This window comes from Nicotiana attenuata, chromosome 2, assembly GCF_001879085.1.
Source record: "Nicotiana attenuata strain UT chromosome 2, NIATTr2, whole genome shotgun sequence".
NCBI classification, from domain to species: Eukaryota; Viridiplantae; Streptophyta; class Magnoliopsida; order Solanales; family Solanaceae; genus Nicotiana; species Nicotiana attenuata.
Genome location: NC_031990.1, coordinates 21,431,414 through 21,503,502, shown reverse-complemented (window position 1 = coordinate 21,503,502; position 72,089 = coordinate 21,431,414). Strand labels below are relative to the sequence as shown.

Sequence of the window (72,089 nt, the reverse complement as noted above, 5' to 3'; positions counted from 1 at the left end):
ACTTATATGGCGTGTCATGTGAGGTGTTCACGGATCATAAGAGTTTGCATTATTTGTTCAAGCAGAAGGAGCTCAATTTGAGGCAGAGAAGGTGGTTGGAGCTTTTGAAAGACTATGATATCACCATCTTGTATCATCCGGGGAAGGCGAATGTAGTGGCCGATGCTTTGAGTAGGAAGTCAGCCAGTATGGGCAGTCATGCATACATTCCGGTCGGTGAGAGACCGCTTGCTTTGGATGTTCAAGCTTTAGCCAATCAGTTTGTGAGGTTGGATGTTTCCGAGCCCAACCGTGTGCTAGCTTGCACCGTCGCTCGTTCTTCATTACTTGAGCGTATTCGAGATCGGTAGTATGACGATCCTCATTTGCCTGTCCTTAGGGACACGGTGCGACACGGGGGTGCCAAGCAGGTTACAGCTGGAGATGATGGAGTTTTGGGGATGCCGGGTCGTATTTGGGTACCTAATGTGGATGGACTTCGTGAGTTGATTCTAGAGGAGGCCCATAGTTCTCGGTATTCTATTCATCCGGGCGCCGCTAAGATGTATCAGGACTTACCGCAGCATTATTGGTGGAGGCGGATGAAGAAGGATATTTTTTCGTATGTAGCTCGGTGTTTGAATTGTCAGCAAGTAAAGTACGAGCATCAGAGACCTGGTGGTTTGTTCCAGAAGATTGAGATTCCTGAGTGGAAGTGGGAGCGTATCACTATGGACTTTGTTGTTGGACCCCCACGAACTCAGAGGAAGTTCGAAGTGATATGGGTTATTGTTGATTGGCTGACAAAGTCAGCGCATTTCATTCATGTGGCAGTCTGCTATTCTTCAGAGAGGTTAGCTGGGATCTATATCCGGGAGATTGTACGTCTTCATGGTGTGCCCGTGTCTATTATTTCTGACCGAGTACGCAGTTTACCTCGCATTTCTGGAGGGCAGTTCAGCGTGAGTTGGGTACTCGGGTCGAGTTCAGCACATCATTTCATCCTCAGACGGATGGACAGTCCGAGCGTACTATTCAGATTTTGGAGGATATGCTCCGAGCATATGTTATTGACTTTGGAGGTTCGTGGGATCAGTTCTTGCCATTAGCAGAGTTTGCCTACAACAACATCTACCAGTCGAGCATCCAGATGGGCCCCTATGAGGCATTATATGGTAGACGGTGTCGATTGCCAGTTGGGTGGTTTGAGCTGGGAGAGGCTCGGTTGTTGGGTACGGATTTGGTGCAGGATGCCCTGGACAAGGTTAAGATCATTCAGGATAGGCTTCGTATAGCTCAGTCCAGGCAAAAGAGTTATGCCGACCGTAAGGTTCGTGATGTGGCATTCATGGTCGGCGAGCGGGTGTTGCTTCGAGTGTCGCCTATAAAGGGCGTGATGAGATTTGGAAAGAAGGGCAAGCTAAGCCCAAGATTCATTGGTCCTTTTGAGATTCTTGATCGAGTGGGAGAGGTGGCTCACAGACTTGCATTGCCGCCGAGTTTATTAGCCGTGCATCCAGTGTTTCATGTGTCCATGCTTCGAAAGTATCACGGCAATCCATCCCACGTGTTAGACTTCAGCACTGTCCAGTTGGACAAGGGCTTGTCCTACGAGGAGGAGCCGGTAGCTATTCTAAAACGGCAGGTTCGTCAGTTGAGATCGAAGAGTTTTCCTTCGGTTCATGTTTAGTGGAGGGGTCAGACTGTTGAGGCAACAACCTGGGAGCACGAGTCCGATATGCGGAGCTGTTATCCTCATCTTTTCACCGACTCTGGTACTTTTCTATGTCCGTTCGAGGACGAACAGTTGTTTTAGAGGTGGAGAATGTGATGACCCTAAAGGTCATCTCTTGTTTAGAAGTCAAAACTGTGTTCCGAGGCCTTGAAAACCTCCTTTTGCCTCACCTTGATTTGCGTGCGCGTTTCCGGAAAGCCTTTATGTGAAATTTTAGAAAAATAATGAAATTGGCCTTTAAAATTAATTAAAGTTGACTTTGGTCAACATTCTTGGTAAACAGACACGGACCCGTGATCCGACGGTCCCGTAGGGTCCGTAGTAAAATGTGGGACTTGGCGTATGCCCGGAATCGAATTCCGAGGTCCCAAGCCCGAGAAAAGAATTTTTAAAGAAAATTATTTGTTGGAAAATATAAAGGCTTTTAAAAGTGAATTGATGTAATTTCTTGATGGTATCGGGCGCGTATCTTGCTTCCGGAGCCCGGTACAAGTTTAAAATAATAATTCGGTTGAACTTGTAGAATTTGGTAAGAATCGGAGTTCGTTTGGTATAAAACGGACCTATAGTTCAGAAAATAGAAATTTCAATGTTCTTGAGTGATTTCATGAATTTGAGGTTTAATTCATAGTTGTTGATGTTATTTTGATGAATTGATCACACGAGCAAGTCCGTATGATGTTTTTAGACTTGTGTGCATGATTGGTTTGGAGCCCCGAGGGCTCGCGTGAGTTTTGAATAGGCCACGGAGTGAAATTGGACTTAGGAAAAATTGCTGGTATCTGGTATTTTTGCCCAGGCCTCTGATCTCGCAATTGCGAGATCAGGCTTCGCATTTGCGAAGTGGTCAGGCTTGGGAAATGCGACCAAATTGTCGCAATTGCGAACCAAGCCTGGGCAGGCCCTTCATCGCAAATGCGACCTCTGCTTCGCAATTGCGAAGTTGACAGAAATTGGTCAGGGTTGCAAATGCGACAGTTTCTTCGCATTTCCTAAGCTAGCAGAAATTCTTGGGGTTCGCAATTGCGAACCCCTGGTCGCAATTGCAACATTAGAGACCTGCTAAATGAAATTTTGACGTGATTTCAACCATTTTTACAACTCTTTAAACCGTAAAACATCTTTGGGCGATTTTTCAAAGGCACATACTCTTCCAAATCATTAGTAAGTCATTTCTAACGCATTTCTTTCAATCTAATCCATCTTTTTACATGATTTCATTTCAAAATCAAGGGTTTTCATGGGGAAATTGGGTGTTTTTGGGTAGAACTTAGGATTTTTAAATTTTGGGGATTTGGACCTCGATTTGAGGTCCGATTTTACAATAAATTATATATTTGAGTTTGTGGGGGAATGGGTGATCGGGTTTTGGTTTGAACTTCAGGTTTTGACCAAGTGGGCCCGGGGTCGATTTTTGAGTTTTTGGGGAAAACAATGGGAAACCTATTTTCATGCATTAGAATTGGTTTATTTAGCATTTATTGATATCGTTAAGTAATTTGTGCCTAGATACAAGCGAATTGGAAGTGGAACCGAGAGGTAAATCGGTAGTAGAGGCTTAATTTGTCCGTGGAATCGAGGTAAGTATTTGGCTTAACCTTAGCTCTAGGGAATATGAGTTGTGGTCTATTTGCTATGTGTTTGTATCGAGTACGACGTATAGGTGTGGTGACGAGCATCTATATGTTAGTGTCAAGCATGCCCGTGAACCTTGTACCATGATTGTTGTGACTCAACTATGTATCGATCATGCTCGAATTGATGATTATTAATGTTGAACAAAGCTTATGAAAGTTTTTTGGTTATTGACTATTGTTGAGTATTGATTCAAATTGAAGTTCCATTTTGTAAAGAGATTGTTGAAACGAGATTGGTTATAGCAGAATCCCTTGCCGGGGCATTTGTTGATATTGTTGATTCCCTTGCCGGGATGTTATTATTGATATTGTTGATTCCCTTGCCGGGATATTATTGTAGATATTGTTGACTCCCTTGCCGGGACGTATTGCTTTTCTGTTGTTTGGGTGAGGAAGAGTGTAAAGCACGAAGGGTGATGCCGTGCATGTTATTGTGAGAGAGTGTAAAGCACGAAGGGTGATGCCGTGCCGTATGAGTGTTAATGCACGAAGGGTGATGTCGTGCCATGATTTGAGAGTTAACGCACGAAGGGTGATGTTGTGCCTATATTGTGAGGAATAATGCACGAAGGGTGATGTCGTGCCATGATTATGTGAGGTAATGCACGAAGGGTGATGCCGTGCCGATTTTGTTGATTCATATGGTGAGGACGAGAGTAAAAGAACGAAGGGTGGTGCCGTGCATGTGTTACCGTTTCATTATTCTTGTTGCTTTATATATGATGTTCATTGTGATTCCTTAATGATGCTTCTGTATTGATTTACTGTTAGAACCTGATATTTCCCCGCAGCATGTCCCCTTCCCACTTTATTCTGTTGATTTCTGTTGTTATGTTTCTGCTTGTATATAATTTATCTGCACAGGTATATATGATTGTCGTGTCCTAGTCTCGTCACTACTTCGCCGAGGTTAGGCTCGACACTTACTCAGTACATGGGGCCAGTTGTACTGATACTACACTCTGCACTCTTTTGTGCAGATTTCGGTACCGGACCCAGTGAGTAGCTCAGGTAAGCTGCCTTCAGTCCAGGGAGACTCAGGTAGATCTGCTGGCGTCCGCAGAGCCTAAAGTCCCCCTTCTCTGTTTAGCTTTTGTGCTGTCTCTTTCCATTCCGAGAACAGTTGTACTTTTCTTTCCAGACTTGTAATTGTAGTAAAAATCTTAGTTGTTCGTGAATTTGTGACACCAGATTCGTGGGTAGACATGTATTGGAGTATTTGGATTTAATTTAACTCTTCCACATTTATCATCTGTTTTACTTTAGCTTATGTTTATAACTGTTGGGGTTGATTGTTATTGTGTAGAATCGTAATAGTTGGCTTGCCTAGCTTTCACGAGTAGGCACCATCACAACTCCCGAGGGTGGAAAATCCGAGTCGTGACACAGCACCTCCACACCACTACAACTTGAGGATGGTTCTTCACTTGCTGACACCAAACAATAACGAAGTGCCATTGGCAAACTCCAATATTTTGCTTTTACGGGGCCTGATATTAGTTTTGCCGTCAACAAGCTCTCGCAGTTTATGCACAAGCCTACAGTGATACACTGGCAAGCTGTCAAGCATCTTATTTTTACCTTAAGCAAACAATCAACTATGGTCTTCACTCGTTGTCAATCAGAAAAATCTTTACACATTTATTTTGATGCAGATTGGGCGTGTGATGTGAATGATCGGTCTTCTACCTCAGCTTATGTTATTTATTTTGGCTCAAATCCCATCAGTTGGTCGTTCAAAAAGGAAAGGACTGTAGCCAGATCTTCCACTGAGACAGAATATCGTGATGTCACTGAGCTGTCGCAGAGACAAATTGGATAACGAATCTCCTTTCTGAACCTCATATTGCTCTATCTCGCACACCAACAGTTTATTGTGATAATATGGGCACTACTTACTTATGCCAAAATCAGATTTTTCATAGTCGAATGAAGCACATAGCCATTGATTTTCACTTTGTCCGCGATCAAGTTCAACAACAGATGATTCAAGTAATCCATGTTCACTCGGCAGATTAACTGGCGGATGTGCTTACCAATCTGCCAAAAGCACGCTTTTGGTGCAATCTGATCAAGTTAGCACTAGCTTCACCAACTCCTAACTTGCGGGGGCATAATAAGGAAACTGAAGATTGATTGTGATATTCTCAATCACAATAATATTTGTTTTGATATTCTCAGACACAAGAATATTCATTTTGATTTACTTTGTATATTTTCCTTTTGTATTGGTCTATCAATAAAATACTCAAGCTCTTTTGCATCAGCTCTCTCTTTTAGTAATCAATACATTTGGCTCATTTATTTAGTGAAGTTGAAGCTAAATCCTATGTGGTAGGTCGTGATTTTTGCAAATTTGAGACGAGTGATTTTTCACGTAAAGATTGTTGTCTTTGTTTTTACTATTTATTCCTTTTAGGCTTAAGGAGTAAGGGAAAGAACCAAGTTATTTAGTAATTTAGGAAGGCACTCAAACTAACAAAGATCTAAGTTTCAAAGAATTAGAGGATCAAGCTGAACACTAACCATGGTCCAGGAATTTTTTGTGCTATCACTATCTCACCTTTATACTAACACAAAATTTAGATATTTCTTACCGTCCGAGAGTGTTTTATAGTGCTAGCTAGGTCACTGACATATTTATTTGGGTCTTTATTTGACCCAAGGATGAATCATATCATAATAACTAGTATGTCACATAACTCTTGGGTGATCACTGATCCAATGCTTCGGGCGAAACAAATTATGTGATGCTTTTATGTTATTGTAATTATTTAGCAGGGAGCTTGAGATCGTGCTACACCTCTTCTCATGTTTGCCTAAAACAAGAATCGTGTTGGAATTATTGAACGCCAAGTTAATATCTCCTTATTCAATAGTTTTGAAGAAGTGTTGTGCTAGGTTGATAGCCGACACACACAAAAAAAAAAAAAAAAAAAAATAGAAGCTAAATTATGATGGAAAAGTTGATATATAGGATGAGTGCTTTTGAATGCTTCTGCTTAATTGGTGGAAAAGTTGACAGAATTGCGACGTAAATTCAATGAGTGGCTGGTGTGGGAATCTCTTTAGTAGACCATATATTCTCTTACTTATTTTCGCTATTGTATTACCTCTGTTATTTTGCTTAATTTCTTCACACCAAAGACTATTTTTCACTTTTACTATGGGTAGAACAGTCATCGATCTGCTTAAGTTTTTAGGAAGCTGGCATATTATATTACTATGGCCAAGGAATCATTCTTACATTTCATAATTTTTATTTGCGTTCAATCAAATGACCATAGTTGACAAAAGGTGTGACTAGTGTACAAGACAAAATAAGAGATTGATTAAGAAAATTTGATTACCAGCACAGACCAGATAATCTTCTTTTATATCCATTTAATGGTGAGCTCTTGGCTGGAGGCAACTTTATAATGATGTAACATATTGTCTGATCTACCTACAGCAACTGTAGGTTTTATCACAATGAAGGCAGTGGGGTTTCTCCAACACTCGAAATGAAGAGAATAAAGGTGCTAAAAAGGTTAGAGTTTTTATAATTACTTTTGCATGTACTCATGTAACTTTGTGAATAGGTGACATCCCTTTTTTGGTCTATCTTTTTTTCTTCGCTCACAATTGTAATCACACAAGTTAGTTACGGCAGAGGACAAGAAACAACGGTCACGAATTTTAATCTTGTTAAGTTATTTTAAATTAAAACTTTGTATATAGTCAATACATTTTTTAAAAATTGAACCAGAACTAATAAATTCAGTCGAACAATCTAACTTAAGATTTCCATACTTAAGTTAGAAAAGAGGGCCAATAAGTGTTGACATGGTATGGTACCTCTCTTGATCAAGCAAAATATTGACAAAAAATGAAGTAGACGGTGAAGAAGCACAAAGTCCAACTTTGCTTTGCATCGAGTGCCCTAGAAAGTCTCGCTTCCTGGCCAAGATACTCGGGAAGTGAATATCAAATGGACTGAATATTAACATCATTAGGCTATTTTTAAATTTAACTTTTGGTGCAAATTTAAGACAATGACGGGGTACTTCACCATTAAATATGTCTTGCCTTTTCTTTTGATCCTGATAAATTCTAATAATTTTCTATGTTATAACAACATCATCAGTATTGGCTTTGCCCTTCTATTCAGTTCAAATTTATGTTCCATTTTTTGGTTTACGCATTTTTCATGCTTGATGTAATATGCATAATGATATCCGCGTTATGAAATATTTGCAGATCTACTCTTTCCATGGGGCTCAAATCTGTCTTTTTCTACTTATTTGTTACAATGGAAAGGAAACGAAACGCATTGTAAAAGGTAATTCATATCATGTTGGAATAGCTGGCTATCTCGAGGTATTTTTTTCCCTTTTGCTTTTAGGGTTAGCTCACCACTCATTTTATGTTGGTTGGGATTTTGCTGCTGATATTTTTGTAATATACTGAAATGAAGAAACTTCATTTTCTGGAATTGAAGTTTAGTGTTGAGGTTAGTTGTATACGGTAAAGATCAGTCTCAAGAGTTGGGTAAGTTAGGAAGCGACTCGTGTCAAGGATGACCAATCAACAGTGACTCAACCTGGTGACACCGGATACAAACTTGTGATCGAATAAGAGGCAATTCAAGATATGACCGTTATAGAAACGTTATAGAAGACCCCAATATTCCTCCGGCCTTTATTAGTCTTTATTACCCTTTATTATTCTTTATCACTTTTTAATTACCTTTTATTATAGCATTAATATTGGTAATTAAGAGGACATGATTTGTAATCATGTACCCCATAGCTCTAGTATAAATAGAGGCTTCTATTCTATTTTAAGATATCAAGAAATCCTAATAGAAAAAGACTAGCATTCTTTCTCTCTGTCACGACCCGGAATTTCCACCGTCGGGATCGTGATGGCGCCTAACATCATACTTGCTAGGCAAGCCAACGTTAGAGTTTTATTAGTCAATTTCCTTTACTTTTCGGTGACTAACAATAAACAAGCTAAACGAGCCGAAATAAATGCGGAAGTAGAAAATAACCTCTTTGTTTATATTCTATTACTATTACTACCCAAAATCCGGTGTCACAATCCACGAACATTCTATAATTTTACTACAAGCATTTGTCCGAAAGAAAATACAACTGTTCACGAAATAAGGAAAACATCAAAGTATGGGGTATAGAAAGGGACACTAGGTCCTGCGGACGCCAACAGGACTACCTTGGGTCTCCAAGCAAGTGAATCCTACAGACAACCTCTCGATCAGCATTAACCTGCTCCAAAATCTGCACTGGAAGTGCAAAGTGCAGTATCAGTACAACCGACCCCATGTACTGGTTAATGCCGAGCCTAACCTCGACGAGGTAGTGACGAGGCTACGGCGGGGCATTCACAATATAACTTGCATACAGTGTATAATAAAAGCAGAAAGAAAGACAGGATAAAATAGGGCAGTAACTTGCAAGGAATGAATACAGTTCTCGAAGCATATCATCGGTGCTCAGCTATTACCAATCCTTAAGTGCAGTTTAAGACTTACGTTCAGCTAACACAGTCAAGGAAAAATATAGCATAAAGGTTGTTGCGGCGTGCAACCCAATCCCACTATATCACAATAATCACAATAAAAGTTCACCCTTATTTTACCACAATCCAACCTTATTACACCTGTTGCGGCGTGCAACCCGATCCCACCGTACATAGCATTTCACCATTATTCCTCCTCAATATATCACCCTTATCCACCTGTTGCGGCGCGCAACCCGATCCCACCATACAATATCATTTACTCAGCAAATACAGAAATTACACAATTCAAATCACATAACTCTTCACAAGGCTCAACTTCTAACAAAAACATTTAGGAAGATTATACACTATGAGACTTTACACAAGTAATACTACTCAGCGAGACCAATCCAGAATGTGCCTTGAAAGTACCAATAACCAGCTCAAACAAATAATAGGAGGCAACGAAGCTATGAAAGAACTAACACTATCAACGAAGAGATACAATGTCTAACAAGTAGCAATTAGGCATGGTATTACAAGTAAGCATGTAGTAGTTAAGGTAGGAAACGACAATATAAGAAGAACGGGAAGGAAACAGGAAAAACAGATAAATTGGCGGCGCATAGGTACTCGTCACCTCACCTGTACACCGCTCACATAGATTTCATATAGCAAATATGTCAAGGATTCCTAATCCCTCGAGTCAAAGTTAGACACGACACTTACCTTGCTCCGCGAGCCACTCAATGCTTAAATACCGCTTTTCCTCTAGTATCCACCTCCAAAACCACTCGTATCTAGCCACAATTAACTCAACAAATATCAATTATTGCTAAAGGAATCAACTACAATGCATAAATTTATATTTCTCAAACTTTCCTCCAAAAAGTCAAAAATCGACCCTAGGCTCGCTTGGTCAAAACCCGAGGTTCGGACCAAATTCCATTTATCCATTCACCCCCGAACCAGGATATACAATTAATTTTGGAATTCGGCCTCAAATTGAGGTCTAAATCCCAATTTACAAAAATCCCCAATTCTTCCTAAGTCCCTAGTTTTCTACCATGAAAGAACAAAGATTAGGGGTAGGAATTCAATGGGTGATGCTAGAAATGGATGAAAATGAGTTAAAAGAGTACAAACCTATGATTTGGTGTTGAAGTTTCCTTTCAAAATCGCTCCTAGGTCGAGTTCTAATGAAAGAGTTGTGAAATTTTGAAAAAATCCCGTCACTGTTCTGTTATAAATCACAGGCGTTAGACCTTCTTCGCGTTCGGGAAGGGTCTGCCGCGATCGCGAAGCAGCAGCTCAATTAGCCTACGCGTTCACGAGATACTCTTCGCGTTCGGGAAGGTTTATTCCCGCCAGCCTACGCGTTCGCGAGCCATGTGCCGCGTTCGCGAAGAGTATAGGTCACTTCCCCTCCCCCAGGTCCCATGCCTACGCGTTTGCGAGAAGCTGGTCGCTTTTGCGAAGGGTAGTCCCCCCAATGCCCCACGTTCGCGAAGAAGAAAGTCTCCCTGCCCCAATTTTACCTTTCGTGTTCGCGAGAGTACCTCTGCGAACGCGATGAAGGACACACCAGATATCAGCTGAAGCCAAAAACCAGATTTTTCTAAGTTCTAAACATCCTGTAGCCTATCCGGAACTCACCCTAGCCCTCGGGGCTCCAAACCAAACATGCACACAAGTTCTAAAACATCATACGAACTTGCTTGCGCGATCAAATCGCCAAAATAACAGCTAGAACTACGAATTTAGCACCAAATCGAATGAGATTTTCAAGAAAGCTTTAAAACCTCTATTTTCACAACCGAACGTCCGAATCACGTCAAACCAACTCCGTTTCTCACCAAATTTCGCATACAAGTCTTAAATATCATAATGAACCTGTACCGGATTTCGGAACTAAAATACGGACCTGATACCAACAAGATCAAACATTTACCAATTTCTTAAAACCATTAGATTTTCAGTCTTTCAATTTTTAACAAGAATTCATATCTCAAGCTAGGGACCTTGAAATTCGATTCCGGTCACATGTCCAGGTCCCATATTTCATTACGGACTCAGCGGGACCGTCAAAATACGGGTTCGGGTCCGTTTACTCAAAACGTTGACCGAAGTCAACTAAAATCAGCTTTTAAGGCAAAAATTATTATTTTCATCATCTTTCAACATAAAAGCTTTCCGGAAACGCGCCCGGATCACACACGCAAATCAAGGAGGGTAAAAATGTGATTTTAAGGCTTAAGAGCGCAGAATCGAGTTCTAAAACATAAGATGACCTTTTGGGTCATCACACTCTCGTTCTTTTAAACTTTATACAAGTGTTGTCGAGATTTTCTAATTATTCTTGATCCCGGTGAGAATATTTTGAAACTCGGGCTTGTTCTTTCTTTAATTACTCTTATTTTACTCGCTTTTGCTCTTTACTATTTTATTTTCTCAGATCAATTTAATTCACATATCTATAAACCACGCTACAAATTCAACAGTACCATTGTACGGATAAATTACATTAGTACTTTTAGATTTTAACAAAATATATGGTAGGGGTTAATTTTTCCTTTTTTGGTATGTAAATCTTTATATTGGGTTATTCGCATGCTTGCACTGTATTAGATGCTATTAGTTCATCCAAATTTAAGTAAAAGGAATATTCTGCGCCATTATAGGATAACAATATTCTTGGTTGACGTGTAGTGCAGAGATTGATACGGTGATATACTCATTATATGAATGAATGGTGCAGAAAACAGAGGGAATTGCCCACAGAAGTTGAGTCTGGAGGTTCATTAGATCTTTATGACCATGTCTCTCCTCAGCAGAGTAGTATAAAGATTGGCAATGGAAGAAGAATCCCTTTCTGGCAGGATAATTTGCTCGAGCATTCACCTCCTACTCCTAGGGAACAATATAATTTCCCACTCTTTATTAACTTGCAAAAGATATTGATGTTACTGTAGCACACAATATATAGGAAAGATATATCAACTACATAAGGAATCTAAATGACAAGGAACTGAATAGTATTTTAGTGTTTTATAGCATCCTGTCCTCATTCCAACATAAGTAACAGAGAAGATCAAATGATATGAAAAAAGGAAGGGAAATGGCATCTATAGTCTATACAGTAAGATCATGCTACTAGATATAGCTAAAAGATGTCAACCAGCCTACTCTTGGACAATGGAAACAAATATGGAACTCTAACGCACCTGTTAAGGTGTGGTTTTCTGTGTGGTGAGTAATTAAACAAGCTTATTTGACTCAACGCTGTAGACAATGAATTTTAAGGTGTGACAAACACAAAATACAAAGAGGTATTCGATTAGTCAATAGGTGCTATTTGTGTGGCTAAGAATCATAATCCTACTATACCATCTTTTCCTACATTGTCCTTTTACCTTTATGATATTTGCAAGTGTACTGAATACAAGTATCTTTCAAGGACAAGAGAGCTCCCTACTGAAAGTCAAATCTGATTATTGTTTGACCCAAAAATACGAATATTGGTTCCAATAATTAAATTTATGTAATTATGAGTTAAACTTAACTAATAGTAATATTTCTAGATGTAACTTCCGAGAGGTGTGATAATCGTCAGACAAGTCTGGCCGAACGATGATAACAATGTGCAATAACTATTCCAAAAAGCATGAGTAATAATATAGCATTTAATAGTAATAAATAACAATAAATGGCACTTGAGTAAATACGAGAAATGAGTCAACCAATAAAGGATAAACTAAATGATTGTTCCTCCTGACAATGATGAGTGACAGAAAAACCTTGAATGTTCGAATTATTCTCTGATCTAATGGAAAAGCATAGAATAATATCGAGCAGATTTTTGGTGAAAAGGTAAGGTCTGCATCTTAGTAAAAGAGAGAGAATCTTTCTTATCAAAGTATGTTCTTAGAAATAAAATCACATGTCCCACATCGTTGTCTCTTTTTTCGATTTATGTGAGACATAGTCCTAGTAAACCTAATAATACAAGTATAGAAAATATCCATAGAATATTCTCTTTATTGTCATGTTTCGAAAACTAGTCGTTACAGCTTCATCGAAGATGCTCGACCTCGACCATGATTGACATTTCGACCACGGCTCATGTCAACTCTTCGGCTATGAGCTTTGATGCTTCTTGGTCCACCTCGACTAACGACGACTCGAGAACCCTTTCCTTAGTGTTATCTTATTTTAAATATTGTAGGACGGATTTTGACCCATGCAGTTAGTCCTTCCGCTTATTGAGGCCGGCCTCAGCGATCTTGATGAGCGGATTCTGTTCATTGCAGTTGGAATGATTGGACGAGCTGATCGGGTCGTGATGATTGAGGCGAACTGGCAATATGGCCCTTCGTGAGGCGCAAATCTTGGAGTTGTGCTGTCCATGAATCAAAATAATGTCACTACCTCACGCGTCATCATGACGCATATTCTCGATGCGTCTCTGCGTTTTGCATGGGATCCTGATTGGCCTGCCGTTTTGATTTTGATGCCAGGTAATAATGAGGCAATTTTTCGGTTCTGACGCCTGAATTCCTATAAATAGGGATGTGAGGATGCAATGCCAAACTTTTACAGATTTCCTACATCGAAACCCTATATCTTATTCTTCCTTTTCCATTGTTGTGCATCTTTTCCCTTCGTTCCAGCGATCCTTACCGTCTTTAATCCTCTATTGTTTAATACCTTCCTCTATTTCGTTAACAACATGTCTAATGTACCTTCTAAGTCTATAGAGGGGAGCGACGCGATCCCGCTAGCGATGGTGTTTCCCCTCATGAGGAGGATGTTTCCGCGGCCACCAAGGATGAAAGCTTCCTAACGTTGGAGGAGATAGTTCCTCATAACCCTAATATCAAGTCTCACTTCTCAAAATTCCCTGAAGTCGACCCCGGAACCTTTAAATTAGCGATGATGGAGGATGATTTGATGGAGCTTAAGGCAAAATACGGCCTCCCCAACCGCATCGAATTGATTCCTACCGGGTGGGATGCGGTGCAGGTTCACGGGCCTGGGTATTGCACCTTGTACGCTTACCCCTTCTACGTCAGCTACACTCTTCCTCTTCTTCCGCTGGCAGAGGAGTTTTGTCGCTATTACGGCATTTGTCCGGCTTAGATTGCGTCGTATGTTTACAAACTCTTGAGGATGCTCATCAAGTTTGCAGAACTGGCCGGGGTCGAACTCACAGCTTTTATAGGGGGACGTTGTTGAATCTCCGCCACCGAGGAGGCAAGTGCTTGGTGGTGAAGATGGATAATAAGGCTAACTACCAATTCTGGCTCTACTTCTTCTTTGTTAGAACTGAGGACATGGTGGCCAATGCTGGGGGTTTTCCTAAGGCTTGGAATTGTACTCATAAGTACACGAGTTCCTCGTTTGTAAGTATCTAATTCCTTGTCGCACTTGGCTGTGGTTCAAACCTTCTGTCCTTTTTCTGCAGCTACACGTTCCCCTCTTCCCTTGGTTGACGATATTTCTGATTGGGTGGGATGGTTTCTTCCTCACATCATGGGGATACGCGAGTGGTCGGGCTTCTTCAAAAGATTTGGCCCCAATCTCCTCCCGGCCGGTAAGTAATTTTTGTCATTAGCTTCCTAGTTGCTTCCCTTTTTGGGTTTGTTTTGGCTGATTTTCTTTTCCTTTGTTTTTCGATTGATTTCAGCCAGGGGGTCTACGAAGAAGTCGAAAGCTCCCGCCCCTGCATTCCAAAAGAGGAAAAATGCAAAGGACTCGGTTTTCGCCCCTCCCAATTGTGTCCTCTTTTGCCCGTGCCCCAGTTCCTCCTTAGATCGTTGTTGCCACCTCTCGTGCCTCTGTCCCTCCTATCGGTGTGTCTTGTTCCGCTCCTTCTTCGGCCTTTTCATTATACCGTCTTATAGACAAAGACGAGGAGGAGCCAGCATTTGGCGAGGAAGATTTGATGCCTCATAAGAGGCGATCTATGGATATAGGTGATGGGGTCAACCGGTCCGTCAACATAACTGAAGGTGATTTTACACTGTGCGAGACGACGACCATCATCATCAGAGAGAGACCGAACCGGTGTTTAAAATCCTAACGTTGGCAGAGGCCGATGTAGGTACGCCTCTTCCTTCCGTGATGGCAGAGGCTGAAGGGTTAGCTACTGGAGTCTTCGATACTTCGCGGCCAGAGGGGTTGTCGGCTTCACGTCGAGCTGATGATACTTCCTTACTGGTCGATGAGGGAGGCAAAGGCATTGCTGAAGAAGGCTATGAGACAGTCTCAGACATTAACACTGGAGATCTGCAGTTGATGGAGGAGGGGTTTACCCAACTTGAGGTAAGGTTGGAGGGGTCTACGAGGACCATTGTGATCCCTATGGATCATGATTTGCCGAACAATACGGAGAATATGGTCCCGATCCTCGGCTCCCTTTGTTCCGAGATAGAGGGAAAGACTCTTAAAGAAATGGATGACAACACCCTGTCTAGGAGCTTCGTTGTTCTTGCCCTTAGAGTAAGTGTTCAACGTTTTACTATTCTCTTCTTTTTGCCCTTATTTTTCAGGGCGTCTTCGCTTCTAACTCACTCCTTTTCTTTTTCTGATCACAAACGGTGATCTTGGAGATCGAGAGAGCTAGAAGGGAGGAGAGGCGTAGGGAGATTTTCATAAGGTTGAAGAACAAGTACCTTGAGTATCGGCACAAGTACCGTATATTTCATTAGCGACTCGAGGAAGGTAGCGACATGCAGCCCCTTCAGGACGAGTTGAAGGAGAAAGATGATGAGCTGGTGAAGTCCATTGAGAAATGCAGTGCCCTCGAGGAGACGTTGAGGAGGAAAGAAGAGGATCCTGAAGTCACCAAGGGCGTGGATGCCTAGTGTAGTAATCTTCAAGCGCAAGTGGTCGAACTGCGCAGGTAGTTGGAAGAATGTCGGCTTCAGCTGACGGGCTTGAGTGGTGAAGTTGCTGAGAAGCAGAGCGAGCTTGAGAAGGCGGAGTCTTTTTTGCTTGGAAGTTCAGAGAAAATTCGAGATGCTTGAGCTAGCAAATAATGCCCATCGGGCTGAGCGGGAGAAAAACATATCCACTAAGGAGGATCGAGGGCGGAGAGCTGGAGAAGGATAATGCCATCCTTCATGGTCGGGTGGTCGCATTGGAAGCTGAGAAGGCTTAACTGCTTGCACAACCCTCTTCTTCTCACACTTCAGAGTTTCCCAACGTTCCTCAGGCATTGTATGGTGAATGGATTCATGCCTCAGCTCAATTAGGCGTATATCGTGATTTGAATAAGGCAGGATCCATTTCCAAGGTCGCCCTCGAGGATGTTCATGTTAAAGCCCGTGAAGCTTGAGTTGCTTATGGGTATGATCCCGCCTTGCCTGAGGGTGATGATGAAGGTGTGGATTGGCTTGAAGAGGACGCTTGGTACGACACTGCTTATCCTGAGGGTGGAGGCGGCGAAGGTGGGGGTGATCAAGGTGGTGAGGATATTGATGGTCAAAGCGACGAAGGCGCGAAAGATCGCGATGCTGGTGATCGGTATTTTTTCTTCTTCTCTTTTTTGTAAACCTTTGTGTATTTTTTGGCAGCATCTACGTGAGCCTTTGTAAAAAGTGTTTTTAAGTAGGAAATGGAAAAGTCGTTCTTAGCGTCTACTTCTTTTCCTGTAGTTTGTTTTCTTTACTTGTATGTTTTTTGTTTCTGTTGTTTGGCTGCCTTGGCTCTTTTGTTAGATTGCGGCCAAGGATTGTTAGGTGTTTGTTCAAACAAGGTCGAACATGGCCTGAGTTTAATTACAGCCGAGGGTCGAACAAGATTGAACATAAACTAACATTAATTATGGCCGGGGGCAGTAGGTGTTAGTTCTAACAAGGTCGATCGTAACCTAAAATTATGTTATCGCTGAGGGCCAGTAGATGTTAGTTCGAACATGGTAAAACATAACCTAACTTTTATTATGGTCGAGGGCCAGTAGGTGTTAGTTCGAACAAGGTCGAATATAAGCTAACTTTTATTATGGCCAAGGCCCAGCAGGTGTTAGTTCGAACAAGGTCGAACATAACCTAACTTTTATTATGGCCGAGGCCCAGTAGGTGTTAGTTCGAACAAGGTCGAACATAACCTAACTTTTATTATGGCCGAGGGCCAGTAGGTGTTAGTTCGAACAAGTTAACCTAAAATTATGATATGGCCGAGGGTCAATAGGTGTTAGTTCGAACAAGGTTGAACATAACCTAAACTTAAGAAAGGTGTGCTGATAAGTGTGAAGTTTATTGTCTTGGCAGTGCTGCTTTGGTTACATACTTGGAGAAATTTTATAGATTTTTTGGGCGTTGGCTTCCATTCCAGTCCTAGTCCCATCTGTCTAGTCCATTCATTGGTTGACCCGGAGAGTGATAAAGAGGTCGAGCGATGAATTAGTAGTCACGGCGCCGTCCTCGCGTACTTTGATTTAAAGTGTTCCCTTCATCCCCTCGTTAAAAACCTTCTTGAGAAAACCCTACTGGGACAAAACTCAAGTGAGGAAAAAAAGAGTACGACTTGGGGGACGCTTTATCTTTTAAAAGTTAAAGTATTTGAGGTGGCTAATATTCCAGTTGTTTGTAGTAGCGTTCCTTCCATTGTTTCTAATTGGACTTTCTTTGCCTTTGCTATGATTTTGTACGGACCGTCCCAATTTTTTCCCAACTTGACTTCCCTGGGGTCTTTGCTCGCTTGTGTTTTAGCTTTAAGTACGTAGTCCCCGACTTTGAGCGGCCTTTGCTTTCTTGTTATAATATCGTTCTGCTTGTTGTTTTTGGGCGATCACTCTTATATAGGCTATATCTCTTCGTTCGTCGACTTCGTCGAGCTCTTGCCTTCTACTCTCATCGTTGTTTGTACCGCTCTCATAGGAGTATCTTAGGCTGGATTCTCCAACCTCGACTGGTATTACTGCCTCAGTCCCACAGACCAAACAGTAGGCGTCTCTTCTGTGCTCGTCTTCGGAGTTGTTTGGTAAGCCCACAATACTTCTGGTAGTATTACCGGCCACCGTCCCTTGGCATCTTCAAGCTTTGTCTTCATGATGTTCAGTATTGACTTGTTGGATGACTCTGCTTGGCCGTTGCCTACAGGGTGGTATGGTGTCGAAAGTGTCCTTTTAATATGTCATTTCTCGAAGAACTCGGCAGTTTTCTTTCCCGTGAACTAGGGCCCATTGTCGCAGATAAAATCAGAGAAATAGATGAAGAGAAACACATAATATTAAATTACTGAAGTAAATATAATGATTCAATTGCTAAAACTACGTTAAAGTGCCCAAAATGGCTACAAAATAGCTTCTCACGAGCGCAGCTAATGTCTGGTAATAACTGCTAATCACTGATTGCCCTAAAAATGGAAAAATATTCTATTTATACTAAGCTAGAAAAACTGGACAAAAATGCCCCTGCGGGGTCAATGCGGACCGCACAAAATGGTGTGCGGCCTCACTAGGCTTCTTGACTCTGAAAAATCACTCTTTGAACCCAGGCTCCACGGACCGCACAGAATGAACTGCGGCCGCAGAGGGAACTAGCGCGGTCCGCACGAACGCGGACCGCACAGGCTTGAAACTTGGCACTTGACATCTCTCTGAAGTTTGCTTCCGCGGACCGCATAAAATGGTGATGCGATCGCGGTGTCTCCAGTGCGGGCCGCACAATATCTACTGCGGCCGCACTGCTTTGATGCCTTGAAAGTCCAGTCTCTGAATCTCCCTAGTGCGGACCGCACAGAATGGACTGCGGCCACACTAGGCTAGTTTGTCCTGAGTTCTCTTTGTCTTTGATACTTGTGCAGGTTTCACTCCTTTTGAGCCGATATTTGACATCTCGTCACTTTGTTGATCAAACCTGCAATCAAGCACAACTTATGAGCCTTTTGGGTCTATTTTGTAAGAATTTATAATCAAAGTGTAAGCAAGAAGGATCATGAAACACGTCAAAATCCCTAGTTATCACCCCTCCTGTGAGGATCTCGCCGAACTTTTTAGGCAGGATGGAAGACACATGTTATTTGTCGAGGTTGTTGCGTTTTACAGCGGTGACGTAATGAGTCACATAATCTTCACGGTCGGTTGTGCCGTCATATATTCTGAGGTAAGGCGACATTTTAAAGGTTTCTGGTATAGAATGTAGGACGATGTCATCACTATATGGTCGTTCGACGAATCAGCCGGCATCCCTCTTCGGCAATAGCTTAAGGGCGCCCGGTATTTTATCGACTCTTTATGGGTGTTCCTTCATTTAGTCTCCGAGTGCCTTGTTTTCATTCTCCATTTCTTCCATCCTTTTCAGAATGGCTGCAAGGGCGTTGTCACCTGCACTATCAATGGTATTGTGAGTAATACCTGTCATTGGAGGAAAAGGCTGGTTGCACTGCTCGTCCGCTTGTTGTATCATGCAAGTCCTCGCATTTTCTGTAGTCGTGTCTCAAGTGGGTCTGTTGAGTATGTTGACTAGCGTGTCTGTTAGCCACGCTTCGAGGAGATTTTGTATAGCTAGGGGCGTCTCTTCCTCCACAGATTTGGAGGCTCCCTTACCACAAGACTTTGTGATACTGCAATGAGCGGGCAGTGAACCATCTTGCGTAAGGGAGGCACTGGGCGTCGCGCCCTCGTCTGCCATTTCACAACTTTCGTTGATGACGTTCATGAGGTTGGTCGAGAGGTCATTTATTATCCTCGTCCTTCCTTCTTGGTTACCTACCATGTTTGGGATTTGTGCACACAAAGAAAGGAGATCTTGTTTTTTGTTACATCAGTGAACTGTGTTAGTTGTAGATCTAGAAGAAACTAAAAATTTAACTAAGAAATTCTCACAAACGGCGCCAAATTGTTTGACCCAAAAATACGAATATTGGTTCAAATAATTAAATTTATGTGATTATGAGTTAAACTTAGCTAATAATAATATTTCTAGATGTAACTTCTGAGAGGGTGATAATCGTCAGACAAGTATGGTCGAACGGTGGCAACAATGTGCAATAACTATTCCAAAAAGCATGAGTAATAATATAGCATTTTAGTAACAATAAATGGCACTTGAGTAAATAGGAGAAATGAGTCACTAAATAAATGATAAACTAGATGATTATTCCTCCTGAAAATGATGAGTGCCATATAAACCTTGAATATTTGAATTATTCTCGGATTTGATAGAAAAGCATAGAATAATATCGACCAGAATCTTGGTAAAAATGTAAGGTTTGTATCTTAGAAAAAGAGAGGAATCTTTCTTATCGAATTGTGTTCATACAAATAAAATCACATGCCCCACATCATTGTCTCTTTTTCTATTTATATGAGGCATAGTCCTAGTAAACCCTAATAGTACAAGTATAGAGAATATGTATAGAATATTCTCTTTAATGTCCTGTTTCGAAAACTAGCCGTTACAGTTTCATCGACGGTGTTCGACCTCGACCATGATTGATATCTCGACCACGGCTCATGTCAACTCTTCGGCTATGAGCTTTGCTACTTCCCGGTCCACCTCGACTAACTACGGCTCGAGAACCCATTTCTCAGTGTTATCTTATTTTAAATATTCTAGGACGGATTTTGACCTATACAATTATCTCCTTTTAATTTGCTTTAGTGTAGTTTGGATTGGGTAAATGCATTATAGTTCATGTAACGGAAAAGAATAAAAAATATCCCCATACGAAAAAAAATTAAAATATCCTAATAATATTATGATCCAAAATTCCCCTCAATTTGACGGATTTTTACGTGGCTTCACCAAATACAATAACCCAACCCTTTTTCTATTACCCGATTCAGTTAATTTAAACCCAGAACATGATCCAAACACCCCCAACTTAAAACACGTCTAAACCTAAAAAGAGAGCCAATACCCTTTCATTCTGAATTAAAGTAAAAATCCAGCTTTTTCACTTTTAAATTTTGAAATCATTTCTTTTAAAAGAAATCTTTTTTATAGTCATCTTCCTCGATACAACTTTCATAACAACCTGTCTGGAAAATAGATCCTCTTTTTCCTTTCTCTGCTACCTCCTTCTTCTTTTTTCATAGGTTCATACACAAAAATCTTGTTGTTTTTTGGGTTTAATGCTGAAGTGGACGAATTTAATTTATTTTATTTTATTCTAATTTTATCTTTGGTTAAGGGTCTGATTTGCCCTTCTACTATCATAAATAGGCCTTATTTATCCCCCGTTTGAGTTTCTTATCAAAAATATCCCCACCGTTATACATTAGTTGCACATTTATCCCTCATCCGTTAAAAACACCCTCCCAGATTTGTAAGGAGCACGTGTCATCCTCTTATTGGACCAACTGACCCGCCCCAAATTCTAATTAAAACCCACCTGAACCAACCAATTAAGTTAGACCCATCGGTACAATATAGTCCAATTTCTCATCGCTATTTTCATCTCCCTCGGAAAGAAAAGACCTAGGGTTCATTCCCATCGCTATTTTCATCTCCATTTTAAAGTCTTTATCTCCCATTTTCTTTCTTCTTAACTTCATACATTGGATTGTGAAGGTTTTTCACCATAGCAAGTTTCCTCATGTCAGAAAGTAGTTCTTCATCAAAGAGAAGGTGCCATTGTGGAGAAATTGCCAACCACTTCACTTCAGTGACTCCATATAATCCAAGAAGGAGATTCTTTAAGTGCCCTAAACCTGATGTATGTATTATTTCTTTTATTCTGGCTCCATTTGATTTTTTTCGATAATTTAATTTTTCCCCTTGTATTAGTGGTTCATAATTACAAGTTGTATGCTTTGTGTTGGTAGATAAGCTCGTGCGGTTATTGGGAATGGCAAGATGATGTGTTACCGGATCGAGCGCTTATTACAATTAACAATATGAATTACAAAATGGATGCCGCTAATGTTAAACTCAACAATATGAAGTCGACGTTGGATGCGATTATTCTTGAAAGGGGCAGATTAAAGGAAAGAGTGGATGTCTTGAAGGCTTTAAAGAATTCAGAAGTGAACAAAGCCCGTAAATTGGAAGAGAAAGTCCTAAATATGAAGATCTTAATTATGATTTCATGGGCAAATATTTATAGGATTTGTTGCTGCAATGCTAATGAACTGAAGTTGATATTTGAAGTGCAACTTTTTAAGTTTTTGTATTGGTACTTAAGTTGTAAATAATGAAGTGTTTTAGTGATGTTTTAACTTGGTATTGGTACCAAGTCCTAAATATGAAGTCTTAACTCGGTGCCTAAATATGAAGTCTTAGCGTGTATTCTGTAGTTTCTGGTAAATATGTACTTGGTAAATATAAACTTGGTGTTTCCAGGTTCTTTAGTCTAGAATTGTTATCTGCTTATTGAAATGAGACACTTTGTCTATTTCATCCTTACTCATAAGAGTAGCAGCAACACTAGTCCACAATAAGTAGATAACTGCATATTGAAAATCAACAACACTTTGAAAACGGACTGCATATTGAGACACTGAAATAAGCATACTGGTTACTGAAATGAGACAAATCTGCATATTGCTAACTGAAACTAAACAAATTTGCATCTGCATATTAATACCAGCAGCACTAAAATTATACAAACATCAACTAAACAAATCTGCATATTGCTTACTGAAACTAAACAAATCTGCATATTGCTTAGCAGCAACACAAAAATGATACAAATACTAAAATCAACTGCATAATGCTGAACTTAGAAAATTTCAGCTTGATGGACTGTTGGATGCAAAATTATGACCCCCAAAAACTTACATACCCTTGGTCATAATACGCCCTCCAATTTACCATCAAATTAAATAAAAAAATAGCAGTTTGATTATACTGTCAGAATGCAGTAAATACAACCCCAAAAGACTTCAACTACCACACATCATTTGTTTCTCTTCCTTGGCACCAACTTCTCAATTCTTTGCCTACTTTGCATCTCCAATTGTCTTCCAGTAATAGCAGTTTTTCTCTTCCATGTGAGGCTTCCTGGTGAGTAAGGAAGATTTGATGGAACACTTAAATCATTATGATCACATTTGAATGCAATTACCCTTGATACTGAAGGTTTTGATGGTTGTTGTCTCTGTTGAAGCCTTTTTTTTTCTTCTGACACAACCATAGGCCTTATAGCTGGTTCTATTTCGAGTTCGGGATGCTCAAAAGTAGGAAATGAACTGCTTGAAGTCTCACTATAGACACTTGGTGTAGGCATGAAAACAAACTCTGGGCCTTGACTTGCTTGACTACATTGGGGTGCAGTAAAGTTGATTTCTTCTTTTAGATGTTGCCCCACTTCTTCATCTTCACTTGTTGGGTGGCTATTAAACAAGTTAGAGATGTTAGATAAATCAATTAATGAGTGAATGAAATTACTAAATTAATTCTTACCTTGTCATATCCCCTAGCATTATGCTTTTTCTCTCCACAACTGCTGCATGTCATAACTCTTCCTTTCCTAGAAACTCCCCACTCACCTTGCCTCTTGATTGCTTCATCTTTTTTCCTTGTTCTCTTGATTTTAGGCCTCCCAGCCAACTTGACTAACTCGGGTGGTTTCATTGCTTTAGATTCTTCAAACTTTCCAAAAATTTTCACCCCTGACTGGCTGCAATTTGTGTTTGTAAGTAAGCATGTATGCTTCTTTGCTATACCACCAATTTATTTCCTTCAAATGATCCATCTTCTTGTACTGGATGGCTTTAATGGCATGAGGGCATGGAATTCCAGTGAGATCCCATCTTCTACATGTGCATCTCTTCATAGCCATATTGACAGTGTGCCTATCTCCCTCTTCTCTGACTTCATGTCAATATTCACCATTGGAGTTAACAACACATTTATTAGCTATCTTCAGGTAGTCATTGTATAACTTCATGCTGTGTGGACTGAAAGATGTAGCCCATAATGTAGTAGATTCTTCTCTCTCCCTCAAGTGGTTCATTAGCTTAATCCTTATATCCTCAAGCATGTTAATGATTGGCTTCTTCCAAGCTTCTAAAATCCATGCATTTACGGATTATGTGAAATTATTGTCAACTCTTTGGTTCTTACACACTGTGTCAAAATAGGCTCCACACCAAGCTTGAGGAGGATATTTGAGTAAGGCTTTTGCTGCTTCCTTATCCATTTTACCAATGCTCTTCAACTGGTCCTTGAAGTCTTTCTCATATGAGCACCATGAACACCACCATAACAACCTCTTGAACTCATCTATTTTCCATTTTTGCACCAGTTTGCCTCAATGTGTTTAACACAATATCTATGATTTGACTCTGGAAGCACATTATGGACTGCGTGAATCAATCCCTTCATAAAATAAAAGTAAATTCAAATAAGAATAGTTAAAGGACACAAATAAGATAGACTTAACAGTAAGGAAATAAATAACAAGAATGGAAAGACTACCTTCTGCATGTCTGACATGAAGGTAATTCCTTCACCCTCTTTGACATCCAATGACCTTTGAAGCAATTCCAAGAACCAATTCCATGTTCTCTTAGTTTCCTTATCTACAATTGCCCAAGCTAGAATCAGTCTTTTAGCCCTCTTACACTTTTCATAACTGTCATTTGTATTAAATACATTTTTGATATCTGCTCTCATCTCTTTAATCTTATACATAGGATTATCTTGCAGCTTTTTCTTGAAGTAATGCAATTGTATGATAATCAACCCTACTATTATCAAATGCTTCATCACAAGTATGCTCTGATTTTAATGTCTTTATCCTAGCCCCTGGAAGGTTTCCATCCACAGAAATGAGAACAAAAGGGCAACCCGAAACACATTTGTCACGACCCTAAAATCGACCCGGTCGTGATGGCGCCTATCGTGAAACTAGGTCATCCGACACGATTCCCAAATCAAACCATGATTCTATAAAAGCCATTTTTTTAAGTCATTAATTAACAAGTAAACTCATAACATAAGTCTAAATAACTAGTGCGGAATAAATACACCAGCCTGGCATCGTGGTGTCAAAAGTCATGAGCATCTACTAAGGTTTGAATACAACAAAGAGTATGAAAATATACTAAAAACAATCTAAGGAGGATAAGAGTGAGAAAAGCAGGGCTGCGAACGCCGGACAGCTACCTTGCTAACTCCGATGAACCTGCAACTGAGAAATCAACACCCGCTACCAGGTTCAGAAATACCTGAATCTGCACACAAGGTACAGGGAGTAATGTGAGTACGCCAACTCAGTAAGTAATAAAAATAAATGAAAGCTGAGCAGTAAGAAAACAAATAATTCCACGTCACAGCACTACAGCAAATACAATACATTTCCAAAACAGTACAGAACTCAATTATCTCGTAAAAAAAATTCAATTTCAGTAAAACCTTTTCTTTTAAAACATCTTTAAATAGTTTCAAATAAGTGAAGAAACAGTGAGTCAAACTGATAGAAATGTAAACAACCCATCGGGCAAGACATGTACCATAAACCGCCCCTCGGGCAAAATATCAACAGGACCAGCCCCTCGGGCTACCTCACAATCGCTCGTAATCAGCCTCTCGGGCAACAACATGAAACAACAACAGCCCCTCGGGCAACAACATGAAACAACAACAGCCCCTCGGGCAATATCACATCACTCACACTGGGTACCCGCGCTCACTAGGGGTGTATAGACTCCGGAGGGGCTCCTACAGCCCAAGCGCTATCACAAGCCATCTCGTGGCATAAATCAGTCAGGCCCTCGGCCTCATAATAACAAGCCACCTCGTGGCATAAATCAATCAGGCCCTCGGCCTCACAATATCATGAATCAGTAACAACTTGTTGCGGCGTGCAGTCCGATCATATAATATCCTCACAACACAGGCCCTCGGCCTCACTCAGTCAGAACTCACTCAAGCCCCTCGGGCTAACAGTAAAACAGGTACTCGGCTCAAAATATCATTTATAAAATCGAAATGAGTAAATAAAACCCGAGTTATGAAATCAATGAAAGCATAGCATGAATGAGTGTAAATATTACCAAAAATAGTAAGAAAACAGTAGTAAAAAATCCCTAAGGGTCCAAACAGTCGGCACAAGGCCCAAACACACATAGTAATACTTTCCAAAATATAATAATATCAAATAGTTTTCAATCAAATACGCGACTTAATAGTCGTACGGGAAGGACCAAGTCACGATCCCCAATGGTGCACGACCCCACGCTCGTCATCTAGCATGTGCGTCACCTCAAAGTAGTGAAATGATGTGAAATCCGTGGTTTCATACCCTCAGGACAACATTTACAATCATTACGTACCTCAAACCGGTCCAAACTCTAGCTCGCGATGCCTTTGCCTCTCGAATCGGCCTCAACTCGCCCAGAATCTATCCAAAATCAGAATCATAACATCAAATTAGGCTAAAGGAACAAAGCCCACGCGAAAATATTCAAATTACATCAAAAATCCCGAAATTGGCCAAACACGACCCCCGGGCCCACATATAAGAATTCGATAAAAATCACACCACTAAAACCCTTATCCTCCCACGAGTCTATACATACCAAGAACATCAAAATCGGACCCCAAATGGCCCCTCAAATCCCCAATGGAAACTCTCCAATACCAAGCCCTAATTCTCCAATTTTAACCCTTAATTTCCAATAATTTCATGCCTAATCAGTGAGATAATGCCATAGAATCAAGTATTGGGTTCAAAAATCTTACCTCCAAGCCTTATCCCTTGAACCCCTCTTCAAATTCCCTCAAAAAGCTCCCAACCCGTCTCAAAAATGGAGGAAATAAGCTGAAAATCGCGAAGATGACCTTTTTATACTTTCTACCCAGGCATCTCGCACCTACGGCTCTCTTTTTGCATCTGCGGACCGCTTCTGCGGTCAAAATAAGCGCACCTGCGGTTTTTCACTTAAGTCCTAACTTCCGCATGTGCACCCAAGGCTTCGCACCTGCGGGCTCGAAGGTGCGGTAATTCATCCGCTCCTGCGGCTGCGATCATCGCACCTGCGGTCCCCAATCTGTAGGTGCGGAAACAACAGAAGCAACAAATTCTGCATCACAACTCCAAGTTCAAACTCTCCGACGACCACCCAAAACCATCACGAGGCCCTCGGGACCTCAACCAAACACGCCAACAAGTCATATACCACTATTCAAACTTGTACCAATCCTCGAAACACTCAAAACAACGCTGAAACATCAAATCACCCTCGGATTCAAGCCTAAGGATTCCAAAACTTCCAAATTCCGCAAACGATCAAAAAGTCTATCAAACCTCATCCGAATGACCTGAAATTTTGCACACACATCACATATGACACAACGGACCTACTCCAACTTCCGGAATTCCATTCCAACCCCGATATCAAGATTACCACCACCAACCGGAAAACGCCAAAATTCCAATTTCGCCAATTCATGCCAAAATCTACCACGGACCTCCAAAATACATTCCGAACACGCTCCTAAGTCCAAAATCACCCGACGGAGCTAACCAAATCATAAAAATCCAAATTCGAGATCGAATACTAAAAAGTCAAGATTGAGTCAACCTTTCAAATTTAAAGCTTCAAGTTGAGGATCATCCTTCCATATCTATTTCTATTAACCTGAAAACCAAAACCGATGATTTACATAAGTCGTAATACATCATACGGGGCTAGCCATGCCCGAGAACTAGCGAGCGAAGTGCAAATGCTCTAAACGACCGGTCGGGTCGTTACATCCTCCCCCACTTAAACATACGTCGTCCTCGAACTTGCCCGGAGTTGTTCCAAAAGCCAACGGATCACTGTAAAACCTTACCATGCACATACCCGGGGGTGATTCCACGTCACCCTGCCCCGTACAGGTCGGATAACGCAACATGACTAAAGTTTCGCAGTCCAACCAAGCCCATGAACCTTAGAACCAAATTTCCATTTACGTACTTATCTATAATATCAGAATCTCTCATCTACACATTGGATAAGTCTGAACACGCTGTATCAAGCCATATCTGTAACCCTAGATGCAACTACATGATATACCACATAACTCAATCACTCGTAGCGATAACTTCAATTCACGGCAGCTGCACACAACAACCGAATACCAATAATAAACCTCTTATCAGATAAAGTTTCATTCCAACACTCTCGTATACTGCCAAATGATGAAAGAAACTCGCAAAAAGTCATGATCGTTCCTCGGATCAACCATTCATGAAGCTCCCTCTCCTTTGGAAAGGACCATAGTAAATTTTCTAAGCCGAATCCCGACTTTATCCTTCAAACATGCTGAAACCGAACCCGATAGTATTCATTCTATATCCAAATGACTTTATCCCATCCAATACGGCTACTTGTTGCTCCCAAACGCACACGCAAGTATACATGGTCGAAAAGTAATATAGGATTGTAAGTCCAGATATCGTACCCACAGGGACTTGTGATTAACTATCAACTAAATTAAACCAAACAATTAATCTATTCAAGCTAATCCTAATGTACGAATATTTAACTAAAATTAATCTACAGTAACAAATTAAGAGATTAAGGAAAACAAATTGGCGAATTATAGAGACGAATTCAATATGAGTGAATATTCTAGAGCTATGGGTTAGCTAATAATCCCGTTGAGTTTCCACTTAAATCGTCTAATTAATTTACCTAGTTTATTGGTTGACGGGGTTAATATTGCCCGTAGCCTTCTCCCGAAGTACGACTCGCCTATTCAAGCTAACCTAACGCCTATATTCTTATGGAATTAGGATTAACAAGAACGCATTTATAATTCCCGTATAATAACCAACCAAGGCGATTAGGTATATTCCTATCCTAACCGCAAATCCGCTCCCCCTAAGAGTTAAGATCTTGCTCTACTCAATCTTATATGCAATCTAGAATTCCCTCTCCCGAGTTCAATCCTAGATTCGTAGATAGTATTCAATTGGTGATCAAGCAACTAAATAATTAAGCGCAAGATTGAATAAATAAACCAATATGATAAAATAATAAGAATAATTCAAGCTTCAAACTACAACGTTCATGTGGCACCCCACAACTCTAGAACAAATAAACTATGAAACTAAAGGAAGAGAAGAGAAGAAAAACTAGTTAGAAGCCTCCTCCACGTGTGGTGTGTGTTCCCCCACGTGAATTCTCCTTCAAAGTGTGTTAGATCTCTCTAAAGTGGCGTCCTCCCCCTCAAAAATAGGTTTAGCCTTGCTTTTATACGTATTGGGTAGGTCTAGCCGAAATAACCTTGTTCCGGACGAAATAGGACACATTTCACGTCACCGGCGCCCAGCCCGGCGCCAGGCGCCCTCCATAGCGCCCAAATATTTGTGCATACTGTTTTTGGCGCCACTGGTGGCGCCAGGCGCTGCCTGTTGCGCCCATCTGGCCCTTTTTCCCGGTTTCGATTGTTTTGGCTCAAATCTTGCGCGTTTCGCCCCGTTCCCTTTGGAATTTGGAAAAACGTAAAACATGAAAGTTGTAGCCCTTTGAGTTAGCTTTCCAACCATATATTGTGGAGCCCAAATGGAGTTCTGAGCAAAAAGTTATATCCATTTTACTAGACAGTGCGCAATATGCCTACTCGATTCTTCGTTCGCTCTAACTATCATCCGTTGACCCCCAAACACGATTCCGGCTTAATTCCTTGAGCTTTTACTCAGACTTCAAAGCTCCAAATCACTTGAATTCATTCCATAACATCTATATAGCTCGGAATCACTCCTACAAGGCATAAAATACACAGTTAGTGCAAGACACTAGCGATTAAAGCTCAAACTCAATCAAAGTGCAGTAAATTTGAGTGTAATAATTGACTAAAATACGCAATTATAGCCTATCATCAATACCCCACACTTAAACGTTGCTCGTCCTCGAGCAATGGTACTATCTAATAAACCCCCCAACTACGTACAAGTATAGATTATAGAGGGTTACTTTATCTTTTACCCACACACTATACCCTAGACTATGATCAATACCGGCACACAAGCATGAACACACAAAAATTCACATTATTGCCGTCTAAGCATGCCCAAGTATAATATTTCACTTCAATCAATTCCAACAACCTATTTGTCACCACCCAACCTCAAAAGCCGACTTGTAACCACTAAATACCCTCAATTCATGCACTTACCTAACAAGAAAGTTTACAACATTACCAATCATTCATGAGATCATGTGCCCTCACCAACAAACAAAAGAGTGACTATAGATAGTCCATACATTCAAATATACTTTTGAATATAGATTAAGAACATCGCACAATTGAACCAAATTCACTCACTCTCACAAAGAATTCATATGCATCCCATGGTCGTACTATAAGCTTGCCCGTAGTGTATATCTCTACTAATTTAAGCTAGCCAAATCTTAGATCAATTAGGACTTTTAAGGTTGTAATTTAGGCTAAGGGACGGGTAGGATACATTTAGAAATAGTGGTAACCCTCCTAAGCACTTTAATACACTACATTACAATTTAAGCTCATATTCTTCTCAACCGATTCACTTGCCACATCCAACATATGCAACATAGCCCTCTTTTCAATTAAGCACTTCTATATTTCCACTAGCACAAATCAATAAGAATTGGAGGTGTTTTATGTTTCTACATACTTTCACTATCATTTTTTTTCTTTAAATTTTTCTTTCTCTTTTTTTTCTTTTTCACACACTCCATACAATAAGGTTCATCGACTAGTGACCTTTAATTTCAACTTTAGTGCACCAACGGGCCCTTCCATGGTTCCACTCGAAAACTACTCCCCAATATCTCACCATATTTCTTTTAGCGCCTAAGTGCCTTAGGAGGTAAAGGTTATCAATATGAAATTAAGAACAAAATAGGGGTATGGCTTGTAATGTGGGTGCCAAAGAAAGGTCTATAGGCTCAAAGGGGCTAGCAACGAAAAATTTTATTTTTATGTGACAAGCACATCCATGATCAAGCAAGAAAATGCCTACGTCATCTCCTAGATTAGCACACTTACAATTTTGCTTCAATTAACACACGGGGCAAGTTCTAGACTACACAGGATAGCATAGAAAATCACAATTCCTCACTCACACGTTGCACATGACTCAATCAAAACTATTTTGTTCAACTCTCAAGTCAAGCAAGCACACATAATTAAGAAATTTAAGCAATATTGCACTATGTAGCATACAAGTCAAACAACTGAGAACAGGCGTCACAAAATAGGTTATTTACTTTACTTAGGCTTCACAATTCAAACCAAATACACAGGAAAACAGAATGTATGTCATAGCCTAATGTGCCAGCATCAACCATGTCAATGAGTATCTCAGAGCGACTCAGTTTCTTCCTAAACTACTCCTAAAAAAATAGAAATAAACTACCCGATTCGAGCTACACCCTTGGAAAAGAACCGGCGCCCAAAGAAAAACCAAGGGATACTACCTAGCTATACTAAAAAACAAACTTTTTGGTATTTTTAATCGGACTTTTATCCCTCAAGAAAATTGTCCAAAAGATCCATCGTCGGGAAACGTCCGAACTTTTTCTAAATTTTTTTTTGTTTTTAACAAAAACTACTACACTAAGAACGAGTACTACAACTACACTAAGAACGAGTACTACAACTAAGCTAAGATAGCATAAAAAATCACTCAGACAATCTCCTCACCCCACACTTAAAATTGTGCAATGTCCTCAATGCACACTAAAAATAACAAGAGGGTAAAAGAAACTCCTTGGTAGGCCAAAGGCCGAAGAATTAGCAGCTCACGGGATACTCAGACTTCTCCCTGGTATGATCCCTTGTGCGGGTACCTCCCTGGTATGATCCCTTGTGCGGGTACCTCACGGGATACCGCACATGCCTCTTGGCTTTGATTCCATGCTCGTACTCCTGCAAAACACAAAAATAATACTACAAAAAAAATATTAACACAATAAAATAAAATAAAAGAAAAGAAAAAAAATTTGGGTTGCCTCCCAACAAGCGCCTTATTTAACGTCGCGGCACGACGCCATCACTTTCACCACTTTTCCTTCCACTTTGAGGATATGAATTGCGCCCCCAATTTTGCATCAATTTTTGTGTCACGTTCTTTGGGCGGTGGTGTGAAAATAAATGAACCAAGCAATAGGTATCGCATCTTGCACTTCTTGGCCTTTAAGTGAGGAATGTCGTTTTGTCTCCTTGACATCACAAATTTCAGAATATAAGCACTTTGTTCCTCATCCATTGACTCCTTCATATGCTCACTGGATCAACTCCCATGTCACCAACCAAACACAATGTTGAAAAATATTTAGAATGAGGTCCAATACGCTCCAACTCCAAAATAACATTATTTTTGACATCCTCAATTTTGAGCTCTTCGTCAACCTCGGCATCATCAACAAAAACATGGTCTAGTGATTGGTATTCTCGTTTTAGCTCCTCAATTTGGCCTAGAAGATCTTTTTCAGCTTCACACAACTCATCACTAAATTGTTGAGCGTTACACACATCAATCTTTGCACTCAATTCTGCATCCACGTCGTGAATAGAGCTGCCAAATTGGTTGATTTCTTGCCTGAGCTCAGTTCTTCCTTCTATTAGTTGTTCTGTCATATTTGAAAGACCATCACGTAGAAACTCATGAGATTTTATCAGTTGAGCTTGTTCCTCTAACCAAGATTGGCTCACTATATCTGCTTCTTCTAAATTTTCTTCTGGTGGGAACTCTCTCTGTTCAGCCACTTCCTCCGCCTCGACCATCATTCTCATGATTGCTTCACTAATTCTTTGTATAGCCTTTCGATTGTCATCTTGTTGCTCGGCTACTTGCCTCATCATGTCCATAATACGAGCCATGCCTTCCATACCCTCCACTTCCTTGCTCCTATCAAACTCATAAACATTATTAGAGACATTATAATAAGAACTCTGAGAAGGATAATAAGAATTAGGACAACCATCCCAATGGCCACCTTGACAACCACACACATTACAAAAACTTCACACATTAGATAGAGATGCACAATTTTGCCCTAAGTGTGGTCCTCCACAATATGGACAAGGATCACCATAATAAGAATAACCAATATTCGACCAATTATCATTCCAAGATGTCATGTCAACAAAGATAGTAAAATATTAAACAAAGATAAAAATAAAAAATAAAAACTTGAATAGGCAAAAAGTAAAAATCTAATCTAGTAGAATAGTTAATTTCTAAGTCCCCGGCAACAGCGCCAAAAACTTGTTGCTCCCAAACGCACACGCAAGTATACGTGGTCGACAAGTAATATAGGATTGTAAGTCCAGATATCGTACCCACAGGGACTTGTGATTAACTATCAACTAAATTAAACCAAACAATTAATCCATTCAAGCGAATCCTAATGTATGAATATTTAACTAAAATTAATCTACAGTAACAAATTAAGAGATTAAAGAAAACAAATTGGCGAATTATAGAGACGAATTCAATATGAGTGAATATTCTAGAGCTATGGGTTAGCTAATAATCCCGTTGAGTTTTCACCTAAATCGTCTAATTAATTTATCTGGTTTATTGATTGACAGGGTTAATATTGCTCGTAGCCTTCTCCCGAAGTACAACTCGCCTATTCAAGCTAACCTAACGCCTATATTCCTATGGAATTAGGATTAACAAGAACGCATTTATAATTCCCGTATAATAACCAAGCAAGGCGATTAGGTATATTCCTATCCTAACCGCAAATCCGCTCCCCCTAAGAGTTAAGATCTTGCTCTACTCAATCTTATATGCAATCTAGAATTCCCTCTCCCGAGTTCAATCCTAGATTCGTAGATAGTATTCAATTGGTGATCAAGCAACCAAATAATTAAGCGCAAGATTGAATAAATAAACCAATATGATAAAATAATAAGAACAATTCAAGCTTCAAACTACAACGTTCATGTAGCACCCAAAACTCTAGAACAAATAAACTATGAAACTAAAGGAAGAGAAGAGAAGAAAAACTAGTTAGAAGTCTCCTCCACGTGTGGTGTGTGTTCCCCCACGTGAATTCTCCTTCAAAGTGTGTTAGATCTCTCTACAGTGGCGTCCTCCCCCTCAAAAATAGGTTTAGTCTTGCTTTTATACGTGTTGGGTAGGTCTAGGGCCAAAATAACCTTGTTCCGGACGAAATAGGACACATTTCACGTCACCGATGCCCAGCCCGGCGCCAGGCGCCCTCCATAGCGCCCAAATATTTGTGCATACTGTTTTTGGCGCCACTGGTGGCGCCAGGCGCTGCCTGTTGCGCCCATCTGGCCCTTTTTCCCGATTTCGATTGTTTTGGCTCAAATCTTGCGCGTTTCGCCCCGTTCCGTTTGGAATTTGGAAAAACATAAAACATGAAAGTTGTAGCCCTTTGAGTTAGCTTTCCAACCATATATTGTGGAGACTAAATGGAGTTTTGAGCAAAAAGTTATATCCATTTTACTAGACAGTGCGCAATATGCCTACTCGATTCTTCGTTCGCTCTAACTATCATCCGTTGAACCCCAAACACGATTCTGGCTTAATTCCTTGAGCTTTTACTCAGACTTCAAAGCTCCAAATCACTTGAATTCATTCCATAACATCTATATAGCTCGGAATCACTCCTACAAGGCATAAAACACACAGTTAGTGCAAGACACTAGCGATTAAAGCTCAAACTCAATCAAAGTGCAGTAAATTTGAGTGTAATAATTGACTAAAATGCGCAATTATAGCCTATCATCACTACTCCAGTTGACATGACATATCGATGCAATCTAAAACCACAACCCGTGCGACCCGCGCACCAATGCGCAATAGTCCAAATGTACTCAAATCATGACTCGAATGAAAGAGTTGTACCGCAAGCTCACCAGTACCACCACCACACAATACTGAGAACCCATCACACATCGTAGAACCAGAACACACGAATCTAACCCGAAGGATCATACCTCCACATAACCTCGCTGCAATGCGCGACCCTATCCAAACACTGGTCCACATGAAACACCTCAAGTCACTATGCTCCAAATCAACAACCACGCGCAATTTGATGTCTAGTACCAAAAGCAAATCATCATAACAACGGCGAAACAAATGACATAACACCACACAAACCCGAAAGGACACAACCGATACTCCATCCGCCAAGCAATACCCAATACTCTTCCCGCTCGAATTCCACTATGAGACCCCAATAGAACCGCACCATATGTGCCTATAACCAACAAATCATAACGCCTCGCAATACGAAAAGGTAACTCATAGATCACTCCAGAACACTAATAAGCTCAATAACAATCGAATTAACACATCCCTCAACAAAGTAAATTCGGAGTCAATAAAGCCGACTCGATACAGAACACACATCCATATTGGCCTACCAATGAATCCCCTTATCAAGGAGTTCCTGAAGCTGCTCCTCCAACTCCTTTAACTCCTCCGGTGCCATACGATACGGTGCCCAGCACCAAATCAATACCGAAATCAACAACCCTGTCCGGCGGCATGCCCGGCCGCAGGAAACACATCCGGAAAAATCCCTCACGAAGGCCAAATAAGAAGACAACCCTTCCCAACCATCCACTGGGTCTTCAAAAAAGAAATCGCCCTACTGGGAACATAATCCGTCGAACCTCGCCACTCAATCCGTGGCATCCCGGCATAGCCAACATCGCCGTCTTAGCGCAACAGTCCAGAATAACCCGACACGGAGACAACCAGTCCATACATAATATTACATAAAAATCTAACATACTAAGCAACAAGGGATCCACTCGGGTCTCCAAACCCCCGATAGTCACCACACAAGGCTGACACTCTCACACCTCCTTTTTCTACCCGAATAAGGGATATAAGAGAGTTTTTATAATTAAAGTGACAATAATTGAAACGGGATTATTTATTCAAATTCAGAGTCGCCACTTGGGATAATTTATGGTGTCTCAAGTCACCGGTTTAAAATCCTGAATCGAGGAAGTTTATCTCTGTTTCACAGTCTGCCAAACACAGATATCTAGGTAGGAATTCTATTAACCCGGGAGAAGGTGTTAGGCATTCCCGGGTTCCGTGGTTTTAGCACGGTCGCTTTAATCATAGTTGGCTCAATTAAATTATTTAATTACTCGTTTAAGAACCTATGTGCATTTTACTTTTTACCACTTTTAATTTGAAACGTATCACGCGTACGTGTACTCATTTCCTTTGGCGCGTCAAGAATTATGTCACGCGTACGTGTACACAATTAATCACGTTTAATTGATTATTAAGAAAATTTGGCTGAAGTTGCGTGAACGCATACCTCGATTTATTTTGGGCATCTGAATCTAGGTGTAGCAAAACAAATTGAATTAACAATTAATAATAATAAAAATCTTATAGGCTATAACCAATAACAAATTCACATAGCATTAAGTACACAAAAATCATCCAAATTAGTAGAACAGTTGAAATCTAATATACAAAAAAACAAAAACCAAAAAAAGACAATACCACATAGACGAGATTAGAAGAAGGAAGAAAAAGTTATGATATCAATTAATTAGTAAATAAAACGCACAAATCTCATAATTCAAACATAAGAAAAATCAATTCATAAGGTAATTAGATTGTGTTTTTCAACAAATCACTGATAAAAACACAAACTAGAATACAACTGATTTGTATGAATATATATAAATAATGAGCAGAAAAAATGGAACAGAACTAACCTTTAGAAGACGAAAAGAAAATGCGAGAGAGCTTCGCTAAAACTCTAGCTTTAAGAATGAGAGGAGAATGCAGAGTTTACTTTACTCCATTTTGAACAAAATCCAGAAGAAGAAACTAAATTTTTTGATTTTTTTTTTTATTCTTGAATGAAATTAAAAACTAAAAGGAAACCAATTTTTCTTTCAATTTTTTTCTGACCAGATTTTTCTCTCAATTTCTATCCGAAAATTTCTGTCCCCAAAATCCTCTCTGTTCGTTATTCCCCTTCTATCGCTTTGCTATTTCTTTTTAATTTTTCTAATCCCCTTTCTTTCGTCCAATTCCCCGCTTTCTTTACTGTCCTTGCTGCTTTTGTGAGATTCTCTTTTCTTGTGTGCAAGAAGAAGATCGGCAGCCCTTTTTTTTAAGATTAGGTCGTCGTTCTTCTTAGAGTTTGTAGGAATTTTTTGGTCCTCCCCCTTTAGGTTTTGGTAAAGTATCTTTTAAGAGAAGGCATTAGGGTGTATGTAAGAGATGAGGGTATATTGGGTTTTGGGTAGTGGACTTAATGTTTTGGGTTATTCGAAATTGGGTCTTTCCAACTCACAATTTTAATTCTTTTTCTACAAATAATGTAAAATCTATACTATAAAATACATAACCAACTTTAATTAATTAAAATAAATAATATTATATTGTGAAACTACTATTTTTTTGGTATTTTTCAAAATTATATAAAAAATAAAAATAGGTGAAAATAGTATTACTACATTGAGTACTAATTAACCTTAAATTAAATACACTTGAAACTATTTTTGTGTTTTCAATTTTTTTAGAATACTAAATAAAATAACAATAAAAATAGTATATTAGAATCCTAGAAAAATTCAAATAACTCAAATAAATATATAAAATATGCGAAACTGCTAATATAGCTTTAAGATGTGGCGAGTCAAAAATTACATGTCTACAGACACACGCGACCCACAACCACAACACAGCCTGTTTATGAGAACTCCCAGTTCCCAAATCCATATAGCATACGAATCACTATATCAGATCCCAATTCCACTGTCTGAATATATAACACACCTCTAATACACTATCACTCCACGAGGGATACTCCTACAATTCTTCTGTGCCACCAAGCAAACTCGAATATCAGCAGTCGATCAAACAAGAAAGTGCCGCAATACCTATGATGTATTATTAACTCAATCACATTGCCCTTTCTGAAATGTATGCCCTCTTTAAGCCACATCAATTAGCAATATCATTTGCCTAATCATCTGAAACTGCCCGTGCTGCCTAAGAATTTATGACCTTCCTTTCAGAATCGAACTGTGACCTTACACATGCAATCTCAACTCTACACAGCATACCACATATACCATGTCATCATATGTCAAATATGAAGACTTCGTAATCCATTCTGAGCCATAAGAAACTACTTATCCAACTAGCCAAGAACTTTCCATTTGATCTCATCTAGAAGAAAATCATTATACATCTCATGCTCCTCACGCCAGTAGAAAATATACATCCCTAACCGTGTTAGAAAAACCATCAAGAACTCTCCAAATCTCATTCGCACAAAACCAAACCGTCAGGACCGAATCCTTTTAGCTTATCCAAGCTACGCAGGTCACCCAAAAACCCAAGAGCATTGCCACGAGACATCTGTAGAACTCATGACCTCATAAGCACCCAAAGATTTAATCATATCCCTTACCATGCCGATCCGACCTACTACCAAGATGCCCTATATATCCAAGTTCCTTCTGAATTATCTTCAAATTGATACTTTCCTTGCCATGATACCGCAATCCTCTACCCAAACTCACCACACGAGACCCAAGCATAAAACCACACCATCTAAGGTGCATAAGCCGCTAAATACTCTCTCAAATATCCCCAAGAGCACCACATTCTGAATACTTACCCTGAAGCGACTTCCTACGAACCTAAAGCCATTACCTTCACCTTCCTGATACGGATATGTAGAATCCATAATGATATAGAAATGTCCCAAGTCTTGACACCCTCCAATGCAAACCTCAGTTTCTAGCCAAATACACCTCCTGAAGATTCCCAAATTGCTACATGTAAATCTTGAACCCTTCAAAACCACTCTCGGGAGTCATCCACTCTGCTCAAGCCTCAATTAGACTGATCAACGGACGAGCGACCTGTGCTCCATCAGCACTCCAACACCCCGAAAAGTAACACCACCTTAATGCGACCAAATAATTTCCTGCTCCATGCACATTACATCCTTCACCAATAACAACTCGAGTCATTCCATGATTCTTATACACCGATAAATCATAACACAACTCATATCCAAAATTTCCCTTACTCGAGTCATCATCGATCTCAACCTCTATAAGCCATAACTGATTCACCAGTATACCTCAAGCTAGAACCAACATAGCATATAACCATGCAATCAACCGATCAATAGCAGACTCCCCCACTTGACTCAAAGCTATAGATCAAAACACACAATAACTTACAATGCCTATACTCCAATACCGCCATAATACCATAGTGAGATTAAACTCAACCCTTTATAAGCTAGTGCAACACAAGTCATCTAGTACTTCAAATCTTCTGCAAATCTCACATTCACCCTCGTAACAGTCAAGCCCACTCTTTTAAACGATCCAAATTCAAATTGCAACACATATATCTCGCTGGTACAAGATGTCTTCCCACGAACAACAAAAGAATCACACAAACTTTAGAACACTCCGCAGGAGATAACCCACCTGCTTCGCCTCAAACTAACATCTCTTCATACCCTTCCACCGTCATAGACATCACGCAATCACTAAATCTTCCTAAGTCTGAACTCATATCGTAACATGAAATCTACTCCACTCCCCAACTAGACAACATGAAAAGATCCTTCACACACCCATAACTCGGGGTTATACATCCAATCAAGATGGGAATCGAGCACCAAATAGTTCTTTCTACCCTCAAGCAGACCCTTCTCATCATATTCAAATCATATGAACACATCTCGCAGTCACATCATACTCATCACAAAGCCATTCAGTCATCACTTCCACTAATAGGGACACTACCAAACATATAAATCCAGAAGCACGTGCTCACACAATCAACATCTCAGTGCTCAAGCTACTGGCGAAACTCGGCCTCAAGTCCTCCAGACTGACCCAACATCAACACACAGAAGTCACATCTCGCCCCTCGATCAGGGAACCACAAGCCGTCGATGCACGACTAATACTGAGCGCTCATGCGCGTATACGAATGCGTAGAAAGAATTCAAGAGTTACATTTCAAGCTGATTCAAGGACGCACGATAAGAATTCAAGAATGTGGAATTTCCTAAAGGTTCTGCAGCCTCTCGAAGATAAGTACAGACGTCTCTGTACCGATCCGCGAGACTCTACTAAACCTGCTCATGACTCGTGAGACCTATGTAACCTAGGCTCTGATACCAACTTGTCACGACCCTAAAACCGACCCGATCGTGATGGCGTATATCGTGAAACTAGGCCAGCCCACACGATTCCCAAATCAAACCATGATTCTATAAAAGCCATTTTTTTAAGTCATTAATTAACAAGTACACTCATAACATAAGTCTAAATAATTAGTGCGGAATAAATACACCAGCTCGGCATTGGGGTGTCACAAGTCATGAGCATCTACTAAGGTCTAAATAAAACGAAGAGTCTAAAAATATACTAAAAACAATCTAAGGAGGATAAGAGGGAGAAAATTAGGGCTGTGAACGCCGGGCAGCTACCTTGCTAACTCCGATGAACCTGCCACTAAGTAATCAACACCCGCTACCGGGTTCGGAAATAACTGAATCTGCACACAAGGTGCAGAGAGTAATGTGAGTACACTAACTCAGTAAGTAATAAAACTAAATGAAAGCTGAGCAGTAAGAAAACAGATAATTCCACATCACAGCACTACAGCAAATACAGTACATTTCCAAAACAGTACATAACTCAATTATCTCGTAAAACCAAATTCAATTTCAGTAAAACCTTTTCTTTTAAAACATCTTTCAATAGTTTCAAATGAAGAAACAGTGAGTGAAACTGATAGAAACGTAAATAGCCCCTCGGGCAAGACATGTACCATAAACCGCCCCTCGGGCAAAATATCAACAGAACCAGCCCCTCGGGCTACCTCACAATCGCTTGTATTCAGCCCCTCGGGCAACAACATGAAACAACAACAGCCCCTCGGGCAATATCACATCACTCACACTAGGTACCCGCGCTCACTAGGGGTGTACAGACTCCGGAGGGGCTCCTACAGCCCAAGCGCTATAACAAGCCATCTCGTGGCATAAATCAGTCATGCCCTCGGCCTCATAATAACAAGCCACCTCGTGGCATAAATCAATCAGGCCCTCGGCCTCACAATATCATGAATCAGTAACAACTTGCTGCGACATGCAGCCCGATTCCATAATATCCTCACAACACAGGCCCTCGGCCTCACTCAGTCAGAACTCACTCAAGCCCCTCGGGCTAACAGTAAAAAAGGTACTCGGCTCAAAATATCATTTATAAAATCAAAAGTAGTAAATAAAACCCGAGTTAAATCAATAAAATCATAGCATGACTGAGTGTAAATATTACTAAAAATAGTAAGAAAACAGTAGTAAAATATCCCCTAAGGGTCCAAACAGTCGGCACAAGGCCCAAACACGGCGTTTAGCCCCAAACATAGTAATACTTTCCAAAATATAATAATATCAAACAGTTTTCAATCAAATACGCGACTTAATAGTCGTACGGGATGGACCAAGTCACGATCCCCAACGGTGCACGACCCCACGCTCGTCATCTAGCGTGTGTGTCACCTCAAAGTAGTGAAACAATGTGAAATCCGGGGTTTCATACCCTCAGGACAACATTTACAATCATTACTTACCTCAAACCGGTCCAAACTCTAGCCCGCGATGCCTTTGCCTCTCAAATCGGCCTCAACTCTCCCCGAATCTATCCAAAATCAGAATCATAACATCAAAATAGGTTAAAGGAACAAAGCCCACGCGAAAATATTTAAATTACATCAAAAATCCCGAAATTTGCCAAACCCGACCCCCAGGCCCACGTCTCGGAATTCGATAAAAATCACACCACTAAAATCCTTATCCTCCCACGAGTCTATACATATCAAGAACATCAAAATCGGACCCCAAATGGCCCCTCAAATCCCAATGGAAACTCTCCAATACCAAGCCCTAATTCTCCAATTTTAACCCTTAATTTTCAATAATTTCATGCCTAATCAGTGAGAAATGCCATAGAATCAAGTGTTGGGTTCAAAAATCTTACCTCCAAGCATTATCCCTTGAATCCCTCTTCAAATCCCCTCAAAAAGCTCTCAACCCCTCTCAAAAATGGAGGAAATAAGCTGAAAATCGTGAAGATGACCTTTATATACTTTCTTCCTAGGCATCTCACACCTGCGGCTCTCTTTTTGCATCTGCGGACCGCTTTTGCGGTCAAAATAACCGCACCTGCAGTTTTTCACTTAAGGCCCAACTTCCACACCTGCGCCTAAGGCTTCGCACCTGCAGGCTCGAAGGTGCGGTAATTCATCCGCTCCTGCGGCTGCCTCCACGCACCCGTGCTCATCGCACCTGCGGTCCTAATCTGTAGGTGCGGAAACAACATAAGCAGCAAATTCTGCAACACAACTCCATGTCCAAACTTTCCGACGACCATCCAAAACCATCCCGAGGACCTCGGGACCTCAACCAAATATGCCAACAAGTCATATACCACTATTCAAACTTGTACCAATCCTCGAAACGCTCAAAACAATGCAGAAACATCAAATCACCCTCGGATTCAAGCCTAAGGATTTCAAAACATCCAAATTCCGCAAACGATCAAAAAGTCTAAGAAGCCTCATCCGAATGACCTGAAATTTTGCACACACGTTACAAATGACACAACGGACCTACTCCAACTTCCGGAATTCCATTCCGACCCCAATATCAAGATTACCACTACCAACCGGATAACGCCAAAATTCCAATTTTGCCAATTCAAGCCTAAATCTACCATGGACCTCCAAAATACATTCTGAACACGCTCCTAAGTCCAAAATCACCCGACGGAGCTAACCAAATCATAAAAATCCAAATCCGCGATCGAATACTAAAAAGTCAAGACTGAGTCAAACCTTTCAAATTTAAAGCTTCAAGCTGAGAATCATCCTTCCTTATCTATTCCGATTAACCTGAAAACCAAAACCGACGATTTACATAAGTGGTAATACATCATACGGGGCTAGACATGCCCGAGAACTGGCGAGCGAAGTGCAAATGCTCTAAACGACCGGTCGGGTCGTTACAACATTTGTATCTTAATCTTTCTTTATCACTTTTTTCTTGCTTTAAATCCTTTTTGTTTTCCGGGGCATAGAAGTTAATACATTTTCTTACTTCAGGTATGTCCTTGAAGCTCATACCCTTAACAATTCCTTGTAATTTTGCAGTCCAACATCCATTTCTCTATTTTTTTTGACATGCAGTTGATTGTAATTCCTCAGAATCATACCCTACCTCATAACCCTCACTGTTAATGTCACTCTCACACTCACACTCACACTCAACCTCACTACAATCTGTACCAACTTCAGTTTTGATGGATGTGAATCAGATAATGGACAATATTAGGAACATTCACAGATAATTCACATTCATCTACTGCATAGAAGTTAAGACACTTAAACTCATCAGATATTAAAGACAGTAAATGCCTTATCCCAGAATCATCCACTACTTCATAATAGTTACCAGAAGGTCCATTTACAATTAGTTGTTGAACACCTAAATACATCAATTCCCCAGTGTACTCATTTACTAGATCAATAAAGGAAAGAAGGTTAGAGTCATAACCTTCCCATGAGTGAACAAGCTTCTTTGAATATAACACATGGGGTTTTCTGATCCAATCCCCACCATTATGGAATATTATATTCACCAAAGTCATCTTTAATATCCTGAAAAGTTAAGAAAACAAATTAGAATGAACAATAATGTGCAATGGATATGGCAACAAAACTGTTATACAGGTTAAACAATAAAGAAAATCTATCTTGGACCATATAAAGAAAATATTTAAAAAAGGTTAAACTGAAAGCTCTAAAAAATGACTGTTAAACAATAAAGAAAATGTTATCAAACAATAAATTAATGGACCACAAGGAAAGACAAACATGGGGAACCAGAAATACAAAAAAATATGCAACAATAGGACCACATACAATAAGAAAGTGAAGTCCCACTAGCTTTAAAATATTCAGTTGGGGGGTCAACAATCATATACCGACAAAAATACCTTAAACCCCAAACTTAAGACCTCACAATATTAGTTCTGCCACCAATTTTTTCATTAAACAAACAAAAAGGCCAAAACCACATGGACCACAAACTACACAAAAAACCAAAAACAAATCTATCTCGAATAAACCCTAACGGAAAAACAACCTAGACAACCCATGCAAACAAAATCCACTCATAAACAACACAGCCAACGGTCAACTTTAAAGATTTAAGCTCATACTCAAAACCATAACAACATTAAGAACGAAATCTCTAAAGGTGACTATTTCGCAGCAAATTTAAGCAAGCAAAATACATATAACAACTTAAACAAACAGTTACTTGAAGAAAGCAATTACCTTTAACTGCAGCTATAGTTTAAAGCATGTGGAAGGAATTGATTGTAATGGGTGCGAGGAACCCTAGGTCTTTTATTTCTGATGGAGATGAAAATAGCGATGAGAAAATGGACTAAATTGTACCGATGGGTCTAACTTAATTGGTTGGGTCGGGCGGGTTCTAATTAAAATTTGGGGCGGGTCAATTGGTCCAATAAGAGGACGCCACGTGCTCCTTAAAAATCTGGGAGGGTGTTTTTAACGGGTAAGGGATAAATGTGCAACTAATGTATAACGGTGGAGATATTTTTGATAAGAAACTCAAACGGGGATAAATAAGACATATTTATGATAGTAGAAGGGTAAATCAGACCTTAACCATTTTATCTTTCATCCTTGTGCCATTTCAAATTCAAGAATTATTTTTTTGTTTCGATAATGCACAGCATTGATGGTAGTTAAAAAGAATACTTATGAAGAAGTAATTACAAACTATTAATAAAAGCTTTGCGGAAAATCAATTTTGCAATACCTAATGAATAGAGTACTCAATTTCTTCTTTTAATGGTAGTTAAATCATCGCTGCTTTGGAGAGAAGCTATCTATTCGAAAACCTCCGCTAACACTTTTTTTTTAAAACCTCCACTAAAAGAAGATGAAGTAACGAATCCAAATATGATAAAGCAGTAATCAAGATGATTCGTGATGGCTTTGAGCCGCCAGGCCAAAAATGAAAGAAGTCCTAGTTTATTTCCATATCATTTAAGAATGTGTAAGGGGATATATAAAAATTAAAGTGATCTTAAATACATCTCCAACTCTACTCTCACCACCTAGGCATTTCTTGACATATATACCAGTGATTGAGTCAAATTTTGTTAGGAAAATAAGAAACCACCGAAACTTCTCCTTGTATACGATCCAAATTAGGAGTTAAATTCTTTAATAGACCCCTCTAAAATTGGATCTTATTGTTCATTAATTCCTGTTTATTTTTCTCTTTTTTGGTTGGAGATCTTGGCTTAGGTATTGCTCTTCCGGCCAGTCAATTGGGTTTGGAGTTTTGATCTATCTGAACTTCATGCTGTCCATGCTACTCATAAAGGCTACCAATGATCGATCCAAGTATAGAGAGTTGAAAAAATTACAAGGAAAAAATATGAATTGTACAATTAACTCAGTAATTTAATTTATGCCCCTTGCGCATCTATCAACAGACCATTATCTAAGGTTACTTCCCAAATCGAGTCAAGTGCAATACAGATGATATAACTGTAACCCTTTTTGTAATATACATTATGGAAAAAGAGTATAATACAAATATCACACCGTAAAGAGCGTGATACTCTTTGAGAACTGTGGGTATAAGTTAAAGGACAATCAAAATGGCTTTTAGTACAGGAATATTACAAAAGGAAACTCTGCAGATCAATGAGCATTAACAAGGAATGGATGCTGGCAGATGCTGCACTCTATCGTTTCTGATCCAGAGGCTGGCACTTCAACCTGCAAACTCAAATCCATATAAAAGTCATCCACAGGTACAGGATATTCTTGGGGTTTAACTGTATCGAAAAGGTTTTCAAGAACAGGCACAAACATAAGAGGAGAGGGAGAAAAGCATGGTCTATGGTACTGAACCTGCAAATGGACTGTGCAGGTTGGACATTCCACCTCTCTCATCCTCCTAGATCCTTGAGAACTATGTCCTGAAAATGATAGATTCATCAGCTCCAAGGAAAAAATTCTCCAACTTGCAGTAACCATAGAAAGGTTTGCATGTCAATTCCAGATGGCAATCATAAACGTATGTGTATTTTGAAGCGAATTAAATAAGAAACTGTTTCAACCATGGGTAATACCTGCTGAAATCTTGCGTTTCTTGTCCATCTCCTCCTGTTTATGAATTTCAACAGTAGAAATTAGTATATGCTGACGAAGATGAAAAGTTAAAATTCAGGGAGACACCGGCCAAGAATAGAATGAAAATGAAACATTACAGCAAAGATACTTTATAATCCATTGAAATAAATTGTGCCAACCTTAAAGAGAAGCTTTATAAAGCACATCACGAATTTAAAGTAGCAAAGATTATTATTTTCTGTTTCTTATATCTTCTCTCCAATTCACTAGTTCATCTCAAAATTCTTATACTTCAAATCTTAAAAGTAATATAACTTCCATAATTGTGGACATAGGCTAAGCAGTATTAATTTTCAAGATACACTTCCAATAACCTATCTAAACAAAACAATTTTGAACAGTAATGATGAATAATTTAAAGAATCTCAGAAGTCAGTAGTCACCTTGAGTTTTCTTGTAAGGTCCTCATGACTTCGTAACGGAGCAACTTTCGTCATTGCTTCCTTTGAATTGCTGAGTCTCTGAGTTACCTCTGCCTGCAAAATAGGTAAAGTTCAATCTTCTTACGTACATCTTGTGAAATTACTGCTTCAAGACTATCGTGATATAAAAGATCAAAAAATTAAAAGGCACTGTCATGTTGAACAAAATAACAGATAAAAGAACGTAAAAAATTGGAAGGCACTGTCATGAAAGACTGGAAAATCTCTCGAATACAGTAACCATTAGATATTAAGATCCAGAACTTCATTAGATTGTTGAAAGGTTTAACGCCCTCGTTAAGGAATTGTCTTATTCTTTAGTCAGATGATAGAAGATACAATAACGGAAAAGCAAATAATTAACAGTCCTAGGGTAACATGTGATCGTATGCAAGCAATGAAAGTTCCCAGGTGGTAGTATCTTAAATAAGCAACAGCAGCTTTCTGTTCAGAATAATTACAAACTAAGTTCTCTGACGTTTCTAAATAGATGGAACACTCACAGTGCCTTTATCTTGCTCCATTTCTTTAATTAGCTGAACTATGTAATTGAAGCATTAGATCTCCAATTTCGTTTTTGATAAATATTGGAATCCATTCTTTTCTATATTTAGTCGAGATTTTTGCAGAATTTGTAGTGATCAAAACCTTTAGCAGCTTTTGAAGTGGAAAGTCTCTTTGCAGCTGCCCATGGCATTAAACCACTTCATCTTTCTTTATGCCCCAAAACATGAGACAATGAGCTCCATTGAATTCCTTGATTTCCTTATGTCCCCCTTTTCCAAATCATTGTCACCTACACCTAGTCCACAAGTTTTCACGGTTCTTCATCAGTTTGTTCTCCTATCACATCACACTATCAGATCTAGTTCATGGTTAATTTGTACAACTAGTTGTACATGTTCCCCCACACTAAGCTTTGCACTTGTGTTGCTTCAGACCATCCCAGATTAACAATTAAAGTCACATTTAACATCTCATTAAATGAAAATAAAGTCACATTTAACATCTTAATAAAAGAAAACCATAAACCTGTAATTAACCCTTATTTTAAATGGGCATACCATGCATCGGTCACAAACTCGAACTGGCAGAGCATCTTCATCGGCAGTGAGGGCAACTCTACCTTGCGTGCACTTGTCACAGAAAATATCCCCACAATTCCTGCAGTGGTGCTGACACAGATTTAAAGAAGACATATGAGATTTAAAAAGTTAAAAACAGACAATAGGAAAATGTGACATTTACACCACTGTTCAAAATAATGTGTACCTTTCTATTGAAAGCACTAAAATCTGTCCCACAGCCAGTGCAATTGCGAACTGCTTCATCAGGAACCTGTAGAGAATTATTAGGCAAAACAAAGCCAAGAATTTGTTAAGAGTTACTTGCAGAAGTTGATTCAACAGACATAGATGAAAATCACGACCACTAAATTAATGCAACAGATGATCATAAATCTAACCCAGAAATCTTTCTCTTCATTGAGTGGCCTCATCAACTTCATCAAGTCAACAAAGCCTTTCTTCTTCTCAGCAGCTTGCTCAGATCCCTTGATTGAATCTGAAGGTTTATCACTCTCACCCATCTCCTTAATCTGAATTCCATAATAAAAGCATGCGTACATGGTTATGACTAGTCGAGTATCTAGAGGAGCATTGTACCTAAATATCTTGTTTAAAGCAAGGAAATGATGATAAATCCAATTTCAGTAGTATAGTATAGTTTGAGTGAAAAGTATCCGGAGAAGAGCAGAAACACCAACTAAACTTGATATGGAGGAAACAGGGAGAATAATTGATCCATTGAGCTCACAGTTCCTTATAGTGGCAGCCATACACAATTAAATAATAACCGAATAAAATAATTAAGCATTCTTAGAAGGACCAACCAATGCAACTAGAGGTCTTCAGTCTACTGTTGTGTGAATACATGATAAAACCTAATATAACTAACCAAACCCGCAAAAAATCATAACCTCCATATTAATCCATTCGACCTGCAGGACCAACCCAATATAACATGAAAAGTACAATTTCTACACCCTTAAAAAAACAAAAAACAAAAAAAAATAGTGATGGCTCTTTCCAATGCCGCTGATCTGAACTAAGACTTCCTGTAGCAGAAATGAACTAAGACTTCCTGTAGCAAAAATGACTGATAACCCCTAATACTATACATCATCCGTGATGGGAAAAAGAAACTAAAGGAAGTTTGTAAATTCCTCACTTATTGGATAGACATGTGTTGACTTTCTCCAGATTCATAGAGTGGGAAAAAATCACCATATGCCTATGAATTTCGGTTTTAGTTCAGCATGAACTACACGCCCTGAGAACAATATATAAATTCTAACACCAGTAAGAAAACAGGTCAGATATCCCTTACTGAGATTATTTTTACGTCAAACGAAAAAAGGATGTTAGGCCAGATAAAGAAGACTACAACTTGTGTAACTCGACACATTCCACAGCTCCAGGGCTTAAAATTATATGCAGCTATCTCAACAAAGACATTTATCGATACGAACAAATCAATTTTGAAGAGTAAAGAGATCTCTTAACCTGAATACTTGCTGCTGTAACAGTGTCCAGGATATTGTTCACTGTATAGCTATTTGATTTCAGCCTGATACGTCTAGGTTCCACGTCAACAGAGCTTTTGGCCCAAAATGCAAATATATATGAATCCAATACCTGACAGAGAAAGGATAATAAATGAACTTATTCCACAGGCATCTTGTATGCAAATGAAATAACATATACCGGAACTAATACAATCAAAATGACAAACTTACCTCCCATCTTGTCACATTCTCAAGTAAATATATTCTCAGAGTTCGGCTCATAGCAGGATCAAGTATGCGAATCCCATCTAGACCAATCTGAATTTGAATTTCAATGCAAAACTTAGAAAATATAATTAAAATTAACAGTAATAAGCAGGCCAAGCATAGCCAGTCCCAAAAAATAGGGAGTGTAAGCTAATAGTCAGCCAGAGGGGGATCTACAATATTACCTATGGGTTCATGGAACCCAGTAGCTTTTGCCAAGCCCAATGTATGTATTAAGAAATCCACTAAATATCTATAAATAGTTGACTGTGAAGTCATTTATTATTATATTAATTTGAGGTCGTTGTAGGAACCAATAAACATCAAATCCTGGACTCAACCTCTGTAGTCAGCATAAAAATAGTTAAATTATAATGAGTTCCTAAATACTAGATACAGAGGATCCATATAGCCGACTCTAACTAGTTTGTAATTGAGGCCTAGTAGATAAGTTGATTGAGTAAAGCATGCCAAATTAATACTTCAATATGCAATTATCTCCCCTTTTGAAGCTCATGAAATATCTGCAAAGATCAATAATGCTACATTCTAACCTGACAAAGCACATCCAAGTCGCTCTGACCTACGCCTTCTGATAAAAGCTTGACGCGGAACTTCAACACACCAGCTGCAACATCCTGTTGCTCCTCCATCTTCGGGGTTGCTTTCACAACTTCACGACTACTCGCGTGTCCTTGATTCTCCCTCCCATTTTGAATATTGATAGGCCTGCCATAATCATCAAACATCACCCCCATATTCGACTGGGATCGACTTTCACTGTAAGATTCCTCTTTCCTACCATTATATTTATAAACACCAGAATCATAAAAACCTTGTTCTCCGTATGAGCCATTATTTTCGATTGAATGAGGAGCAGACGAATATGATGAACTGTAATTAGGTGGATTCGGTGTACTATAATCGTAACACAGAGAGGTTTGATTTTGATTATAAGGGTAATAATTGCAAGATTGTTGCTGAGTTGACGATTGAGCGTTAGGGTTTGCAGTTGGGAAATGATCGGCGGAGCTGTGAGAATATGGTGGATAGGCGGAGGAGTAGTCGGATGGCACAGGAGGAGCTGACGCATACTGGCCGGGAACGGCGGCGGGATTGTAGGGATGATCGGCCGGAGTAGAGCTAGAATTTGGGTTCTGAATATGAGGTTGGTAATATTGGTAATAGGAAGAGTTAACATCGTTGTGATGCATGTTTGTAGAATTACTGATCGGAGAAGAGGAGGATTTAGGGTTTAAAGAAATGGTGAGAAGAGAGGAGGAAATATGAGGAGATGGTGAATTGGGAGAGAAGAAATATGGAGTGAAAAGGAAGTTAAAAGTTAGTTGACAAGGCGACAGAGAAAGGAAAGAGGTGGGAAGGAAGAGGATTTGGAAATAGCGGTACGCGCCACGGGATGCAAGTTGGACTGGACCGGGTTAGTGGTTGCAAATTGTTGGGTTGTAGTCGGTTGGTTTGGTAAAAAGTGTTTGGTTACCTAGCTATACTATAATAGATATATATTTATCACTTTTATTTAGGCTTTTTATTAATTACTTTGCCTATTTATATTTAAAAGTTATATACAAAATCATTAAAAAAGGAAAAGTTCAAGATTCCTTAATTTTAGCCTGTCAGTTACACCCACTCCACATTTCCATCTGTTTCTTTTTTTTTTCTTTCTTAATAATCACCTACAATCTCTTTTTTATTTTCTCTCTTTCTTACTAATTATCCAAAAATCTTTATTTCTTATAGATACATTGCAGACAAAATTTAAAATATTGCTCTAGAATCAAGTTATGAGTAAATTTTGGATCTTTTCTTTCTTTCTAAAATCTTTATTGTATGTGACTTGTATATGATACATCAATACCCAAAACAATACTCGATACAATACTAAACAATTATAATACGATTATATTAAATTTTTAGTGTAGAGTTGTGATTGAAACTTGAAGAAGATGAAAATCACAATTGTATAACAATTTTTCAGAAATGTATCGCGATTGTATTATAATTGTATATGTATCATAATTGTTGCGGAAATTGTATTAAAATGTATGATAATTGTATATTTATTGTATATTGTTGCGAGCAGTTGTGAGTTCGTGCCGAATTTCACAGTTTTTATCACAAGTATGATAATTATATATTAATTTATTAATATTGTATAAGGTACCATTTTGGGTATTAATGTACTAGTTACAAGTTAGATACAATTGTGATACAAGTATGAATGATGTATCTGATACAATTCAAATACAATTATGAATATTTTTTAGTAATATAAAGTTGTCGGCAATGGTGGGAAGAAAGAAGATGGAGATTCTAGGCGTAGATTAAGGGATTTTGATGTAAAAAAATGGAGAGAGAAGAAGAGGGGAAAAAGGAAAAGATATAATTGATAATTGTAGGTACTAATACTGGGGTGAGAGCCTTTTAAGGAGCAATATATACATTATAAGAAAAACCTAGATATATACTTATTAAAAACTCTAAAACATAGAGAACATAGGTAAATAATTTTTTAATATAGTATAGTTAGGTAAAAATACCTATATGTGGCCAGCCCACCAAAAATTATTGCATTCTCTAGTCAAATATATAAAATAATTTTGCCAAATATGTATAAAATAAATATATTATTCATCAATATACAAAAAATATACAGTATAGTTTTCCCAAAATTATGTTTGGTGCATTCAATATGGACTTGCTCTCCTACCAATATCGGCTGATGTTCTCAAATTAGCCCCTTTTGAGGCCATTGTTTAGATGTTGTTATTGTTTTAACAGTTTTGCAAATAATAATACTCAATCGGAAGAATGGGAAGTAGCGCCTTGGATTGTCCACCTCCAAGGCGCTAAAATGTTTCTTCCAAAAGTGATCATATGCAAGAAGTCATAGATAATATGGTTACCCATATTATCCGCCGGTTAACCCGTTTTTTATCCGTATTAAATATGGGTCGGGCCGGATAATTTATCTGTTTTTTCATCACCCGTTTTCGACACAAACCATATCCGACCCGACCCGACCCGCCGTTCGACACTCCTACTTCGTGCCATTGCAAAGCTTGTATTCCCCATTTCATATTTGGATCAACAACAAAAAAAAGAATCAAAGATTGAGGTCAAATGACATCTATTTCAAAACTGTAGCCCACAATCACTACAGAAAAAGAACCTAGGAAGTAGATCACCTCTCATGGATTAGTATCTTATCTTTTTAGCTTTTAAAACTTCACAAACTTCATTCATTTTCCCTTCAAAAATGATAAGGAGAAATGAGCACTTTAAGTATTATAGTCTCATAATAGGGCCAAGCTCAGTATTGCTGTTCCATCAGTGTAGAAACAGAGTTGCACCTTAAAAGAGCAAATATTATAAATTGAAAAATATGAAAGTTGAGCTTTCCTGAATACTTTAAAGAAGAATTTGCAATCAGCAGAAAATGCAGATGCAAATCAGAAGATTCCAGATTGATCTTTGGAAAAATAGATTCGGCAAAATTGAACAGCTACAACTAAGTAAGAAATGCTAAACAACATTGCTGAGAAAATTTGTTTCCTAAATTGATCTTTCAGTCGTTAATACATAAAACAAATCAAAACAGCGAGGACAAAATAGAGGTGCTTTTGAGACTCAATAATCAGAGACCAGAAACCACAGCAGTACAGAGAAATCAAGCCACCTGACACTTCAAGAGATCACTAGTAGCTTCAACTGAGAAAATACAAGGACCTCCTACTTCCTCTTGGAAAAAGGAAAGAGAAAAAGACATGAGGAGAGAGATTACAACGCCAACTGTGACCAGGAATATCCTCCTACCTCTACTGTTTGATCACAAAATTGAGCAGGCCCTTTGAGACTTTCCTTTCTTTTTCTTCGCCTTGGGTGGCTGGAGCACAACTTTAATGGCAGCATCAAACACTGCTTTTACATTCTGCAGCAAGAACATTTCATATCATATACTTCAATAAAACGCATCGAAAAAACGTGTTGAGCACAAGAAACAAGATGCTCTAAGAGGAAACATACCTCCTGTGTTTTTGAACTACATTCAATGTAGGAAGGTGCGCCAATCGTTTTCCTCAGTTCCTCACCCTTAACATTGAAATAAGAATTAAATTAAGTACAGAAATTACAAATATGGTATACTCCACTACACCAGCTCCAAAGGAGGAACAGTTGCAATGACGCTTACCTGAGCAGTAGTAATTGGCACAGCACCAGGATGGTCTATGAAGAATTGCTTATCATCCCGAAGATCTAAGTTCAATACAGGTGGAAAGCAGGACAATCACATATATGAATAACCCTCTATTAGTAAGAAAAAGAAACGCAAAAAGAACTAGATGAAAATGGACACGAGAAATTGGAAAATGCAACATTGGAACACGAGTACACCTAACAGATAGAAGATATCATTCATGAAAGAGCAAATTGGCAATTTGAAGCATAAATAAAACAAGAAGTTGTATCACAACAACCTGAATGAGTAAAAAAACAACAGTCCAGAAGCCTTCAAGTTAAAGAATATAGAACATAGACATTAGCAATAAAAGATAAGAGATGTACACTTGCATGAAAAACCCTTTGTATTTCCGGTTTCGATTCTTTCTTTGTCAAAGAGAGCTCAATTTCAACTATATTAATCCGACCTTGTGGAGACACTAGACAAAAGGTTCTTTCAGTTCTATCAAAGATACATGGGAGACAAACATACCCACATACCCCATACCCCACCACCAATCATTTCCCACTTCTACGGCCTGAAAGACACTCCATTTCCTAAAACTCTGCATTGGTGATAGGGAACAAAGCCCCTTCTACTCAGAGAGCAACAAAGACTTCCTTTTTTTTCCCTTATAAGCGTGGAGTCCGGGTCACCTTGTGCACACCTCGACTAATTGCACGAAATATCTGCTACCTTCCACCAACAAGTACCAGGTAACTCTACCCACCAAGGATTAGACACACGGAAAGAAATCACCTAGTATTTTTGTCTCCGCTGGATTTGAACCTGGGACCTCAGGTTCTCAACTCACTTCATTGACCACTAGGCCACCGCCTTGGGTGCGCAAAGACTTCTTTCATCATCATAATTTTTGAGTACATGATTACAGAACCAGTTAGGTAATATAAGCTGCACTACAATATAAGATGAAGAGTACTCCATATACGGAGACATGATCAGCTCGCTCTGAAAGATTCGTTGTATTAATGGAAACATCACAGAGACCACTTGATTATCACCTCATGAAGATATATACAAACAAACCCAAGATCATATATTAATAGAACTTTTACCAAGTTTTGTCCCAACAAGCACTATAGGGACACCAGGGGCGTAATGCTTCAACTCAGGAATCCACTGAAAAATAATAAATAAAGCAAAATAAGTCTCCATGAACCAACAAACAGAAAAATATAACAAAGAGAAACAGGAAATGTGCAGCACCTTCTTGGAAACATTTTCATAGCTGGCTTTACTGATGAGAGAGAATGCCAAAATGAAAACATCAGCTCCACGGTAACTCAGAGGTCTTAACCTATTGTAATCCTCCTGTCCTGCAATATGTACAATGACATCGAATAAATATGGATAACAAGCATATTGGTAGTAGCCACATATGCATAAGAATACATTTACAATAAATACAAATCAGAAGCTTTCTGCCCAAAAAGACGAGTACGGTAAATGGCGTTTAAAATAGTTACCAGCAGTATCCCACAACCCTAGATTGACAGTGCTCCCATTGACAACCACATTTGCACTGAAATTGTCGAACACAGTCGGCACATAATCCTGTCAAACATTGACAAAAAGTTTGAACTCAAATTTGGGAAAGCAGGACAGCAAAACTTCTTAGGATATACAGAAAAAAGCAAAGTTTTGATCAAGTAAACCAAATCCCAAAGAAAAAAGATTCATTGCAAGCGATTAAGCTGCAACAACATAAAAGCACCAAAGAATGAAATACACTACTAGCTGATTTGAACGTCATCAAGTTTATCTCGAACAGCAATGAGTTTCTTCATTTTCACCCTTAATTATCATAACCGGACCGAAAAGAGGACAATTAAGAAAGAGGACACACAGGGTAAGCCACAAACTGTTTCCTCCAAAAGGTCGAGAACAAGATACAATTGGTACTGCATGACGACATTAGCCATACAGAAATAATTTAAAAACACGCATCGGCATAACCATTCACATGCCTATGCAAAATTCAAGAGACCCCAATTTCGTTTAGAAAGAGCAGAGTTTAACATATTGAGCTACTTTCGACATGATTTTACCAATATATTCATGAATTCAGGAAAAACAAAGAATCATAATAATTTGCCTAACGGAAATCGCAAGAACAAAGAAGCAAAACAAAAAATAGTTGCAACATTCTTTCCCATCCCAAACCACAAAAAACTCCACCACATTCTTATAATAATAAATATTGCTGCCAAATAATGAACAGTGGCAACAAATAAAAACACAACAACAACATCCAATCCCAAGTTAGTTGGAATTGGCTATACGAATCCTCAAAACCCATTCAACCCATTTGGATCCATTTCATTTCAAGAAACAAGAAACAAGTAATCTGGGTGTGAAAACAAACCGTGGGGAAGGTATTGCTGGTGTAGGAAATCAAGAGACAAGTCTTGCCAACGGCACCATCCCCCACCGTCACACACTTTATGAACCTCGATGCGCTCATTTTTGCCTACTCTCAGATCTTCTTCAGAAGACCTGATGATTCTATTAAACAAAATATATGGAATTATTATTGGGCTTCTGGTCTTCCTTTAGCCTCTCAAATTCCCTCTCAATCAATCAAACACACACACACAAAAGGAGGAGGAAACCCTAACCCCAAATTCCAAAAAATGGAATTCTCAAAGAAAAATGTAAGAGGAAATGGTTAAACGAGAGAAATTAAGGGATCAAGAAGATCTTAGAGAGAGAAATTGAATGAGTGAATGGTACAGAGAGAAGAGAGACCAAGGAGTGTGTTTGTTTTGTATTGAGTAATATATTTTGTGTGCTGTGTTTTTTTAGCCGGGAAATAATGCCGTTGAAGCGTTCGTTCGTCAAGGAGTGACCAACAACGAAGTTGTAGTTATTGTTTATGGCTATGATTAGCTATTTCTTCAACACTTTTCTCGCAACATATGTGTGGGCCTCACCTCATTCAACAAGGACCTCTTCTCCTTGCTTTGTGGAATCCGACAACCTACACAACTTTATTCAAAAACAATAGTAGTAAGTTTTCGCGGAATTTTAAGAAATCACTATAGTTTGGTGGCTATTTACTTTTTATAGCTATCATATACATATTTATTTTTTATAGCTGATATATCGTTACTATCGGATTATATTCATTGTATTCGCGCTACTGTATTCATGAATACAGTCGCGGAATTCACCTAATAAGTAGGGAGTCTAGCTGTTTAATAACGGAAAGAGGATCAATTAGCGTATATCTGTCACGCCCCAACCTCGGGGAGTGCAACCGGCTCGGTCGAGCAAGTCTATTAGACACTTTCTACCCAACTTATTTATGATCAAGAGAAGGCATGTTTTCGTTAATTAGACAATAGGAAGATCATGTATACATTATTAAATTATTTCATTAGTTACATCATTGTTATGTTTCAAAATACACACATTCTTATGATTGAGTGAAACAAGAGTCTAAAACACAACATAATCCGTTGACCTTTCTAACACCCATATACAACCCATATAGTGTATACAGAGCCTCTAAAGATACAAAAGAGTGTTAAGATAGTGCCGGCGTCAAGGCCCCGGCTATACCTCAAAACGTGACAACACTATGAACAAGAGATACCATATATGACCCCGGGATAAGGTGGGCTCACCGAGTCCACTAGGAAGAGGATGCACCACTATCGCTGATCAACTGCTATGGAACCACTTGCATCCATTTAAAGATGCAGTGCCCCCCCGCAAAAGGGACGTTAGTACTGTCGAATATGACTAGTATGTAAAGCTAAAACACCATCTCAACAAAATGTACAATCATACAAGGGGGGAACAGTCATGAGTTCGATAAGAGCTTCAAACAATACTAAAACATCAAGTAAGGATCACATAAGTTCTCAAGTGAATTTCCATCTTATTAGGTTGGGGAATCTTTAGTGTCGATATGCCACAATCCATAATACCACCGTGTTCTTATAGGGAGTCCGATCTCGACCCGTTCGGCTAGGTCATCTTATTTGAGACGTCAATTATATCCACAATTTCAATTATCATTTTCAGCACAGGTACCACCATGTGTGTGGCATGGCGTTCGATCACGACCCGATCGGCTAGGCCATCTCATTCGAGACATCCCCTTTCAGTCAATCATCTCACTTTATATTTCTTTCCTATCCTTTCAATACATTGGCACGAGCGGCCTCACTTATAAAGTCAATCTTGGCCCTTGGCCAAATTTCACAATTCCAGTTTCCCTTTTTACATTCAACATCATTATCATCGTGTACAACATTATGGCCTATCGTTTAAGACATTAGTACACATATGAGAGATTTTGGGAATCCTAAGCACATAGAGGTTTTTTATACACTTTGCATAACAACCTTTATTCAACTTTGACATAAAATCTTAACTTTTCTTAACACACATTCTACATTTTTAAACACATCCTCAAATGGCAAGATGACATGTTAAGCATTTAAAATAAATATTAAACATATATCATTCAACACAACACATTGGGAATAGTCAATTCTAATATGATTAATTGGGGGACTTACACCATCTACGCGAACACTGGAGGATTCGATTCTAAGAAGAAGGGGTTTTAGCCATACATACCTCAATTGAGCTTAATTAAACTCTACAATATTCTGGAACACTTAGCAACTTCAATCTATTTAGCAATATAACAAATTGAACTAAAATTAGGGAAATGATCACGGTTCTAGCTCATTGGAGCATTTTATCAACCGCCAAGTGTGCATTAAGGCTTTAAGGCCCTTTTATGAAAGACTTCACCATCTCACACCCCATTCTTCACTATCTTTAGCTTACTTTAAGAATACATGCAAACAAGATACTCACACCCAATAATTATCTTTCTAATTATCCCCTTTTTTTACTAAATTTTTTAAAATAAAAGCTAGGGTATAAATTCTTACCTTCATTATGAGTACCTTCTTGATAATCTTTAAGGATTGAGCAAGAATCGTTGGATATTAGTGTGAAGGTTATTCTCTCACTCTAAGAACTCTCTCTCTCACTCTAAAAATATCAGAAATAAACTCAAAAATGAACCCTTGCATCTGTTTTATCGAAGCATGGTCGGGTTATAAAATTAGAAAAATAGGAGTCCCGACACATATCTGCGACCGCATATTGCTTCTGTGGTCCGCATAATTGGCCCTCCGGAGGTGACATTTTCTGCCTCCGTCTACGACCAGCCTGCGATCCGCAGACCTGTTCTGCGGTTGCATATTGCACCGCAAAATTACCATCTGAAAAATATGAAGGTTGGATATGCGATCAGAGTGCGGCCCGCAAAATGGTTCTGCGGTAGCATAATGGGCCGCAAAAATGATATAAAAATTGTCAAGTAGATTGCCTCACTTTGCAGCCATTATGCGGCCCACAGAGTGATTATGCGGCCGCAGAAATGCACACTTCTGCAAAATATTTTCCTTTAACTCTTCAACGTACTATTCAACCAAAAAGGTCCGAGCCTTCTACTACTTTTAACCCACAAGACTATCTCGCCACCACGAAGTTTCGGATTTCTAGGTAAAATTTTACGTGCCTTAAAGTATTACTCCTAATTTAACTCAACAAAATCAATTCTACAAAATTTCATTGCTACTGTGCTATATTCCATATATTCGCGCGACTGTATTTGTAAATACAGTGAGATAATCTAAACAACAAAACAACAAAAAATTAAGAAATAGGATGTATACAGTTCTATGAAATTCAACTGCATACATTGTATTCAATTCACCGATATTTATTATTTACTATTATACATTGTATTCAATTCGGTTGTATTGAAACAACAAAAAATCATAGAAATAGTGATATGTGGATGTTTTCAAAAAATACATATGTATTTATACAAAAATACAATGCAATTGAGTGTATTTGTATAAAATATAATGTATTTGTATCATTGTATGTGACCCAATAGCAAAGAAGAGAAGAAAACTAACAGTGATATTCGCTTGTATTCACAAAATACATACCTTCAGAATACATAAAATGCAGGCAAAAAAATAATATATTTATACATAAATATAATGTATTTTAGTGCATTTGTACAAAATACAATATATTTGTATCATTGTATGTGACTCAATAGCAAAGAAGAGAAGAAAGTTAACAGTGATATTCAGTTGTATTAAAAAAATATAGACTTTCGATATACATAAAATACAGGCAAAAAAATAATATATTTATACAAAAATATGATGTATTTGAGTTATATAAAATACAATGTATTTGTATCATTGTATGTGACTCAAATAGCAAAAGAGATATGTCACTTCCTGTAGCTAATATTTCTTTGCTACCAAACTGTATTCGTCGTATTCGCGGTACAGTATTCATGAATACAGTTGCGGAATTCACCTAATAAGTAGGGAGTCCAGCTGTATAATAACGGAAAGAAGATCAATTAGCGTGTATCGCTCCTAATTTAACTTAACAAAATCAATTCAAGAAAATTTAAGTTAATGTTTCTGTGTCATATTCTATGTATTCGCGCGAATACAGTGAGATAATCAAAACAACAAAAAATCAAGAAATAGGATGTATACAGTTCTATTTAATTCAACTGTGTACATTGTATTCACTTCACCGATATTCATTATTCACTATTACACAATGTATTCAATTCACCAAATTAAACTCGGCTGTATTCAAACAACATAAATTCACAAAAACTGTGATATTTGGATGTATTAAAAAAATACAGACCTTCGGAATATATAAAATACGGGCAAAAAAATAATGTATTTATACAAAAATACAATATGTTTGAGTGTATTTGTACAAAATATAATATATTTGTATCATTATATTTGACTCAATAGCAATAAAGAGAAGAAAGTTAACAGTGATATTCGACTATATTCAAAAGATACAGACCTTCGGAATACATAAAATACGGGCAAAAAAATAATGTATTTATACAAAAGAATATAATGTATTTAAGTGCATTTGTGCAAAATGCAATATATTTGTATCATTGTATGTGACTCAAATAGCAAAGAAGAGAAAAATGTTCGGTCGAGATGGTATTTTCCGGCCAAGCAAAATACTGCACACATTGTATTAAAACTAAAATGGAGACAAACAAAAACCCGCCCTCAAATCTTCTTCGACAATTCTGCTTCAGATTTCCAAAAGCTTAATCCGTAGCCATGGCCAGATCTTTTCACCTACACCCTTTTCGCTTCAAAAAGTCCACCATCGCCACAAAAAATGGCTGCTACGGCGGTTGCCTTGATGGAAAAGGGAGAGTAATTTGAGGGAGAAGAGAGAGGATTGAGAATCTTGAAGAGAGAGAGAGAGAGAGAGAGAGAACATAACTGGCATATTCTATGCCTTAATGGTAGTGTATAAAATAAATACCTATTTTGCTATAAAATAGAAAAGGTAGCTATAAGTATGGGTGTACAAAGGAAGTCGACAAAACGTACCAAACGGATAATCCGAATCAAACTGAGAAAAAAATCTGACTATGATTTGGTATTGGGAAAAAAACCCGACCATAATTGGTTTGGTTTGGTTTTAACTAAAAAAAGTCAAACCGAACCAAACCAACCCGACATTATATGTATAGAAGTTTTAAATATGTTATGAAACAATAAAAGAAGAAGAAGAACATTGCAGAGAAAAGTAGGGAGAGAGAGTTCTTATTGATTTTGGGATCAATTACAATGGAATAGAACCCTCTATTTATATGAAGATGGTGACTTAGCCACCAAGTAATAAACCCTAGAATCTCTCTAAATATAGACATTCACCATAAATAAAATTCTATTTATAACACTCCCCCTTGAATGTCTATTAACAGATAATGTGCCTCGTTAAAACCTTAACTAAAATAAAACCCAGTGGGAAAAAAATTTCTAGAAAAGGAAAAAGAGTACACATGTCTAATAATATGCCTTTTGGTTGCCTCGTTAAAAACCTTGCAAGGTGTAAGGAAAAAAGAGTACAACGCGTATTAACTCCCCCTGATTAGAGCATCAATTCACATCCTTGAGCTTTGCATTCCAATCTTGTGCACCATCTTTAAAAGATCTTTGGTAGAGATTTGATGAACAATCAGCCATATTAACTTGAATGAATATATTGCACCTTGAAATCATCATTCTTGATAGATATATAATGTCGTGGAATGGCTCTTCAATATCCCCATAGAGATTCTCGCTATCATATTATCATGCTTATAATTATAGCAAGATATATTTGTGCACAAATTGCATTGAGGAAGTGGTACTTCAAGATCAAGAATTGTGTATGCTTCAAGCAATTAAATCCTTCATGGATTGTGATATAAGTTAAGTCATATAAGCCATATAATAGACTTTAGATGCATATCAAGTTTTCATGTCATGCTAAAACTGATTGCACATACCATTGACTTTATACTTTCAAGTGTTTGAACTGCATGTCCAAAACAAGTCTTTCATATGAAACCAATTCTATTCGAAATTGTTTCTCCAGACTTAAGATCCTCGTATTTATTTAGCGGTATCATAGATGTCGTCGACGAACATTTTGTATCGGTTTCAACATTTTTAATAAAGACATAACATAGTGATCTCTTCATTTATATTTTCAGGTACCTGAATCTCTCCTGAAATTTTATGAAGTGTTATGTCATGTGATCTTCTAGATACTTGCCTCCTTTTGTTATGATCATTTAGATCATTTGCTCATCTTCTTTATCAAGAAGTTATTTGAAACTGATCTTTCTATACGCTTTAAGCGTACCATAGTCTTTGTCCTTCAAGGACTTAATATGAGCGTTTGCAATGAGAATATGGTTACTTTCTTTGGGTCAGCAAATGCGTCTGACATGCCTTGCAATATATTGCAAATGAATTATCTTTTTATGAATTTCAAGTTCATAGTATCTTATTCGAGGATCTAAATGTACAAATGATAATTCATTCCACGTAACTTTTTCTCAATTGTTTATCATGTCTCCCCCTCATGTTAAAAAAACTAACTTGTTTCCTCAACTTTGAGAACCCATCTTTGTGCGTTATGGTGTTAATCAAAATATACACCGCACAATAATAAGATGGAGTTATTTGGTTCTTGACCCTGAACCAGTTTGAGGTGAGAAAATAATATATTTTCGTATATAACGTATGTCAAACTGATATACATAACTTTGTTCTCATAAGCAATAGTTTAACTATTAAGTGGAGGCACTTAATAAATTATCTTGCTAAATCAGTTGTGATGTAAACCAACTTATCAAGATAAACTATCTTGAATAGAAAATTTGGAAATTATGCTCTAGATTAAATTATTGAGCAAGTTACCTCGCAAACACAAGGTTGCGGGTTAATAATAATCGCACATGTAACCATCTCATAGATGCATCTTATGTGGTATACATGACAAGTGAATGAGCCCATATTCACCTTTTATATTTTCAGTATTCATGAGATTCAATCCCAATTTTAGTTGGTCTATTAAATAATGAGAACAAGTAATATTAGAGAATTCGTAAAGAACATTCTAGTTCTTTAATATTTACCCATGTGAATTCTCTATTATTTTTGCACATCATACTTAAATTGATATGGCTAAACCAACTATGCCAACTGAATAAATTATCAATATCGACAAACTTCAGATTTACACCATGACGTGTGCAATTATCAATAAGCTCAAGTTTATTATGATATGGGTTTTATATCAATAAATATCCACTTTATTGTGGTATTCTTTTATTTGTGTAGTACAAACTGGAGAATAAAGCGGGTAGCTTTTCACATACATATTACCCAGCTACAAGTTGTAGTAATAAAAGATATTAAATCTTTTCTTTATTTATAGTCTTAATATAATCAACCGCTTTCGCGTGTACTTTGGAAACTGAATAAGTTTCTTTGAGACTTACTACAACACAATACCTTATTGGTAATCAATTGTGTTTCTCCAAAATAGTATAATTGGCTCTTGCAGAGTTCTCAATTAATTTTGTACTATCATACATTCATCAACATCCATATGGTGAATATCTCTTTTAAGGAGAAAGTTATACCATTATAGTCATGGTCAAAATTATATGCAAGATCTGTTTCTTGCATTAGAGTTATTCTTTAATAATCACATTACCAAAATATTTGGCGTACAATAGGTACGTGACCAATGACCATTCATGCCATAATAATGACTATATCATCTCAAACCTCCTTTTAGAGGTGAGTGTGGTATATTCACTACCACTAGCACATTCATATTCTTCCAAGAATGAATATGTATTCATAAATAAGATATTTTCACATTCACATCATGAATGGACTAGAGTCATCTGTATGTGCTTTACGAAATCTTAAGTCAAATCGATGACAAATATTACTTTCACAAAGTGAAGGATTATTTTGAGAATCCTTATTGTTCTTATTACCACAATGATGACGATTATAATTTCGTCTATTGCCACGTCCATATCCATTGATACATTCATAGTAATAATTTTGTCTTCTTTCAGACTTATCACATACTGCAATCACTTTCTCTTATGGGAATGAGAATGGAGCAAATTCAAAGGGACGAGTTTCTATTCTTTGCCCACAATCATACATGAATTTGATCATGGCAAGACATAGAAATTTTATCACTTCAGGTGGTTATAATTTCTTATAAACTCCATTAGAGTTATAATCAATCTTTGTTGTCTTTGCTTGTATTTAAAATCAAAGTATAGAATAAAAGAAAAAAATACGGTAAAATACTTATCTTAAATTCAGAATTTAATCATGAAGGAAGTTCATGGAATAATTGACAATCATTATGCTCAATCACAAAGCTTCTACTCAATTGGTTAGAGTCTCGTGCTGATAACGTGTTATGAAACAATAAAAGAAGAATAAGAACATTGCAGAGAAAATTAGGGAGAGAGAATTGTTATTGATTTTGGGATCAATTACAATGGAATAAAACCCTCTATTTATAGGGAGATGGTGACTTAGTCACCAAGTAATAAACCCTAGAATCTCTAAATATAGACATTCACCATAAATAAAATTCTATTTATAACAAAATATATTTAATACATAAAAATTTCTATTGTTGTGTAGTTTATAAATATTTCTTAAATATTTTTATAATTTTATCTTTTAGCGTATTATTTTAAACTTGGACTTATAATTTTTGAATGCTACAATAAGTTTTATAATCAATATTAATGCTGATAAAAGACATTAAATTAAATTGTACTAGGAATGACAATAGGGTTGGATATCTATTTTTTAGTTTTGCCATTGTTCAGATAAACTACACAACTTATTATTTTTTTTCAATATTGTTTAGTCATGTAAAAATAGTACTTCTTAGTCGTACTTATTTTAGCAACTTAGTAATTTTAGATTATGTTTATTCTCATTATAGGATATTAATGATATTTATTTTATGCGATATTATTATCTTTGTTGTTGAATATTTTAGTACAATGCCATAACTCATCTCATACTTTATATTATTTTCTTGAAAAATACCTTATATAGTTATGTCTTACTAGGATCAAAGAAATATTTGGAGCACAAATTCTATGTTTTGTGCTATGAAGACTTTATGGAGAAAAAACCCGAAAATTCGAAAAAAATCCGAAAAAAACCTAGATTTATAAACCCGACTTTTATTGGTTTGATTTGGTCTTCAGATTTAATAATCCGACACAATTGGTTTGGCTTGGTAATTGAAAACCCGAGTCAATCCGACCTATGTACACCCCTAGCTACAAGTAATAATATTTTGAAATTATTTTAGTTTATAATAAATATGATGTAATAGTTTGATATAAGAGGTAAAATTAAAAACCCAAAATACTCTGTCATAGTTTAAATATTTCACCAAATCTTTTATTAGTCCAGCGATATCCGTTGTCAATGAGTGTTTTTTCACATAATAGGTGTGGGTTTGATATGACCCGAGTTAATTGCACAGTTATGCTTAAAGGGCGGTTATGAGTGAAAATCTGTAGCTTCTACTTTTCTCATCGCTAGCTAATTCCTTTTCCTTTTCCTTTCAATTTTGATTCCATATGCGCTCAGATTACATTAGGCTTCGATTCTCATTACTTCTTTGCCCTCCCCTTCCCCTTTCTTGATCCCCTCTGTAGGAGGGGCAAACGGGCGGATCGAGTCGGATATGGTTCGAGTCGAATACTATAATAAAAAATGGATAAATTTTTCGGCCCGACATATATTTAATACGGATGAAAAACGGATTAACCAATGGATAATATGGGTAACCATATTATCCATGACTTTTTGAATATGATCACTTTTGGGAGAACTCCTAGTCTCCCAAACTTGAGGAACCCCCAATTTGAGGCTTTACAAATGTAAAAATTAAACTCGTTGGTTATCCATTTTCTAAATGGACAATATGATTCTTATCCATATTTGACCCGTTTTTAAAAAGTTCATTATCCAACTCGTTTTTTAGTGAATAATATGGGTGATTAACTATTTTTTTTTAATCATTTTGCCACCATTACCTCTATGTAATAAGCAAGTATGTTAAAGGCTTAAGTCACATGGAGTGCAAATAAGAAGAGTATTTTTAGCAGATTGGACCGGAGATAGAGTAGGTCAATTGGTTTTTTGGCTCTTTACAAATTTGTTTTTAGTTTTATGATCCTACCTCTTTTTTTTTTTTTACACATGGGAGATTTATTTTTACACGTAAGAGATTTGTCTTTTACACAAGAGATGTAAAAAGATCATTTTCTCAAATTTAAAATTATAAAGGGGCATGATGTACAAATATGTCACGACCCTAAACCCAAACCCGGTCGTGATGGCGCCTCTCGTGAAGACAATGCCAGCCGACACACTTCCAATTCGCTTTAAGCAGTTAAAATAATAAATACCAAGTCTTTAATAGAAATAAAATCCCAAAAATAACACTATAAGTTGCGAAAATAAAACCAACACAGCCCGACATCGGGGTGTCACCAGTCATGAGCATCTAAAACAATATTAGAAGTCTGAAGTCTAATCCACTACTACATAACTGAATCAAAAAGAACTAAGATAGAGGGAGAATGCACTGAGCTGCGAATCGCCAAGCAACTACCTAGTAAATCTCCGAAGACCTGCTGGAACTATCAACCCTCAGGAGCAGGACCTGTAGCGCCCGAATCTGCACACAGGGGTGCATGGAGTAAAGTGAATACTCAGCTCAGTGAGTAATAAAAATAAATGAAGACTGAGCGATATAAAATCACGTAAGGCGCAACATTAAGCTAAAAGAAGCATAGCAAAAAAATCAGTAAATATAATTAATCAGTGAAATCTCATAAACATCCTTTAAACAGTTACACAATATACAAGAAAAACAACTAAAAAGGTAAGCACATAGTAACTACCCCTCGGGCACAGTAACAACAGAATCAGCCCCTCGGGCAATATCACAGAACAATACCAGCCCCTCGGGCTATGTCTCACATCACAATGGGTACCCACGCTCACTGGGGGTGTACAGACTCCGGGAGGGGCCCCTTACGGCCCAAGCGCAATATCAAGCTATCTCGTGGCATCATAAACAGGCTCTCGGCCTCATATCAATCACAAGCTACCTCGTGGCGTACCATCTCAGGCCCTTGGCCTCATTATCATAATCAGTATATCACTGCTGCGGCGTGCAACCCGACCCAAAAGTATCCTCACAACATAGGCCATCGGCCTTACTCAGTCAAAATCTCATAAGCCCCTCGGGGCACAGTAAAATATGAAGCTCGGCTCAAATATCTTTGAAAATATCATTTAATATTTTTAAAATAAAATAATATAGCTGAGTTCTTAAAATAGTGACAATATAGCATGAGCACCAGTATGAAATCAAACAGTGAGGAAAATATCATTTAAAATCCCCTAAGGGTTCAAACAGTTGGCACGAAGCCCACATATAGCATTTAGCCCAAAAATATAATATATCAAACAATAAATTGTCAAATACGCAGTAAAATAATCATTCGGGATGGACTAAGTCAAAATTCCCAACGGTGCACGACCCTACGCTCGTCATCTAGCGTGTGTCTCACCTCAACATAGCCGAACACTGTGAAATTTCGGGGTTTCATACCCTCAGGATAGCATTTAAAATCATTACTCACCTCAATCCGGCCCGAAGTTTAGCTCGCAATTCCTTTGCCCTTCGAATCAATCTCCGGATGCTCCGATCTATCAAAATCAGAACGTAACCCACTCGAAAATAATCGAAAAACATCACAAAATCTGAAATTACCAAAACCCGACCCCTGGTCCCACGTCTCGAAATTCGATAAAATTCACAGCATTGGATTCCTTATCTCCCCACGAGTTCATACATATAAAAAGTTCCAAAATCCGACCACAAATGGTCTTCCAAAACCTCAATCAAAGGCCTAGGTTTCTAAGCCCTAGTTTCTCAACTTTACCTTTAGTTATAGCTCTAATCCATGCATTAACGCCATAAAAATGAGTTTTCATAATCCAAAACCTTACCTCAATGATGTCTCCTTGATTTCTCTCTTCAAAATAGCCCAAAGCTCCAAAATTCGTGTTAAAAAGTGAGAAAACCTTCTGAAAATCACGAAGGAACTAATTTATATTTCTATCCAGACATTTCCGCATCTGCGGTCCAATTACCGCTTCTACGGTACCGCATTTGCGGCCAATGAACCGCTTATGCGGTTCTTCACTTAAACCCGCTTCTCCGCATCTGTGACGCTCCAACCGCATCTGCGCCATCGCAGGTGCGGTCATATATCCGCTTCTGCGGTCCCAGCTCAATCGCACCTCTAGCTGCTTCTGCGGCCCATCTTTCGCATATATGGCGCCGCACCTGCGGTCCCCAATCCGCAGGTGCGGAAATACCAGAAGCAGCAAAATCTGCAGCTGGAACAATTCCTCAAACTCCCCGTCAACCATCCGAAATCACCCCGAGGCCCCCGGGACCTCAACCAAAAGCACAAACATATTCCATAACCTTATTCAAACTTGTACCAATCTTCAAAACACCTCAAACAACATCAAAACCACCAAAACTCATCGAATTCAAGCCTAAGGTTCTAAATTCTTCCGCATTCCGCTTTTGATCAAAAAATATACCAAACCACGTCCGCATGACCTGAAATTTTACGCACACATCACAAATGACATAACGAAGCTACTGAAACTTCCGAAATTCCATTCCGACCCCTACATCAAAATCTCACATATCAACCGGAAAATGCCAAAAACTCAATTTCGCCAATTCAAGCCTAAATCTACTCCGGACCTCCAAAACACATTCCGATCCCACTCCTAAGTCCCAAATCATCTCCCGAAGCTATCCGAACCATCGGAACTCACATCCGAGCTCTCTAACACATAAGTCAATATCCGGTTGACTTTTCCAACTTAAGCCTTCTTAAAAGAGACTAAGTGTCTCAAACCTTCTCAAAACCTTTCCGAACCCGAGCCAACCAACCCGGGGCGGTAACTCATGAAGCGGATAATTAAAGTAAATAGAAGCAAAAATGGGAAAAACGGAGCGGTAACTCATGAGACGACCGGCCGGGTCGTCACAAAATAGCACGCTCTTAAACTATACGTCTCTTGGTCTCGGACATAGAGATGACGATGGATGATGATTATGAACATACAATGCACCTGAAATCTTATATCATTAATATTTAATATCAGTACCTAATTATCCTAGCCAATTAGTTGGAGCTGAGTGGTGGTAGCACCCATCTTTATTAGTAGAGGTCTCGAGTTTGAGCCCTAAGAATTTTAACAATCCTAATAGGGAGTGCTTTTTCTATTAATGGGTTATACGCGACGCGACTCTAGATTTGTCCATCCTCAAAATGATTACCGGAAACTGAATGAGAAACAAATAAGTACAATAATATCCATAGGTTATGGATTTGAGATGAATTATATTGTAGTGAGTCTGTTTGTTAATTTATTAACTTGTTAAAAATAAACGATGCTAGAGTTATATTATGTAATTGTGAATTATTTCTATCATTTTCTATTAAAATTTAGTTAAACAACGCTAATTAAGTGGCCAAAATTGCACAACCCTGTGTACAAAAGTTTATTAGTCCAATAAGTAGCTGCTCTCTGGAGATGTCTTGAGGCAAAGGGCAATGCCGGTGGCCTACATAAGAGCAATCAAGGACATGTATGATGGAGCTAAGACTAAGGTTAGGACTGTGGGAGGCGACTCGGAGCATTTCATGGTTGTTATGGGATTACACCAAGGCTCTGCGCTTAGCCCATTCTTATTTGCCTTGGTGATGGATGCATTGACACACCATATTCAAGGGGAGGTGCCATGGTGTATGTTATTTGCTGATGACACAGTTCTAATTGATGAGACGAGGGTCAGTGTTAACGAGAGATTGGAGGTTTGGAGACAGACCCTCGAGTCTAAGGGTTTCAAATTGAGAAGGTCTAAGACAGAGTACCTGGAGTGCAAGTTTAGTGCTGAGTCGAGGGAAGTAGGCAAGGACGTGAGGCTTGGATCACAGGTCATCCCTTAAGAGAGATAGCTTCAAGTATCTTGGGTCGATGATTCAGGGGGACGGAGATATCGACGAGGACGTCACTCACCGTATAGGGGCGGGCTGGATGAAATGGAGGCTTGCATTTGGAGTCTTGTGTGACAAGAAAGTGACACCGATACTCAAAGATAAGTTTTATAGAGCTGTGGTTAGACCGACCATGTTGTATGGGGCAGAGTGTTGGCCGGTTAAGAACTCCCATATCCAGAGGCTGAAGGTAGCAGAGATGAGGATGCTTAGGTGGATGTGCAGGCACACTAGGATAAACAAGATTAGGAATGATGATATTCAGAAGAATGTGGGCGTGGCCCCTGTGGATGACAAGATGTGGGAAGCGAGGCTCCGATAGTTCGGGCACGTGCGGAGGAGAAGCCTTGATGCTCCGGTGAGGAGTTGTGAGCGGTTGGCTGTGGTGGGTACGATAAGTGGTAGAGGGAGGCCTAAGAAGTATTGAGGAGAGGTGATCAGGCAGGACATGGTACGACTGTAGATTTTCGAGGACATGGCCCTTGATAGGAAGGTCTGGAGGTCAAGCATTAGGGTCGTAGGTTAGGGGGTAGTAGAGCTTTCCTTACTTCATACCGGGGGTGAGGCGGGTTGGATTAGGGTTGATCTTAGATGGCTTGCAGTTTATGTTGAATCCACACTATTCTTGCTGTTTATCTTAGCCCCGGGCCTTAGTTACTGGTTACTGTTATTGCATGTCATTTATCTTTTGGTTGTTATGCTTCTGTTAATAGTACGATTTCTACTGGAGTTACTAGTAAATTATCTTTTCTTGTCTTTTTTATTTCCATCTTTCTGAGCCGAGGGTCTATCTGAAACAACGTCTCTGCCCTATCGGGGTAGGGGTAAGGTCTGCGTACACATTACCCTCCCCAGACCCCACTTTGTGGGATTTTACTGCGTAGTAGTTGTAGTTGTAGTTGTATCTTTATCCGTGCAAATGTCACTTCCTTGAAGTAAAATTCTTGAACATGAAAATTACATATTTTTTTAATGCCTGAATCATCAATTTTCTGGCTGCAAACAGCTGAGACGAGCATCATTTGATTGATTGAGCAAGCACATTAGTCGCGCCTAATCCAATCAAGAGCGGAGCTAGATATCAGATAATAAGAGACGTTTTGGGGAAATTTTCTGTGTATTTTGTTCAATCTCTGTACAAACATTGATACAAGCAAAAGGAATAAAATTTTGTTAGCCTAAGTACAGGTGGCCTACTACTATTCCTCTATGTATAACTACCTAATAGAATAATCTGCAGAATGCAAAGAATTTAGTATTTACACATTTTCTCTCACACACTTCACACGTAGGAAGAACATTCTAGACTTGCAAACCTCTGCTTGCCAGGTGTTACATTTCGCTTGATTTGGATGCTTCAGATTTGATCTTCTTTAAATTGAATGAGCGGACAGGATTCATTCTATCATTTAATAATAAAATGGTCCGAAACCTCTTTGGAGACATCAAACTTTGAATTTGTATCTTCTTGTTGGCCATTGTCTTCTTCATTTAGAAGCTTTTCTTCTGTAAATTGTCCAGTTCCAACACCCCCCCTCAAGTTGGAGGGGGACAAAGTAACACCCAACTTGCCGATGATGGAGCGATGAATCAGACTCGATAAAGGCTTAGTGAAAACATCTGCGAGCTGCTGATTCGAAGGAACGAAGGATAGAGAAATCAGACCTGCTTGGAATTGCTGCCGAACGAAATGACAATCCAGCTCCACGTGCTTTGTTCTTTCATGGAAGACTAGATTTTTGGTGATATGAATCGCTGCTTGGCTATCGGAATGGAGAGGGACCATCAAAGATGGAGAAATTGATAGATCTTCTAGTAAGCGGACTAACCAGGTAACCTCTGCAACCACCCTTCTCATTGAGCGATATTTTGCTTCAGCAGATGATAAAGAAACTAAAGGTTATTTCTTTGATTTCCAGGATACTGGAGAACCTCCTAAGCTGATGTAAAACCCACTGA

General features: G+C 38.7%; 3 protein-coding genes across 3 annotated transcripts in view; all 3 read right to left on the bottom strand.

The window, feature by feature from the left end:
* Positions 45,331-50,696, bottom strand: LOC109205161 (protein FREE1-like). Its single transcript, XM_019367841.1, has 10 exons — positions 49,857-50,696; positions 49,267-49,353; positions 49,034-49,165; positions 47,935-48,066; positions 47,742-47,807; positions 47,534-47,644; positions 46,431-46,523; positions 45,987-46,020; positions 45,766-45,833; positions 45,331-45,630 (listed from the first exon to the last, which is right to left on the bottom strand). Exons 1-10 carry the CDS (start codon positions 50,514-50,516, stop codon positions 45,553-45,555), a joined length of 1,461 nt encoding a protein of 486 aa, XP_019223386.1. The 5' UTR covers positions 50,517-50,696; the 3' UTR covers positions 45,331-45,552.
* LOC109205151 (rac-like GTP-binding protein RHO1) lies at positions 52,808-56,452 on the bottom strand. The gene is made up of 7 exons (XM_019367831.1): positions 55,929-56,452; positions 55,030-55,117; positions 54,770-54,879; positions 54,619-54,682; positions 53,513-53,577; positions 53,347-53,412; positions 52,808-53,251 (listed from the first exon to the last, which is right to left on the bottom strand). The coding sequence occupies exons 1-7, from the start codon at positions 56,025-56,027 to the stop codon at positions 53,150-53,152; spliced, it is 594 nt and encodes a 197-aa protein (XP_019223376.1). The 5' UTR covers positions 56,028-56,452; the 3' UTR covers positions 52,808-53,149.
* LOC109217342 (uncharacterized mitochondrial protein AtMg00810-like) overlaps positions 72,031-72,089 on the bottom strand; it is an 896-nt gene continuing 837 nt past the window's right edge. The window contains exon 3 of the mRNA XM_019381585.1: positions 72,031-72,089. This exon is cut by the window's right edge and continues 360 nt beyond it. Coding sequence (XP_019237130.1) covers positions 72,031-72,089 — 59 coding nt within the window.

Coding starts and splice junctions, on each gene's coding strand:
- LOC109205151 (XM_019367831.1), bottom strand. CDS start 56,027: ATGAGCGCATCGAGGTTCATAAAGTGTGTGACGGTGGGGGATGGTGCC. Junction 55,118..55,928: donor CCAGCAATACCTTCCCCACG/GTTTGTTTTCAC, acceptor AATGTTTGACAG/GATTATGTGCCGACTGTGTT. Junction 53,252..53,346: donor GTAGTTCAAAAACACAGGAG/GTATGTTTCCTC, acceptor TTCTTGCTGCAG/AATGTAAAAGCAGTGTTTGA.
- LOC109205161 (XM_019367841.1), bottom strand. CDS start 50,516: ATGCATCACAACGATGTTAACTCTTCCTATTACCAATATTACCAACCT. Junction 46,524..47,533: donor GAGTTTGTGACCGATGCATG/GTATGCCCATTT, acceptor CCTATTTTGCAG/GCAGAGGTAACTCAGAGACT. Junction 46,021..46,430: donor ACCTTACAAGAAAACTCAAG/GTGACTACTGAC, acceptor ATTCATAAACAG/GAGGAGATGGACAAGAAACG.